The sequence below is a fragment of the Lissotriton helveticus genome, chromosome 2_1, assembly GCF_964261635.1.
Source record: "Lissotriton helveticus chromosome 2_1, aLisHel1.1, whole genome shotgun sequence".
Taxonomy (NCBI): domain Eukaryota; kingdom Metazoa; phylum Chordata; class Amphibia; order Caudata; family Salamandridae; genus Lissotriton; species Lissotriton helveticus.
The window spans coordinates 782626979-782699067 of NC_136059.1; positions in this window are offsets into that span (position 1 = coordinate 782626979).

Genomic DNA, 72089 nt, shown 5'->3' on the forward strand with positions numbered 1-72089 from the left:
CACCCCTCCTGCACAGCATGCTGGGACAGTTCAATATGGTGCTGTCCAGAAGTCACTAGTCACATCTACACTGGGAACCTCAGCTCCGCCCATAGTTCACATCACTGCCAAGGTCTTTCCCACCATAACTTCAAAGAGAAGCTCCCTCCTGTGTTTCCTCAAGAGGTCTGGGATTCCTCCTTTGTGCAGTATTCTTGTGGGTACTGTGTGGCAGCTAATTAACAAATGCAGCTTTTCTTTCCCACAATTGTTTTCTCAGGAGGTGAGGGAAGCACTGTTAATTACTTATTTTTTGTGAACGCCTTTGTTCCCTCTGTTTTGAAGCAGAGAAATTAGCTCAGCCCAGCAGGGTGCCAAAAGGTCTGGACTGTGATCCCGAGCTGAGCCATAGAAATATGAAAATTCTGGATGACCGATAAGGCCTACTTGCATGATCTTGGGACCTGTGTAGTCAAACTAGGCCCTTGTTTCACCCCAACATACCTCTTGAAACTTTGTAGGCTTAAGGGGAAGCAAAACTGCACTTTAAGGCAGATTTCTTTCAATATATATAATACAGTGTCACTGCAGACATAACAGTAAATCATACTGACGTTGCCTATGAGTACCACTAATATTATAAAGCCATTGCCAGGTCATATCTAGCACTGCAGATTCCCCCCAACTGCTACTAGGCTGCGCATGATGGTAGGTTCCCATGTGCATCATGCATAACTGTACACATGTGTTTGCACATGTGTGAAGAGCCCAGTGCCACTTACCCATGTTGCGTCACAGTGGCCTTATCTTAAAAGGCAAACACTGCTGGTAAACACTTGCAGTCCATATGCCATGTGATTACCATGGGTGAGACCCAAGTAGTGAGATTCACACATAGTAAAAAGTCCAAAACTGGGTGATCAAATATTGGACCCCATTTTGCAACACATACACAATATTTAAAACACAGAGAGCACATGTTGCACTTTGCGCAGTAACACTGGCACACCTGAAACCTATACAACTTAAAATGACAGACAGATCCACAGGAGGCATCTGCAGCACAATACACCAAACAAAGAGCATTAAGATGATCAACTCTCTCCACTGCTCAGGAGCACAATACAAAGGAAAAATATTAACGCTGCAAGCAGAGCAAAGTCACTTCAAAAATATATTTCCACCCTAACTTTCTTTTTCATGCCAGTAACTGACTACTATGAAAATATCTTACTTCTATATAAGGAACTCGAAACAGAAATGCAGCTACCATGCCAAAAATTTCAAAATAGTGTACCTGTCTTCCATCTTCATCAGTTCCCAAAACGGGCACTAGAATCATCTTTCTGTATCCCTTTGACTCACAGTTGAAGTCCTACTTTAATGTTGGCAGCTGCAGACTACAGAAACGGTACTTTGGCGAAGAATGTCAGAGTTCCACCTTAATTAAAATCACTCAAATACTCCAGAGTAGCAACACAGGAAACAGGTCAGAAAGTATGGCCACTGACTCCTGGCTGCAGGTTGGTAAAGCCATTTAATACATAGAATTTCCTGCATCAGAGTAGGGAAATACTCACGTTAGGTGCAATAACGAACCTCTCAGACTAAGCTGTGCAGAGTCAAAATTGCAGTGCCACTCAGTTTCACTTGGAGGGCACACTGACAAATCCAGGAATCGAAGAATATCACAATGTCTTGTGTGCTCTCTAAGAGCTGTTGACAGAAAGAATGCTGCCACAAGCCTTGTGACCTACGACCATGTCCGTCACCACTGACATAAGGGACTGCACTCTGGCCATGTGTTTCTTTCACCATATGAAAATATATGCAATGCCGCAACTGATGCACAGGCCCCCTTTTCCTGGGAAATAGTCGATAAACATATGCATTACTTTTCGTCACTGATCGATACACCCTTCACAACTTACTTGTACTGCATTTTTGAATAAGAGAGCAAATGCCCTCTGCTGGCCAAAATAAAAGTAGCAAAGTGCTTTTCATTCTTTTACTAGACATTTGTTTTTCATCTGAGCACTGAGTTCACAGGATCTTTCTCCCAGCCGCTTTGGAGGGCTCTTGCCTGCTTCTTGAGTATTCCTCTAGTTTCCCAGGACTCCAATAACCTCTTTAGAACAGCTACATTTCCCAACTGTAGGGGAATTATTCACAGGTTAGTTCAGGGCAAATATGCAACAGCCTCTCCATCAGCACTTCAGTTCAGAGGCAGCTCCTTCATGCTCTGGGCCCCTTTACGTCAAACACAGCGCCATCTTCTCACAGCTAGTCTCCTATCCCACTCTGTTGTAAGCTGCTTACAGGGTTGTCACTACACCAGTGCTGCCTCAATTGCTTTGTACGACTACCAAATGATATTTGGCACTGGTGGGGTTAATTTTGTTTTGTTTCTTCTTTTATGTTTTATTTTCTTAACTTGCTTTCTCTTCACTGGCTCCAATACTCAATTCCATGTAAATACTTGTCGAAGTCGATTTCCAAACCATCCTCGTCGCCAATGTTAAGATCACAGAAGTCCACATGTAATTGTAGCTTTAAATTAATGTATTAAAGTAAGTTACATGTAATAGCCCCCCACCAGGAGAATGCTGACACCAGCTCAGCCCTAGCGCTTATCAGCTCTTCCGACTGGTTGAAACCACTGCACACCAGGGTTCTACATTGCCTCATAGACACTTTAACCATAGACAACAGGCACTAGATACACAACATACAAAACAGACACAAGAGAATCGGACTCCTTTTCGCAAAGTTTCTCACATTCCAAACCAGTTCAAATCTCCCCATTCACAAAGGGGCTCATTAGGATCGCGGTTTTCCCGCATCCTCCGGGCCGGCGGAAGCCACCGCCGGCACGGAGGATGCGGGAAAACCGCTGGGGAGGCACAAAAGACCCACCGCCAAATTAGGATGGTGGTGGGTCTCAAAATCGGTCCGCAGCTTTTCCGCCGCGGTCGCCTTCCGACCGCGGCGGAAAAGCTCTAACATGGCTGGCGGTGCCTATCAGACACCGCCAGCCATATTAGGATGGCTGAAAACAGATGCCTTTCCGTGGCGGATTCTCCGCCGTGGAAAGGCATTCGGTGATTTCTTTGGGGGCCCGTTGCAGGCCCCCAGGTTGAATGGGGGGTGGGGGGGTGCACATGGGGGGTACCTATGGTACCCCCCTGCATTTGCGTGCACGAAGCGGCAGGCACCGCACGGAGCCTGCCGCTTTGTGCATGCAAATGCTAAGCATGCATATTTAACCTTGTTAAATATTGAGGATGTGACCGCCAGGCTGGCGGTCACATCCTAATTGCACTGGAGGGACCGCCGCTGCGGACGGTCCCTCCTCCTCTAGGGTGGCGGACGGACGCAGGCCATCCTAATGAGCCCCTTAAGTTCTGAGCAATTTTGTTTTCTCACTGTTCCTCTTATACGAAGAACCAAAAGTGGTGCAGGCCCTATTTTGCACATGGTCCCTTTTTATTTGATCATGTGACACTTCTGGTGCCTAATAGTTGTAGTTGAAATTGTGGCTTTTCTTCTGTTCCATTAAATATGAACTCTTCCTCTATTGAAGGTACTATATTTCTGAAAAGCTACCAGAAGGCTGTTTGGCAGCAAATACCTTTAGAGAAAATGTTGAGTCAAATTCTGTATGTGGTGTGGGTGTAACTGCATGCTTTTGTATAGTATTTATTTATTTATTTAATTTTCAGAAGTTTATCATAGTATAAATTAGACCCAGTGGGAGACAGAGAGCTCTACATAAAAGTAAATTTCAAGTTATAGGCTAAAAAAATGATTTTTACATATTACAGTATATATGCTTAAGTGGGAATGCTAGTGTAACAGACATTTTTATAACAACAAATCATCATCCACACAGGCATAGATAGCTATAAAGTACATGGATTTAGCAGAGGAAGAAGGAAAAGTGTTTTCCTAAAAAAATAGTACAAGACACAGATATGTTCCGTTGATGAGAGGAAGTGGCATTGGAACCTTTAAAATAAATAAATAAATAAATAACAGACATTCCAGTTCTTTTTTAAATGTCTCGAAGTAAGAAGTTTTCTGAAGGTTGGTGGTTCCCAGCCCTTGGTGGCAATTCAGATGAATGATTGCTTTAGTCTTTTTCTTTTCCAGAATGATGGGATTTTAAGATGGAGAGTATATGAACTCCTGATATGGTGCGTTTCTGTGCAAGGCAGTTTGGAGTGCCAGAGTAGTATGCTTTAAGGTTATACGGACTAGTTTGTAGATACTTCTTGTCTCTTGATTACTTACTTATGCTTTGAAATCTTCCTTGGGCATACGTCATCATCTTGGACTCTCCAGTCATCTCTCTGTCTTGGGCTTTTCTTTCAATCTGACTTCTGGTGTATCCCATCTCCTTGCAGTCAGCCTTGAGGCCTCAGTGCTAGGTGTTTCTTAGCCTTCCTCTGTTCTTTTTCCCTTGAGAGTTCCAAGGCAGGGCTAGCCTTGTGGTGTTGGACACAAGCGGCTTGCCTCTAGTAGGAGCAATAATGAGTGATAGTGGAATACAGTTGAATGAGGTTATTATGTAAAAATGAAGAGAAAAGAAATACAGAAACACTCCGCATTGTAAATTAGATCTCCACATTCTAAATTGAAATCCCTAAAGAATATTTTATTAACTGATGAGATTGAATTTTCAGAGAATAGTTCAATCAGATATTCCATCAAAGTTATTTTTGCTCCTGGTAGATGGTAGGTGGCAAGGAGTTTGGTGGAAGTTGGGTTTATGTTTTTTATGATGGAAACAAATTTGAGAATTGGTAATTATTTTTAGATTTAGCGGGCCCGGTTCACAAATTGTATTTTGTAATACATAAAGCAGTATTACATTAGTACTACTACTGTAAAATGCAAATCATAAATATGCAAGTGCAAATCTTCACCTTCACCTCTCCTACCTTTTCCATGAAGTGATCCTCACACAGGTAATTTTCCTTCCTAGGGATCGATTACGATGTCATTTGGAAAGGCTCCGAATCTGATTCGGAACCCATCTTTCCGATAGATTCAGAAATCTTTCCACACGACCGATTACAATGTTCGGAAAGCATTCAGACTTATCGAGTCGGTTATGGATGGCATTCGGAGGAACCAGGTCATTCGGAGATGACTCATACAGGTTTACGGACCAGGTTTCCGCCCAAGAGATTACGATATCTTACAGCCTTTTCGAATCGATTTGTCCAACACAGATCGGCTGTCGGAATCTGACTTTGGGGGCCTGAAGCAGGCCCCCTTCACCCGAAAACCTTCTGAATGGGGCCCGTGGGGATACCTGAGAGACCCTATTTCAGAGCATGCACAGTGTGGCATGCACCAAGGGGTGCCCACCACAGGGTGCACGATTTTCCCACCCACCCCTTTCTTCAATGGGAGCCTGTGCATTCGGTCGGAACACAGGTTCCCATTGAAGTCAATAAGAGTCCGACCGAATGGTATCTGGAACCATCGTAATCGGTCGGTCGGACTACCCGAATCCACTACACTACATGGCGCCCAATGTTTGGTAAGGCACTAATTTAACACTAGATGCTAGAGTAACTCAGTCGTGCTTTTCACAGAGACCACTTTTTCCCGTAACATACTCCAATGGAAGTCTGGAGTGGGCAAAAGGATAAAATATCCGCCATAACTGAATAGGACGAAAAATCCTATGTATTAGTTTTTGGTTTGTTCAACGTTGAAGGATACATTGTTCCAAAATATTGTGCACCTTATCTTTGTTTCCTTGAAACTTGCTCTGCAAACTTTCAGTCAACAAAATGAGTGACCCCGAGAAAGGTGGAGATGCAGTAAATGCAAACCAACCAGGTTTAGACATTACAGGTTTCCAAGAAACCGATGCGGATGCTATAATCATCCCGGAAAACGTACGGAAAACCATTACTATGAAGCTTATAGCAAATGGCCTATCACCAAGAGGTGGTAGGGTAATTTTTGTCATAGAGGCACATGAATATCGGCAGACAGAGATATTCTATTTATGGATTGTCTGCCCTGGAGCAAATCCAAGAACACATGTGTTTCACTTCTACAAAGCAGAGGAAACTTCAATGAAATACACTCCTTTCGAGCATATTGAAATTCCATTAACATACCAAGAGCATGCGCTCTGGTTTAAAGGTGCCCTACAACTTCAAAATCACATTACTAGGCTCGGTCCACTAGACCAGGAGCAACATGGCCGGTACTAGCCAGCTACATCCTGCCATTGAAGAAATGTCAGGTCCAGAACTATTAGTTCAACTAAACAATTAATCAAAATACATAAACAATTGGTTTTGCTGCAATCTACACAAAAACTCATGGTGTTCCATCAATGGCGGTAATACCAGACGTCCTGTAACAAATTCAAAATGAATACGGGGCAGAGCCTGCTTTAAATCTGGGTATGAAATTACTTAAAGATTTCAAACAGGTCTCAGCTATAATATTAGCTAATATTAAAGGTGAAGCAGCATCTGTGGCGATCCGCCAAAAATTAAAAGAACTTGATGTAACTGAGCAACCATATGAATTGGCCAGAATAATAAAAAAAATCCGATGAAGAACTAGGTAGCGATAGTTTGGGTGGGAAATCAGTTAAACCCCAACTAACAGAAAATCCTGAAAAGGTCTTTATTAAAAACACTCTCACTACTCCTAAAAAGAAGTGAGAAAATACTAAATAAACTTCTAATGAGAAGCGTTTCTAATCAGAGGTAGGTCTTCTCAAAAGGAGCCCTCTGAAAAGAGGTATAACCTCAGGAATAGGGATAATTTGAGAAAGCCTGATAGATATCAAGATAATGATACACGTTCCTCTCGTACCTTTCAGACTTCCTCACAGAAATCGGAAAGAGGAGGACGGTCAGAACACAAGCAAGAACGTGTGAAGTCCAAAGACGATCAACACGTTCCAAAAAATAAGAAAACCCAATTCACCAAGAAGAAGGTTGCAGGTCTAAAAATCAGACATGTTGAGGATCTTGAGGACACAACTCAAGAACGGGGAGTGGGCCCAGACAATGCTAGACAGCGCAGCAGAAGTTACCATAGCTCGCAAGATCCTGAAGGATCATCTGGAGACAGTGGACTTGAATGAGTACATTCAAGTTGAAACTGCCGATACCAGGGTTAGTGTACCTCATAAGTTATATGAAGTAACACTCCGGATTGAAGGGGACATAACTAGGAAAATAAGAGCACTCTTTTGGGGCAAGCTCTCTAAGGGTTATGACATTCTTCTAGCTGAAAAAGACTAGCCACCAACATTTGTCAGGTTGTGCCCACATGGCGAAGACATCATTATACGAACTATTACTTGGCTGCCCCTGTGTGGGGGAAGGCTCCTCTGCGCACTGCTTTAATTGACTGAACAGTCTACTTCACTGTTACTGTGTAATAAAGTTTGTTGAATACAAAAAATGTTTTGTTACTGGTGTCTTTTATTTTCAACTCATTAACTTCATGGTTGTTTTCAAAAGTTCATATCTTGTTTAACATCATCATGTGGTTATCGCCAATAAAAAAAAGTCCTCCCTGTTATTTATTCCCAATGCATTTCAGGCTCTGCGGGAGCCCTTCGTCAGGGGTTCACACTACGAGTAAAGAAACAATATATCTGTAAATAAATGTGTCCATGTGACACTAAAGGTTTTGTGTGCGTTAATCTTGCAGTGAATACATGCTGCACTGACATGCGTGGTGTGAGGCATTGTTAAAAAATAAATGCGTTGAATAGGATCAATCCGCCCGTGTTCGTGAAAAGTGAGTATGTGCATCTGAAATAAATCAACAAAATAGTGTATGTGCTCGTTGATCGGTCGGGTGAAAGTTAACGTGAGTGCATTGAAACGTTAAAGCCCCATGTGTCTCTGGGTCAGTGCTCGAATTTAACTCGACGGGTGTGCATACGTGTACGGAGTCAAATGCAGTGACTCTCTAAACTGCATTATTTAATGGAGGTTCACTCACGCAACAAGCAGTCAATTTTTTAGCTGAACCTGAAACAATACCGAAACGAAAGTAAGCCGTTGTTAATCTTAAAGTATTTAAATGACGGCTTGAAGAATTAACAGTTCTGAGTGCTGGTACTTACTGAAATGTGCGATAACATCGTGAGCTGTGAACTCCTCCGTGAGAATCGTGGTAGTTACTGGCGAGTGTTGGGCGTGTTAGTAAAAACCAGCTGGTGGAGCGTGCTAAACATAAAAGATGGTGAAGGACTTCTAAGCCATCTACAAATGGTCGCCATCTTGGAATGGTTAAGTATTGTGAAATGTCATAACGTTCAGAGTGTTATGTGAAAAAGGTTTGGATAAGAATCAGCCTCATTACATGCTCTTGGTGCCGAGTGTATCGGTGAATGAAAAAAGTAGCAAAAATACATCATGATAAATAACACATTTTGTAAGTAATAAACAGATCTAATCAAAGATAACATAGGAACTCCATCCTATCATTCAACCCGTTCGGTTGCATCGTGGACATAAGTCGGATCCAAAAGTTCTCTCTTTTCAACAGTGTGTTTTTATTGTTCCTGGCTGGTTTAACCTGGTTCCATGCTCAAAAGTGGCCAGTGTTTAGAGATGATTTTATCTGAATTTATTGCTGATGACGGTGTATTTAGACACCACCACCATGTGTATTGGCTGTTTTGGGTTTGAGTTGAAGTAGATCTTTGCGATTCATCCGTTTGCATCTGGCTGCCGCTTTGTCTAGTATCTCTTGTGGGTATCCACGATCCTTGAATCTTTCAAGCATATATTTCAGTTCTTGTTCGCTTTCTGTGTCTGTGGAAACTATACGCTTGACCCTCAATAGTTGAGAAAAGGGTAGATTTTGTTTGAGACCTGGTCGGTGAAAACTGTTATAGTGTAGAATCGAGTTACGATCTGTGGGTTTTCGAAAAATTGTAGTGAATATTTTGCCATCTTGTCTGTGAATTTCCACATCCAGGAAATGTATGCTGTGGTTATCATAGCTCCAGGTAAATTGAATTCGGTCATTAATTTGTTCCAATTGTTGAGGAATTGAAGAAGAGTCGTGCTGGTGCCTGACCATAGTATCAAGATATCGTCAATAAACCTAAGGTGTAGTTTACCATGGGTCTGCCACACTATATCATTCAAAATGTGTGTCTCCTCAAATGACTTCATGAACAAATTGGCATAGGCCGGTGCCGCATAATTTCCCATGGAGGTCCCGCATAATTGGTGAAACCAGTTGTCTTGGACGGTGAAATAGCTATGGTATAAGGTGAATATCATCAATTTCATCAATAATACCTGTAAGTCTGTATCTAGTGTGGATCTGCTAAGAACTGTTTCCACAGCTTCTATCCCCTGGTCATGGGGTATCGATGTGTACAAAGAACACACGTCTACTGTGCAGAGTAGCAAATCTTGGTCTTCTAGCTGGTCAACACATGCATTTAATTTGACCAAAAAGTCAGTGGTATCCCTGATGTATGATCCAGTAGCTGTTACAAACGGTTGCAAGTATTTATCTATGAATTTGCCAATGGTTTCGTGTATGGAGCCTTTGGTTGACACTATAGGTCGAAGGGGTGGTCTGGTCGGGTGTTTGTGCACCCTGGGCACCATGTACAGGACCGGTACTGTTGGATTATTTGGTGCTAGGTATTGTCTGGCTCTGTCGTTGATGGTGCCATTATCAAATGCTTGGTTCACTATTTTGAGTAGTATAGATGAATACTCATTGGTAGGATCCATTTGAAGCGTAGCAGACTACATTGAGACTTATCCGGCAGTACGAGTCCTATCTATCTTGTTGAAGACATCATTATGCCAGCCTTCTCTAATCATATTCCGATACATTTAAAATACACCTATGCCAGAAAATGGGCTGTGGCCCAGGCTCCAGCATTATATAAAAATCATGTAGGATGGGATGAGGATTCTCCTCGGCCGAAAATCATTCCGAGACCGATTCAGTTGGAATGCTTTCTGACCAACATTGTAATCAGCCCCTTAGTAGTGAATGCGGGAGCGACCAGGGGGAGTGATTGGAAAAAGGGAATACTTACTACTAAATGAGAGGGGTTTAGAGAGAAGTATGGATGGGTTTAGGAGGGACTAAGGGGGAGGGTTAGGAAGGTATAGACATCCACCTATAGAAGAGTAAACCCTTACCATTCATTACCTGCAATTCTAAAGTTACTACTACCAAAAAGGACTCAACACAGCAGTACATGTACTGTACTGTACTGCAGTTTGGAGCTAGATTAAGTCCAGTGCAAAACATTGCCATCCACTGGTACTGTAGCACCATCACATAGAAAATAACAGAGGCAGCAACTAAAAATAGAACCCAATAAGAAATATATATGTGATCAAGGCCGCTTGGACGACCGAAACGCACAGTAACTACAAGCTGAAAATAAAATAATGCTGGCACACTAAGAAGGTCTACGCTTGTCATTCTGCGTTAAGGGGAGGAGTATTGTTGCAAGTTTGAATAATATATATACCTTTATATATATATATATATATATGTGTGTGTAAATATAATATATATTTAACTTTATTTAAAAAAGCTCTGAATAAAATATTTTTCATAACAAAATATTTTAACTTAATTAAAAAAATATATTTTAATTTATTTAAATCAATTCTATACCTAACATTTTGTACTTTTAATACATAACAATAACATATAAATATTTGCTTTTAGATAGGATATTTTTTAGTAAATCTTAAAAAAATTATTTCAATTAAATTTAATATATTCACATTCATTAAATATTTAATTCAAAAGTAAGTTAATAGTGCTTAGCATTTTTTAGTTTGTTCGAAATTTAAGATAATGTTTTACACATATGGTCTGATTCACAAAAGTAACTTACACTTTTGAGTACATTTACATTTTTGAGTAAGTTTACTACTTTTTGGTTTTCACAAGCTCCTAATGTAATTTACTACTAAAAAACAACCAGTAGTAGGTCTGGCACTGCACACGGCCTAACAATGGTGCTGTAACACTCTCCAATAGAAAATAATGAAGGTAGGAACATAAAATACAACCACATAGGAAATAATGTAAATATAACTTAAATTATTTAAAAACATATTTATATATAATTCAGTGTTACAAATATATAAAAATAGTAAATATTTATTTTTTAATTGAAAGATGTTTTTATAACTTTATATATTTAAATAAATATAAAAAAATAATTTTCTTACAAAATGATTAAATAATTTGTACTTACTCTACCCACCCACTTTTAATAATTATTAATTCACACAACTTTTTTCTTTGGGGGGAATGTATTTAATAGTGCAGTAGACTTTTTTATTTGGTTCTACATTTAAAGTATTTATATTAAATTAACTTGAATTAATATTTAATGTAACAATATTTTTAACATTTATTTTTGAGTTAAATAATCTAGTTTCCCTATACTTTACCATAGGGAAACTCTGCAGTCAGGTCTAATCATGTTGACCTTTTTTTTCTAAATGCTTTCTAAAATTGTTATAGAAAACTAAATGAGAAATTGTGTTTCGGATCCCCCTTTTTTTCTCAGCCCCTGCTTGTCAGATCACCCTGAAACTTTGTAGAAAGGAACTGAGGTGTATGAACTGTTTTTCCGAATGTTTTGGGAAGATTCGTGAAATTGCGGCAATGTTATTAGTGAAACTAAAAATAATTTTCATATATATATATATATGTATATATATATATATATATATATATATATATATATATATATATATATATATATATATATATATATATATATATATATATATATATATTCACTGAAAAAACCATAGGTTTCACACCAGTTATAGTTAGCTGGATATTTTACTCAAAAAAAACCATTGAAATTCCCCCGTTATAGTTAGTTGTACTCACTATAACTCGCGCGCCCGCAATCCACTGCTGATGATGTCACATATTACATCATTCATGACATGGTCAGTGACATCACTGATGACATCACTGATGACATCTCAAATGACATCACTGATGACATCTCAAATGACATCACTGATGACATCATCCATGTGACAATCAAATACACCTCATCACACACTAGTATAATCTTTCATCACTCACTGTAAAATAAAAAGTGCCATATTTGAAACCATTGACACACCAATAGAAATTTCTAAACACCCACTCAGTTATTCATAGAACTATACACACATCTAATCACTTACTTATAGATTCAGTGTTATATGCAGTGAAAAATCAACAGAACACTATCAAATATACGTATACGCCTATTTCAACATTACACACCAGCACACATTGTATTCACTTATAGAGACATCCTTCTGACTTATGCAAACAATTGATTATACTTACATTTACTCACCTACACACTTATACAAACACCACTTCATCTATTTATATAGATAGTAACTCACACTTAGTGTGTTATAAAATCACTATTACAAGTATACAGTTATCCATATAGTGACTCATACAATCACTAAGTCTTAGGCACACTTAATTAGATATGTATGTATGTATGTATAAACCATTTTATAGCGCGCTCTATTACTTGGGAGTATCCTGGCGCAGTGGAGAAAGGCAGAGAAAGACAGAGAGGGGACCAGCTTATGCCGCACCGGTAAACAGATGAGTTTTCAGACTCTTCTTGAACTGGCCCACGCACTGAATGGAGCGCAGGTGAAGGGGAAGGGCATTCCATGCCCTGGCAGCCAACACGGCTATAGACTGTCCCCCTAATCTAGTCCGCTTAAAGCGAGGAAGAGTCATTTTAAACAGGGAGGACGATCTAAGGGCACGTGAAGGAGCATAAAAGATAAACCAGGGGAGTGATGTAAACATTGAACAGTAGGGGACTAAGAGTGGAGCCCTGAGGGACCCCAGTGAGAAGTGGCTTTGGCTCTGAGGCATGGGGCGGTATCCAGACCTGTTGCGTCCTATCTGATAGGAACGATGTTAACCAGGCCAAGGCACAGCCACCAATGCCAATCGCAGACAGCCAGGCGAGGAGGAGCTCATAAGGAACGGTGTCAAACGCGGCAGAGAGGTCCAGAAGAATCAGGACCGCTCTGCCGCCACCATCCAAACACTCCCGGATTGCCTCCACCATTTCAATCAGAGCTGTCTCAGTGCTGTAGGCCGCCCTGAATCCCGATTGAGCTGGATGCAGGGCTTTAGAGGTCTCAACAAAGTTCTCGAGTTGGCGAAAGGCCACTTTCTCACAGATTTTTGCCAATGCCGGCAGAAGGGATATAGGACGGTAATTCCCTGGAACAGCAGCAATAGACCAATAGAAATTTCTAAACACCCACTCAGTTATTCATAGAACTATACACACATCTAATCACTTACTTATAGATTCAGTGTTATATGCAGTGAAAAATCAACAGAACACTATCAAATATACGTATACGCCTATTTCAACATTACACACCAGCACACATTGTATTCACTTATAAAGACATCCTTCTGACTTATGCAAACAATTGATTATACTTACATTTACTCACCTACACACTTATACAAACACCACTTCATCTATTTATATAGATAGTAACTCACACTTAGTGTGTTATAAAATCACTATTACAAGTATACAGTTATCCATATAGTGACTCATACAATCACTAAGTCTTAGGCACACTTAATTAGATATGTATGTATAAACCATTTTATAGCGCGCTCTATTACTTGGGAGTATCCTGGCGCGGTGGAGAAAGGCAGAGAAAGACAGAGAGGGGACCAGCTTATGCCGCACCGGTAAACAGATGAGTTTTCAGACTCTTCTTGAACTGGCCCACGCACTGAATGGAGCGCAGGTGAAGGGGAAGGGCATTCCATGCCCTGGCAGCCAACACGGCTATAGACTGTCCCCCTAATCTAGTCCGCTTAAAGCGAGGAAGAGTCATTTTAAACAGGGAGGACGATCTAAGGGCACGTGAAGGAGCATAAAAGATAAACCGTTTCTTCAAGTAGGATGGCCCTTGATCGTGAGTTGCTCTAAAAGAGAGCACTAGGGATTTGAATAGAATGTGCTGTGCCACTGGCAGCCAATGAAGGCTGCACATGTGGGAACGAACGCTCTTCCATCTCGGAACATTAAACAAGAGGCGGACAGCGGCGTTCTGGATGACCTGTAAGCGTTTGACCAAATAAGCAGGGATACCGCTGAACAGAGCGTTCGCGTAATCCAGTCTCGACAAAATGAGAGCCCGGGCAACAGTCTCTTTTGCTTCTCTGGGGAGCAATGGGAAGAATCTTCGTAGTGCTCTCAGGGTAGCAAAGCAGGTCCCTGATAATTTCCTTATATGGTCTTCAAATCTTAGATCCTCCCCAAACCATATCCCAAGATTTTTTGCGGGGCCGCCCATCACCTTAGGGCTGGAAATGTTCGGAGGCCACAGCGAATCTTTAAAACTGGAGGGAAAAGAGCCATAGAAGAGGACCTCAGATTTGTCCTCATTGCATGTCAGCTGGGCCATAGTCAACCAGCGAAAGACTGAGGACAAACAGAGCTGGACTGCCGTGGTATCCAGATGATCGTCCGGCCAGGTAAACAGCAATTGAGTGTCATCGGCATATCCAATTATCTTAGCCCCGTACTGTTCCGCCAGGTAAACCAGGGGAGTGATGTAAACATTGAACAGTAGGGGACTAAGAGTGGAGCCCTGAGGGACCCCAGTGAGAAGTGGCTTTGGCTCTGAGGCATGGGGCGGTATCCAGACCTGTTGCGTCCTATCTGATAGGAACGATGTTAACCAGGCCAAGGCACAGCCACCAATGCCAATCGCAGACAGCCTGGCGAGGAGGAGCTCATAAGGAACGGTGTCAAACGCGGCAGAGAGGTCCAGAAGAATCAGGACCGCTGTGCCGCCACCATCCAAACACTCCCGGATTGCCTCCACCATTTCAATCAGAGCTGTCTCAGTGCTGTAGGCCGCCCTGAATCCCGATTGAGCTGGATGCAGGGCTTTAGAGGTCTCAACAAAGTTCTCGAGTTGGCGAAAGGCCACTTTCTCACAGATTTTTGCCAATGCCGGCAGAAGGGATATAGGACGGTAATTCCCTGGAACAGCAGCATCCAGCCCTGGTTTTTTTTAAAAGCGGCAGAAGCTTTGCCTGCTTCCAGCCTTTAGGAACAGTTGCTTAGGATAAAGAGAGATTCACAATCTGGGTGACCTCACTGCATACAATAATGGCTACTTCTGAAAGTACCCGAGCAGGGCAGGGTTCTGAGGGCGAGCCAGATTTTAGGGATATAACTGTCCCTTACACTGCCTTTTTTTTCAAGTTTAATGGAGATGTACCATTGAAAGAAATATTTCATCACCACCACACCCATAAACATATACACTCACTGAAACAACTGTTATAACATGTAGTCTTAACTTCATATACCTACTGAATGAACTCTTCACACATTTTTTGGCAATCACACACCCCCCACCAAACCACATAGACATTCATTTACCCATACAAATACTCAGTTAAGAAACCAATTTCAAATATAGTCTTTAACATAGCAATTAAGAGAAAGCAATAAAGACTTTCACACAGTTTAGTAACTACACATTATATATAGTGAGACTCTACAAATTAGTCAAGGAAACAATCAATGACACTGTTACTAAATCCACCATCCACACATTTATATTTATATATCCACTCATTCTTCAATGCAAAGTAGTGTATGTATAATACATATTTAAATATCAAAGCAAACCACATTCACTGGATGATGTCATCAGTGATGTCATCAGTGATGTCATTTGAGATGTCATCAGTGATGTCATCAGTGATGTCACTGACCATGTCATGAATGATGTAATATGTGACATCATCAGCAGTGGATTGCGGGCGCGCGAGTTATAGTGAGTACAACTAACTATAACGGGGGAATTTCAATAGTTTTATATGACTAAAATGTCTAGCTAACTATAACTGGTGTGAAACCTATGGTTTTTTCAGTGAATTTCAAAGGTTTTTTAAATGCTAATTCCTAACTATAATGAGTGTGAAACCTATTGGGCCTTATTTACGAGCCCCTTGCGCCTCCGGAACGTCACTTTTTGTTTCGTTCCGGTGGCGCAGAAAACTGAGTGATATTTATCAGGCAGGACTAAGCCACTTTTTGTGGCATAATCCTGCCTGATAAATATCAGTCCCTTTAACGCAGTGTCCTGCGTTAAAGGGGCGTGCAATGGGTGTTGCTGGGGGCGTTCCCAGCAGCATCCATGGACTTGAGTAATTTATAGCATTGTCAAAGTCAGTCTTTCAAAAATTCCAAAGTATAGGACATGATAATCCAAATCCAAATGTTTCTCAAGAAAAGTCATAAACCATGTCCGTGAGTCATATCTGCCCAAACGCCGATATTCCGAACAATTTAAAATGACTTTTTCTTGAGAAACATTTGGATTTGGATTATCATGTCCTATACTTTGGCATTTTTGAAAGACTGACTTTGAGGATGCTATAAATTACTCAAGTCTGCCCGAATTGTGTGGGTAAAATTGATACCTAGTCACTTTGAATAAGAATGTACTTACGACTCGTCTAACATTTGGAAGAAATATCTAGCTATATGACAACAGGATACCAACATAACTTGAAGGAAATAAGAACGCCCTGAAGAAGTTCTGTTGTACGGAACGAAACGCGTCGGCTGGCTGTGGTACATAAACTTAAGGAAAATAAAAGCATTTGAATATACAACAAGATTCAGCGCTTCAATAAGGACTCTAAGTGATATGATTTGATTGGACTTGTTGTGCAAGTGGTGCTTTGCCAAATTTTGGAATATTCTCCACTACTCTCTACTACTCACTCTCTACTACTCCACTACTTTCTAATACTCACTCTCTGCTACTCATTCTCTACTACTCTACTACTCTCTACTACTCTCTCTCTACTGCTCACTCCCTTCTACTCACTATCTACTACTCTCTACTTCTCACTTTTTTTTTTACATGAGGACACACTTTCATTTTTAGGCACGGGGAGATTAAGTGATTTGCCCAGAATCACAGGAGGTTTTGGCGTCGTTACCGAGACTCAAACCCAGATCCCCAGGTCCGAGGTCGAGCTCCTTAGCTGTTAGGCCAGCTCCTCTCCCCAAGTAGTACTCTCTACTACTCCCTCTCTACTACTCACTCTCTACTACTCACTCTCTACTACTCTCTACTACTCACTCTTTACTACTCTACTACTCACTCTCTACTGCTCTCTCTACTACTTACTCTCTACTACTCTTTACTACTCACTCTCTAGTACTCACTCTCTACTACTCACTCTCTACTTCTCACTCTCTACTACTCTCTACTACTCACTCTCTACTACTCTCTCTACTACTCTCTACTACTCACTCTCTACTACTCACTCTACTACTCACTCTACTACTCACTCTCTACTACTCACTCTCTACTACTCTCTACTACTCACTCTCTACTACTCTCTCTACTACTCTCTACTACTCACTCTACTACTCACTCTCTACTACTCTCTACTATTCTCTCTCTCTGCTACTCACTCTTTTTTTTCTCTGCTACTCTCTCTACTGCTCTCTACTACTCTCTACTACTCACTCTCTATTACTCACTCTCTACTCTCTACCTCTCTCTACTTCTCTCTACTTCTCTCTCTACTAGTCTCTACCTCTCTATCTCTACCTCTCTACCTCTACCTCTCTACCTCTACACCTCTACCGCTACAACTCTACCTCTCTACCTCTCTCTACACCCACACATATACACATATATATATATGCATAGGCATTTATATATATGTATGTGTATATATATATATATATATATATATACATACATATATAAACATATATAATCTGCATATCTATATAAATACAAATATAAATGCATGCATACATATACATATATGCATACATATGCATGTTATTTACATGAACGTTTTAAAAACACTAGTAAAAGCAAAGCTAAAAAGCCACGTCATTACAAACAGAATGGCTTTAACTTAAACGAGGGCGAGATCTATTGCATTTTCAATGCTTGTTTACTTTGGTTCCATCAAGAAGGCATTCAGATGTGTCACACATTTGCCATAAATTCTGAATGTTAGCACTCTAGTTGCTCATTAGATCACTGTAGTAAAGCTACTACTCACCAGGGAAGTCTGCTGCTGGTATTCAAAGTGCATGTTTCTGTCTGCATGTCAGAATTTTTTTAATGAAATAGAAGAGGATTTGAGAAGTCAAAATGTGCCCTAATTTTTCTTTCTGAAGCACTAATCATACTTTCTACGGCAAAATATACCCCCTCATTTTGTTCCTTTTTAAATTAAATGTTTTAAGAGTTACCACTTTATTCCAATCAAGATGGCTTCAGGTGTGCCATACCTTTGTAATAAGTAGGACTGTTAGCGCTCTAGTTGTTCTTTAGAACACTCTGGGAAGCTGCAGTAGAACACAAAGGAATCAACTGACAATCTCTGTCCTTGTTGGATGTACATGTTTTACTGGGAATGTCAGACTTCATTCTCACATGACTGCGAAAGATAATGTGAATTTACAGAACATATGCTTTCAGTTTAGCTTATAGATCCCCTTCAAACATGATTCATGATATCCCAACAGAAGGCTTTTTCACATGGTAAAAGCACCTTAGAACACACCACAATTCCTAAAATGAGTATGGTACCATCAACAAATGATTTATAATGGAACTAACGTCCTAAAACCTTCTATTAACTGCAATGCTTTTTAATGAGGTGCTATCATGTATATTGGTCCCAAGATGGCTGCCAACACTTCTTGGATGAAGTGCTGACAGCCAATCAGATCTCACGACCGCCCAGATATATATATATATTTTTTCCTTTTCATTTTCTCAGGAACTACTGGAAGGATTTACACCATTTAACCAAAAGGGTGATCTGCGTACCAGACCCTACCATTTTCCCAAATTTGGTGTAACTCCGTTCAGCGGTTCGGGCTGTAGCCGTGTCTAATCGTCCAATGGAAATTAACATGGGGAAAACACGTTTTAGGACCCCCCTTTTTTCTCGGCCCCCGCTTGACGAATCTTCCCAAGACTTTCAGGGGAGGAGCGGAGCGGAGCGGGCCATCTTCTTTGAGAAATTCTTTGAGAAATTCGCGATGATTCAACAACCGGCGCCAAAGTTATTCCCAATAGAATGTTGCGGATTTCCTGTGGAAACTAGGTCCTAACTATAACTACCGACTGGCGACCGCCAGTAGGTAATTTATATATATAAACGGACAGGGCACCAGGAGGCGCTTAAAAACCAGCGTCTCTCACCGCGACGCGGGAGCGTGCGGGCTAAGCCCGGGCTAAGGGCGGGCCCTCTGTGGCCCTCAGAGGCCTGAGGAGTCTGGACTGGGCTACGACCCCTGGAAAAATAATCAGATTGTGTGATAAGTCTGTTGTGTGTTCTGCCACTGATAAAGATCTTGTTTAGGGTACAGGCGACGCATTATCTGATACTCGTTCTGGGATAAGCATCCTTCCTCTGCATATTGTTTAGAGCATGTCCAAACTGAAGGTTGACAAAATTCCATCTGGGGGGGCCACTATGGACAATTACTTGGTAAAAATAGTCAACAAAATAAATAATGAGCGGAGAGTCTCTCTAGGAAGAGACAGTCCTGTGGTAATAGATTTTCCTATCTCCCCTTTTCTCTCTCCTCCCCCTATCGCCCCACCGCTGGTAACTTCTGTGGTGACACCATCTGCTACTTGCCACTCTATAGCTATTTTAGAGGGGGCCCAAGATGGCAGTGCACCTGTTGTGGTAGACAAGACCCCTGGCCCAGCAGCTGTATCTGCAGGGAGTTCCGCTTTTGCTGGAGCTCGTGCCCCCACTTCTTTGGTTGTAGATACAGAGAACCTACAGGTGCAACCAGCGGCAGTAGTAAAACTAAGAGTACAAGGGCTGTCCATCAAAAGGAAAAGAGCTGTTAGTGGTGTAGGGGGTGGGAGTATAAAATCCACCAAGAAGGCCAAAAAACCGAGGGAAAGGTATAGAGTAGGGGGTGGGGTAAAGGATGTGGCAGTTGGCGTAGTTAATACTCAAACACGTCATATGCCTGGAACTTTGGCTACTGTAAGTCCTAGTGATGTTACCTCCCCTGGTCCCTCTACTCTAGAGCCTAACTCGATTTATTTAGAGAAACTCATGAAATCCCTGCTACTACCCATTATTGAGAGTTTGGAATGTTTAAAGGGAAGGGTCGATAGGCTCGAACAAACCTCCCTGGACAATTTCCACTCTTTAAAAACTTTAATAAAATTCCAGGCTAAAAACAAGGAGTTGGCTAATTCATCTGACAACAACTCGAGGGGAGTACTCGAGCAAGCAACACAAAATCGGGGGAGTGCTGGCGAGGGGCCCTCGGCAGGGAAAGCCTTATTTAAGGCTTCCAATGACTTAGCCAAAAGTAGATGCCCCAAAAATGTAGCATCACACACAGGAGGGAGTAACTCTCAGGCTCGGGTACAGATATTACACCCATAACAAACTTGGGTTCCAACTCTAATGGCATCAGTAGCAGGCCCTTGGCCCCTAATTGTCCTTCATCAGTTGCCCCGGAAGATCCCATAGCTGAGGCAACCACGGGCATAGTCCATCTTAGTCTGCCCCCAGCATGCCTCCCCTATGTAGTGGTCCTAACAGGGGTCCCCAAACTTAAGGAGGGTAAATATGAATCTTACCAGGAATTGAAAAATAAAACCATGCTCTGGTTAAATACAAACAAGCCTATTCTAAAACACCATGATGGGAAAATTTTGAATGTAAGAAGAGCAAGTTGGGTGGGCGACCGTAGGAAGGACATAAGTGGCGATTGTATTTTGGTCAATTTTGGTGATCCTGGGGCAGTTAGCCACATATGTAACCAGCAACCCAAACATGGAAGCACGGGGATTGGCACTTTCGACTTAAGCTATTTTCATCCGTAAATTTTGCCCCCCTACTTTGTGGGTTATGAACTTAGGGGATCTGAGCCTGGAGGGCTTTATCGTCCACCTATTTTTCCCTACAGCCCATGCTTTCCCCCCATCTAGAGGCAGGGGTGTCCCAGGATGGCCTAGTGGCTATTGATATAATGAGGTTCTGGGGCTAGCACTGGGATTGCATGCTCCAGTAACACCAAACTGTGACAGAAGATCTTGTATCCCTGTCTTAGGAGAACTGTCCTCGCACCCACCAAGTATTGACATAGTGTATGTACCACCTGTTCTTCCTCTTTTACCCCCCAGTCCTGCTATTGGATGTGATCTCCTCGAGTTGGCTTCCCCGGTTCCTCCATCAGATCGGTCGAATCTTAAAATCATTAGCTGGAATTTGGCCGAGATTGGTAGGAAGCTCGATCTCCCAGATTGGAACTCAATTATTGGGTCATATAATATATGTATTTTCCAAGAAACATGGAGTCTTGTTCCCTGCCATAAAGTAGGTTACTCGACTCCGTGTTGTCCAAATTGAAACTAATTCCCCTGACTTACAAAAAGTGATTCTGTATGGACCAAGGAGAGGGGAATCATTAACTATTTTTAATATCTACGCCAGGGGGTCGAGGGGCAGTTTACCATCGCCCACTGTCACCAAGCTCGAGGATGAGCTTAGGAATCAGACGCAAGGCTCACTAGTCTTGGTAGCGGGCGATCTGAACTGTACCTTCGAGCCTCTTGTGTCTGAAGATTTTCTTAACATTATGAAAGAGGATGGCAGGAGGGGTATTCCGCAGCTGTCAATTCCCTCTGTCAAAAGGTGGTCTTCCAGAGTAGTCCAACTTAATGCTTGTATTGTATTGTATTGTATTGTATTGTAAGGGGTGCTTATAGAGCGCACTGACACCATGGGTTTCCTGGCGCTGGTTGAATGCAGAGGGGACAGGGGGACTTAACTAGATTGGGGGAACAGCCAGGTTTTTAGAGATTTACGAAAAAGAGTCAGAGAATTGGAGGTTTTGAGGGAGAAAGGGAGAGAGTTCCAAAGTTTGGGGGCCAAATATGCAAATCTTCGGCCTCCAGATCTGCAAAGTTTGAAAGAGGGAATGGCAAAAAAAGGTGAAGATGGGAGGATCTCAGGTTCCGGGATGGGTAATAGGGCCTGATAAGAGATTTCAGGAAGGCGGGACAAGGCCCAGCTAGCGACTTGAAAGTGAGGCAGCCGATCTTGAAGGCCGCCCTTGAAGCGACAGGGAGCCAGTGCAGTTTGGAAAGGAGGGGCCTGGCAGATTGCCACTTCGAGATCCCGAAGGCCAGTCTCGCCGCTTGATTTTGAACAGCTTGCAGTCTGGCCAAAGATGTTTTAGGCAGACCGTGATAAATCGCGTTTGAAAAATCTAAGCGGGAGAGGACGAGGGCCATGATGACTTGCAGGAGGGCATCAGGTGTAAGGAGGTAAGCCACTTTCCTGATCCTGCGCAGCTGGTAAATGCAGGAGGAGACCACCGTCCCCACCTGAGGCCCAAGGGATAGATCAGAGTCAATGGTGACCCCCAGACTCTTCACCGAGGCCACGGGGATGGGAGAGGGGCCAAGTTCCGCCGGCCAGAAGTGTGGTCCCCAGAGGGTGGCACTCCTACCGGGAAGGAGGAGCTCCGTCTTACCAGGGTTCAGTTTTAGCTGATTTTGGCCCATCCACTGGAGAATGTGGGACATGACTGCCTGGAAGTTGGGAATAGCGGAAGGGGAGTTGAGAGAAAAGATGAGTTGCAGGTCATCCGCATAGTTGAAAACGGTGACGTCCCACTGCCTCAGAGAAAAAAGAAGGGGTCGAAGATAGAGATTAAAGAGAAGAGGGGATAAAGAAGAGCCCTGGGGGACCCCGCAGAGTGAGTGCTCCCTAGGAGCCCTGAAAGTGCCCTGGCTAAGGGTCTGAGACCTCTCGGTCAGGAAGGATTTGACCCAAGCCAGCGCCAGGCCTTGGATGCCAGCCTGCTCGACACGGTGGAAAAGGATGTGCTTTGCCACTGGAATTTGATTTAAGAGCAGTGAATGGAAGGACAGTGTCGGACATGGTGGGGGCGGATACTTATAATAGAGTTGGTCATTCGTCGCGCATAGATTATATCCTCCTAGACTTCCAGTTATGGAAGTGTGTGGAGGATATGGTGGTTGTACCCACTGTCCTTAGTGACCATAACCCGCTTTCCCTGACCCTGCATCCCTTATGGATATCTCTCCTCGGCAGAGGTGTGCCCTTCAAATTGTGGCAGACGCCTTAATTGGCCCAGAGTTCTGCTTGATGAGGGGAAGATTCAGCTTATTGGCTCCATTTTGGCTTCCTACCAAAGTAAAGTAGAACCTGGTGGTTTAAATCCGGCTACTATTTCAACTACATTTTGTGGCACAATTAAAGCTTTAGGAGACTTATTTTTGACTAAAGGTAATAGTAACTCCAAGGGGAGCCAGAAACGCAGAGACCAACCAGGCTGGTACTCTAAGAACTGTAGAGTAAATAAATCATTACTCATCCAGGCAATTAAGGGCAAGCAGACGTCTCTGATTAAAGTAGCAAGACATAATTGTAATTTGGCCATCAAGAAAGCAAAGAGGGACTGGGACGATACGTTTTGGCATGACCTCAAGATGGCCAGTGCGGGGAAGAACGCACGAGGTTTCTGGGATCTAGTAAGATCAAGGAATAGACCGGATAGTTCCCTGATTACCTGTAACATCACTGGTGACAGTTGGTTTGCCCACTTTTCTTCCCTGTATACAGTTGACTTCCTCGGCGAACAAGCCCAGCCCTTGGATAGCCTTGAGCTGTCCGAAGAGGAGGCCATCGGATTTACGGCAAAAGAGGTTGAAGCGATTATTCGCTCCCTGGTTCCGCGTAAAGCAGCAGGCCCCGATGGGGTTCCAGGAGACCTGTTGCGCTTAAACTATCTAGACTGGGGGAGGATCTTGGCAGGTCTCCTTAATGCCATCATGAAGGGTGCGCCAATCCCGTCATGGAGAGGGGCGGAGGTGGTCCCTATTTTTAAGAAGGGCTCGAGGGACGACCCCGCAAACTACCGCCATATTAGCCTAATAGACTCCACGCAAAAGGTTATAGGGAAGGCAGTATTAGGCAGAATCCTTCAGTGGGTCGAAGACAACAAAATTCTGTCCGACCTACAGGCAGGCTTCCGTCCTGGAACGGGAACAATTGAGCAAGTTTTCCGACTACATCTGCTATACTGGAAGACAGTTGTTCTGGGCGGAGGCAGTCTTTATTTGGCCTTTATAGACCTGAAGACTGCCTTTGACCTAGTGCCGAGGCAGAGTCTATGGGGGGTTCTCCAGGACTTGGGTTTGCCCACATACAGTTTGAGTATCCTAATCAAGCTTCACGAGGGACACTTCACCCAGGTGAGGTGGGGTAGTCAGGGCCAAAAAACATCTAGAATAGCTGTGAGTAGGGGCGTCCGCCAGGGCTGTGTGCTAGCCCCCACTCTATTTTCACTTTATGTTAATGGAGTGGTGGAGCATCTACTAAAAACACCTGCAGATGCTCCGTCTCTGGCGGGTAAATGCATCCCGACCCTGCTATTCGCGGACGACACCCTCCTCATCTCGAAGTCCCCAGTGGGCTTGCAGAAGCTACTCGATAGCTTCTATGTGTTCTGTACAGTTAGGGGACTGGTAATTAATACCAGTAAAACCAAATACCTAGTATTAAATCCGGCAAAAAAAATGGGGATCCCGCCAAACCTGAACGGTGTGCAGCTGGATAGGGTGGCGGAATTCGATTACTTGGGCATCAGACTCTCCGATCGAATGCACTGGGTCCCTCATATTAACAAAATGATCCCCTCTCTTAAAAGGGTAACAGGCACACTTCTCAAAGAACAGCGTAGTTCTACTACAAAACCTATCTCCCCCATTGTAGAGATCTACAATGCAAGAGCAGTTAGTGGGTCCCTGTATGGGGCAGAATTATGGGGTGCCTGTAACATTGCCCAGCTTACCCAGTCAGAGAATACATTTCTTAGGTCATTGTTGTCCCTTCCCCAAAGTACACCTATGATTCCGGTACTGTATGATTTGGGGAATTGTCCAATAAAGGACAAGGCCCAGCTCCGCCCATTGTTACTCTGGTCATGTCTATGGCGAGTCCCGGTACTTGCTCATTATGCGGAAGGGCTGGCAGAAATTCTGTCTATGTCTGGCTGGACAAAAATTAGTTGGCTGCGTAATGTAAAATCCTTACTTGTTGAGCTTGGGCTGGGGGAGGCATGGACAACTCAATCTGCTGTGCCAAAATCCCAATTGAAGCAGATTTACTGGAGCTGGGTGTATAATAAAAATATTCAAACCCAAAAAATGGCAGGATTGTTTCCAACTATCTTCTTCTAAAGGATGTACCCTCGTTAGAGCCCTATTTTGATTTTAGTATCAAACCGCGGGATCGCATGTTGTATTTGAAATTTAGGATTGGCACCCTTCCTCTTGGTGAGTTTACAGCACGCAGGAGCGTGTCCCCAAGTACCCTTAGCTCATGCCCATTCTGTCCGCTGTAAAAAACAGAGGGAAAAAGGAGGTACTAAAGAGCAGGTCGTCCTCCTCGAGCAACGTATGAATAATGAGCCCAGTGTCTGGGTTCGTGGACCTGTCTTGTGTTGTGACCGGATACAAAATAATATTTGATGTGGTCAGAAAAGAAAGAAAAATGTCTTTCTTGAGTCCCCTCACTCACCGGAGTTTCCTCACGGTGACATGCTTCATCATTGGGGCCATCCCAGTTCTCTACGAAAAGACCTGGAGTTTTAATTTCCTAAGAAACTCCTTTAATTCGCAACAGAGTTTAAATTTGTCAGTTTGGGGGGTGGGGACAAAACCTAGCCCTTTGTTTAGTACCTTAACTTGGATAGCGGACAGAGTCACAGAAGACAGGTCAACCACTAGATCTGGTGGCTGCTCGTTGTCGGTTCTGGTGGGCCCTTGCTGTGTGTGTGTCGTCCCGTGGTTTCCAAAGGTTGTGCCCAATGCACTTGTTGACTTGTCTTGTTTTTTGTTCTTTGGGTTGGTTGGCCCCTTCCTAAAAAAGGACGGCTTTGATTTCCTTGATTGGGGTTCCAATTTTGGAACGGTTGTTGAGGGTACATAGGAGGAAATTGTTGGGGCCCGTAAAAAATGGTGGTGGACCAAACGGCGTATGGTAAGGGGGCCACATTGGGGGTTGGTTCCCTCGGTTTCGACCTGCATTACCTCTGCCCCTTCTCTGCCTCCTACCTGTCGGGTTGTAGTAATTCGGGGAGTTAGAACTATCGGATCCACTATCCTCTATTTAGGTTTCTAGGAGTGGAAAATACAGGGCTGGTCCCTGTATGGTCCTGAAGAAACGCTCGGGGTAGCGTGAAACATGTTGACCACATACTGAACCAACCTCCATAGTTGGTCGGTCCACAGTATCACCCCACTTTTAATATACCAGTCTAGGAGCAGAATAAAACATTGAGGCCCACTAGCACAGTATTTTTAATTCACTTACTCACCCACTCCACCCCACAACACCATTTTTTGCACCACACATAGTCCTTCACTTTATAGTGCTCCTACGTAATTCGCAAGTCGCAGCATGCCCCTTTTCGTAGAGAACTGGGATGGCCCCAATGATGAAGCATGTCACCGTGAGGAAACTTAGGTGAGTGAGGGGACTCAAGAAAGACATTTTTCTTTCTTTTCTGACCATATCAAATATTATTTTGTATCCGGTCACAACACAAGACAGGTCCACGAACCCAGACACTGGGCTCATTATTCATACATTCTGTCCGCTGATCTTGGAAACAGTGCCCCATATCTTATTTGAATGCACTGCATATAAACTTCCGAGATCTAGGTGGCTGAAACCAGTGTGCAGGAATATGGGTACCAGGTCCCACTCTATGGCCTTACGAATCCTCATGTCAGATACTCGGCTAATATACGCTTGTGCCATCTCCAAATTTCTTAGATGGGTATGGATTATTAGAGCAAGAAGGCTTAAGACAAATGATAAAAATGTTTAATCAGATCGTAATCTTAATGTGTTTTCCAAATTTTTATAACTGGATGTTATACTATGTATGACCATTCCTTATTTGTTTTATTTTATGGAATTTGTATTGTGAGATTGTTTTTATTGTGATGCTTTTAAGATAACATTTTATCGAAATAAAGCCTTCTACACACACACACACATATATATATATATATATATATATATATATATATATATATATATATATATATATATATATTCACTGAAAAAACCATAGGTATTACACACGTTATAGTTAGGAAGTAGCATTTACAAAACCTACGAAATTCACTGAAAAAACCATAGGTTTGACACCAGTTATAGTTAGCTGGAAATTTTACTGATATAAAACCAATGAAATTCCACGTTATAGTTAGTTGGACTCACTATAACTTGCGCGTGTAATGCACTGCTGATGACGTCACATATTACATCACTCATGACATCACTGATGACACCATCCAGTGAATGTGTGTCTTTCTGAAAAATAAATATGTGATATATGTATATATTATTGAATATCTTAGTGAATACATATATTACTGAGTAATGCTTAAATTTTTAAATATATGTATTAGTGTTTCACTTTGTGTATAAGTGGCTCCATGGGTTGATGAGTAGATACATGTGTATGTATATAGGTTATTAGATGTTTTTCTTAGTATCAGTATGAGTGTTTGCATGGTTTGGTGGGGGTATTACTTAGTACATAGATGCAAGAATGACTGAGTCTCTGTTTGTATGTGTTTTGAAGACAGCATATGTGCAGGACTGTATGTGTGGATGAGTGTGTATATGTCTGTGTTAGTGAGTGAATGACTCTCTTATTAGTGTCTTTATCAGTAACTACATATGTTTTAATGTAGTATATGTGAATATTGATGTATATAAGGGAGTATATGTGAGAGTGAGGTATTGTAAGAGTTCCTGTTTAAATTAGTATGTGTTTCTATAAGTGATTTTTTAAGAGAGTAAGTATGTGTAAGTTTCCTTAGAAGTAAAGTGGTAGTGTGTGTATAGCTGTTTATGCAAATAAATGGATGTTCAATAGTTTATTTGCATGTGTGAGTATGTGTGTGAATAACGTTTGGATGACTGTCGGTGTGTAACAGGATGTGTAGGTGTATCACTACATATGATTAGTGAATATATGTATGAGTGACTATATAGAACTGTTGGTGAATTAGTGCATGTGTATATAGATGGTGGAATTATTGAATTGGTTGTTGTAACTGGTACGGGTATCTCCATTTTTTTGAAAACTTTAGTTTCTATTATTGAATATGCGTTTCAAGGGTTAGATTACAGTTAAAGGAGGTCTGTCACTGTGTCACAAGGATGGTGTCATCAGTGATGTCATGAGTGATGTAATATGTGACGTCATCAGCAGTGCATTACACGCGCAAGTTATAGTGAGTCCAACTAACTATAACGTGGAATTTCATTGGTTTTATATCAGTAAAATTTCCAGCTAACTATAACTGGTGTCAAACCTATGGTTTTTTCAGTGAATTTCATAGGTTTTGTAAATGCTACTTCCTAACTATAACGTGTGTAAAACCTATGGTTTTTTTCAGTGAATTTCATTGGTTTTTAAAATGCTAATTCAGAAATATCTCTTGTATACAACCTATACTTTTGTCAATAAAGTTCTGGCAATATTTTTTTCGGAAACAAGCCGTTTTCTTCACTGTTCAAGTTGCATAGAGACTCCTTGTAAAGCGATACAGAATTAGAAAGTCTGTACCTTGCCTTTTTTTCAACGCATTAAAATTTGTCTGTAAATAAAAATAGCCTTTCTAAACTTTCGTGCACGACCCGGTGTGCGCACTCTCGGCAACAGTTCTCAATAAAATGGATAGCGCATTTCCAGGCTTTCGTGCGCGACCGTGTGCGCGCACCCACCTACATATTTCGTGAAAACTTTGCAATCTGAACTTATTGGATTTCTTCATAGACCCATCAAAGAACTTATACTACGTCAAAGACACTAAACCTAGGCTTCTTTTTTATTATTATGAAAATTTTCATTAAATGGAGCCGAATGTCTTTTTAAACTTTCGTGTGTGACCGAATGTACACACCTTGCTATTTTCAAAAAAATATATAAAAGGTTTTATACTTTAACAATTGTATGCTTGAATCGAGCTCAAAAGATAAATTAAATCCAGATATGTTTGAATTTACTCCTTTTCACGTTTTGAAACTTCGTTGAATTAGACCGCTACTTCCAAATGGCGTACGTGACTACATAGTATCACCGCGTACACGTCCTGAGACGCGCATGTGAAGTCATGTGACTTGAAAACAACACTTCCAATTGGTTCTTAGTTTCTATGCTGCGTCAATACCTACGCCTGCTTCAAGCACATGCACAGTTTTGAAACAGCATGGGCCTGAAGGGAAACGACCACTACAACGAGGCCGTTTCAACGAAAACTTTAACCACGCATGCATTACAACGCATGCGTGGTTACAACGACAGCCTTTACCACGCATACTTTTACTACGAGGTACGTAGTAAAGGCATGTATGGTAAAGGGTACATATAAAAAAGGGGGGTTGAGGGGGGCTTCCCCCCCCCAAAAAAAACACTCACCATTAGACGTGATGTGCAGGCAATCGACATCTGAGAGGAAGGAAAAGGCCGTTTTTTTTTTTACTAATGACGTCACCACACTAAAATACGTGAAAAAGATAGGCGTGTAAATAGCATTCCGTTGTAACGCATGCGTGGTAAAGGCATGCGTTACAACGGAGTTCGTTGAAAAAACATACAACCCTTACCGTTTATTAGAGGTAGATCGTCCGACTCCACCGGAGGACACCCCTAATAAAAAAGACATATATATAAAATGCAGACTAGCCGCTGTATCGTACTAGCAAACTTTAACTTAAAAATCGTTAGAGAAAACAAAAAGAATAGAGCAAAATCAGTAGGCCACTGATAGGATCTCTTTTTGACCTCGCTAAAATAGAAACATTAGGAACAACGCCTCATGAGAAATATGAAACTAGTGAGAGAAACCGAGCTCGACGCCATGATGGCTGCAACATAGCTCGGCGCCGCCGCCCACCCCGCCCAAAATAACGACAAACCCTATGCAAATATTATAAATAAATACAACACACCAGCAAAGTAACAGAGTAAAATGTTTTATTAAATAACTATTTACATGCCAGCCTGCTGCAACATGAAAACAACACTTCCAAAATGATCGACTACCTTTAAGAAGAAAAAAAGAGTCTTTCATCTGGCAATTTTTCACTTATCCTGAAGATCAAAAGAAAGTAAATGCACCAAAAGTAACCTGCACGATATGTGATTAGTTTCTCTCAAGAGGAAATCCAACAAAAAATATTCCTTTTCCATACATACCATGGTGCGGCATGTCAAACAAGTGCACCCTGTGCAATTTGCAGAGGCATCGACAAAAGCCCTGGCCACGCTATTACCATTAGAGGTGGCCAGCACATTTTCTGATCGACGACCTGTATCTCCATCGAGTGCACAGAAGGACTTGAGATATTTAACTATATATGGTCTATAACCTATGGTTTTTTCAGTGAATTTGCTCCGCCGCCCACCCCGCCCAAAATAACGAGAAACCCTATGCAAATATTATAAATATATACAACACACCAACAAAGTAACATGGTAAAACGTTTAATTAAATAACTATTTACATGGCAGCCTGCTGCAACATCTCCGCCAGGAGACGGCGTGGGGTGCACTGGAAGGGGGAGGCGGCGCGAACGAGCCTCCCCCACCTCCCCAGGTGGAGGTTTCTCAGCTACACCCCAGCGCTTCACTGATCTCCTTGTCCTCAGTCAAGCATCAATAGTAAGATTTTCATAGGTGAGTGTAGGTTCATAGTTTGCCATCCACAGACTAAAAGCCTGGAGTGGCAGTGAAAAAACCATAACTAGGTAAGAAGGAACGCAGAGGCTGTAGAAAGGACTCTGCATATGCTTGGTCCCTGAGATGCTTCGATGTCACAGCCTTCCACAAATGTCATAAGTCCTGGATGTTGGGTGCCATAGTTGAGGGTTTGACCTAAAGACACGTCCTGCGGTGCCCTGGTCCAACCATCACATATACCTGCGCCAGGAGACGGCGTGGGGTGCACTGGAAGGGAGAGGCGGCGCGAACGAGCCTCCCCCACCTCCCCAGGTGGAGGTTTCTCAGCTACACCCCTAAAGACACGTCCTGCGGTTCCCTGGTCCAACCATCACATATACCTGCGCCAGGAGACGGCGTGGGGTGCACTGGAAGGGAGAGGCGGCGCGAACGAACCTCCCCCACCTCCCCAGGTGGAGGTTTCTCAGCTGCACCCCAGCACTTCACTCGACATAGGCGGCCGGCTCCCGGGGTCCGGCGGAACTTTTAGCCTTTTGGTGACTTTTCCATTCTGGACCTTGTCCCACAATCCGTTTGACCTGAAGACACGTCCTGCGGTGCCCTGGTCCAACCATCACATATACCTGCACCAGGAGACGGCGTGGGGTGCACTGGAAGGGAGAGGCGGCGCGAACGAGCCTCCCCCACCTCCCCAGGTGGAGGTTTCTCAGCTGCACCCCAGCGCTTCACTCGACAAGCTGAGTTGCGCCCGCTCCTGCGGCACATTGCCTCGCTCGGCCAGCTCAATTATGCCTGCTCTTGCTATTACAGCGTCTCACCCGCCATCCGGCTGAATTGCACCCACTCTTGCGGTACAGCGACAGGCGGCTGCCACGGAGCTCAGGAAATGGCGGTCGGCTCCACAGACTTGGGCCTGGCCTGCAAGGATGGCTCTGGACAACCCTGGAACTCGAACGCTTCACTGCTACGGCATGGGCCCCATTCCCAAAAGCGTCCCATCAGCCTAGAAGATTCTACAAGAGTCACCGGGGCCCCCGACTCCCGCAGAGTTCCGGTGGGAAGCTTCTGCCATGATTGCTCGCAGATTGGCCACGACGTAGCCACGGGGTGCTCTCATGCTAACGCCAGCTTCAGTCTGAAACATCCAGAAACACTGTAGACTACCAATTCAATCAGTTCCGGTGGAGCCCCAATGACGTATCGCGTTGTTGCATAATGCGTCATATGACACGCCGCGTTAGCGCACCCGGAAGTCCTCCGGTGCGCGAGGCGTGAAGCGCAGCTTCCCGGAAGCATTCCGGGGCGCGGCGCGGAGTGCGTAACGTAAGCATAACAGGTCATGTGACTTGTTAATAAAGCTTTTCATTGGTTTAGAAATATTTTTATGAGCATATTTGACTATTTTATTAAAGACACTACACATAACCTGTTCTTCAAGTTATGTTTAATTTTAAATGAAACGGTTTACATTTTCACTTTTTATTTCCAATAAATTTTAAAAATAAATGTTTATAGTTCCATAGGCTGAAGCACGTCAGCTTCCCACCCTATGTCATACAATTCTGACAAATCGGCATCCTCATCATGTTCTTCATCATCCTCAGGATTTAAATCATCTAAGGGATCCACTTCCACTGACGTTTCAATGACAAGTTCAACGATAAGATCGAGATCAACGGATTGCTCATTATCACTCATGGTTAATGTTGTTGTTATCTTTAAAGAAAGAGAACAACAATGAGATGTTGCAGAGTAAGAGACAAATCTCAGAGACTATAATAGTAAACAGGACTCATCTCTTTTTAACCTTGGATAAGCCTCACCAACTCTGTGTCCCCTGCTCATACTTAAATGTAAAGGGGCAGATTTATGTTAACTGGCGCATCCCCAGAGATGCACCAGTTAATGTGCACCGCTGCTCTGCCACCCATGGTGTGCCGCATTTACAATGTGGAGCACCATTGAGCAAAAACAACACAGATGCGTCACGCATCTGTGCCGCAAAAGCAGCACATTGCAGGAATCACGTCATAAGCGCGACATGTCTACTGCAATGCACAGGGCAAGCCACACATTGCATGGTGCATCACTCCTTATGCCTGTTTCAAACAGGCGTAAGGATTTGATTCAGCAATGCCATAAAGCTGACTCAGTAAATTTCACCGTGTTAGTTTTACAGGGCTTTCATGCAAATTAATGCATACCTTGCAACAAAACACCTATATGAAAACTGACGCAGGTTTCATGTGGCACAGGACTTTACAGCATGACACATCTGCCTAGATGCATCAAGTTGTAAATATGTCGCCACATAGCAAATCTTTTGCACCGCCACTTCTGTGAATTTACAAAAAACTAAATAATTTAATGGGAAGATTGGTGCTGCATCCCAGTGACAAACCTTTACATGGCTGGTTTTATTTTGCTGTTTGAGGCTCCTGCTCCTGCAAGAGCCAGTCTGGAAACCAAAAGCAGCCCTAGAAAATGTTTTCAGACCAGTCCCCATACGGTGCATACCAAGTGCAATGAGTGAGCCTGACCACTACAGAGGGTGCTTTGGAATGCTCTCCCCCAAAGGTTTTTGGGAAACAATGGTGCAGTCTACAACACAGTTATCATTACAGATTGAATTTTATTAGCTTTCAAAGAATAGTAAATGAAGACCTTATTATGCACAAGGATACGACAATCTGGGAAGAAAAATAAGTTACTTACAAAAGCAGTAAGTAACCCACTGACCTATGCATATAACATTTTTTTAAATTAAATACATGGTACATATTCTTTGCAGTAACCCTCTGTGCTACATTAGATAAGTTGAAGTTGCCACTGGACAAAACTCTCCTCTCTCCAGCAGGTACATTAATCACTGGTGTTATCTTGACACTTTTATTGTTGCTCCAAAACTGATAATTCTGCAAGGAACTTTGAAGTGCTTTTAAAACTGCTGCCTGCGGACCCCCTGATAATGGGTCAAGGACCCCTGGGGTCCGCGGACCACAGTTTGGGAAACACTGGTCTAACCACTAGCATTTTCATGTATCGTTCCTAAACTGAAAAGCCAGAGACCTTCATCCATTTATTAACATATAATGAGCCTTATTTATGTTAAAAGTAACGCACCGGCGGCGCAAGGCCTTCATAAATCTGCCCCAATATACTTCCTCATAAGAGTGTATAATTAATTTTGCTAAACCATATTCATTTTTCATCAACTATACCGTTTGTATTTTATGTACTAGTGGCTATACCGATTACTTTGTTTTTTACAATGTCTGCACTCGTATTAGATAAGAAACTTGCCTTGAAAACAGTGCATTTCTGAATAAACATTTCAAATATACACGTTCTCTCTTTTAATCCATAATCTCAACTAAAATGATTGTGTATTGAAACAGTATTCATGAGTTCCACGTAACTTCAGCTGTACTAACTTAATATTTTCTTTTGTCGACCTGATTTACTCATACTAGAACCCACAGGCCTATAACAGCCCGTGAACCCTTTCTTTTACAGTACATGACAAAACAAACAGTTACAGACTTACCTTTACCAATGCTTTGTACGATGTACAACAGTGACAGTCACAAAATAGATATTCGTTTGACGGAAGTCTCAATTATGCTGCTATCACTGCAACCAAACTTCAATGGCACAGATATCCAGTCAATACAGACTCATATATGTCTCTTCAGCCAATCATATTTCCTCCCGCAAAATTTTGTATCCAAATTCACATTTCAGTTGGTTGTCCCTCACAATATTTTCAATGTCACATAAAAGTCACCCATCACCCACTGCCATCTCTGGCTGTTTCCATGGTAACACCTCATTCTGCACCTGGCTGAAGGCACAGGTCAAAAGTTCATATCTCAACGTTCTACAGCAAACTAACAACACTGTTTTCCCTCCAGAAACACCTGCCTATCCACAGCTCTGTTACATGTCATTTTTTTCACACCCAATACTACTTTTTCTTTTACATAACATTAACATGCAACGTAGTCTTCAATCTTCACGTATTAGAATCAACCAATCATCTTTTGTTTTTCAACCACACCAAGCCTCATCCATTTTTTTTATCCTGAATTTCAGCTTCTAACTGCCATTCCACTTCCACAACCCATCGGAGCACGACTGCATCTGCCTTGAAAATGAAGGTTTGGCTTTTAGGACACAGCTATATTCACTGGAGTGGAAAATATGCAGCAAGCAGACGAATTTCCAACCTTGATTTACCAAATGTGCAGATAACGTGGATTGGGCAAAGAGGATTAAGATGTCACCAATTAATACCATTGGTGAAAACTTTTATGCATCTCCCAGAACCAGACCTTATAATTGTGCACTGTGGTGGGAACGATCTAGGCACATTGACTGGGGTAAGTCTGGAAATGCTTCTAAAAGACACCTTTAGACAATTGATGACACTTTTTCCTCGAACTGCCTTGGTATATTCCAATATATGCCAAAGACAGAAATGGAATTGGTCCAATCAACATTGTGCACACATTGAGAAAGCAAGGAGACATGTTAATAAATCTGTTTCTGCTTTCCTCAGAGATTATAGCATGGGTTCTATTTACCACAACAACTTGCGTTACCACATGCAAGACATCTATAGGACAGATGGTGTTCATTTCACGGATGAGGGAAACAAAATCTTCCTCTGCAACATCAGACTCTGCATCGGTACTTACTTATAAATGCAGAAACAAGTCAATAAACACAAGGGCTCTTTTCAGAGCCACCTTATATCAAAGCACTCAAACTTCTGATTTATCTCCATTTTCACACTCTTGTAAATAGGTGTGCGCGCACCCCGCAATTTTTTTTATTTTTTTTTATATATTTTCGCCTTTAAGGACCTTACTGCACACCCTGAGAAAACCTACGCAGCAAAACAACCTCTACCTTCTCCCCTTTCCATGTTCCAACGCTTTGAAATGACAATATATTTACTTGCAGTGACAAAATGGCGGTCAACACTTCCTGATTTCCTTCGAATCGAACGTTAGCAGACGTCACGCAGCAAAAAAAAATTCCGCTCGCGCGCAGCCGCTTGAGTGCGCGCACCCGTCCGCGCTTATAGATATATAATTGACTTTAACTTTAATTTTCTCAGCAACTACTGAACGGATTTACACCATTCCACAAAAAGCGTAATCTGCGAGCCGGACTCTACAGTTTTGCCAAATTTCTTATAAATCCATTCAGCCGTTCGACCTGTAGCCGTGTCTAAACGTCCTATGGAAAATAACATGGAGAAAACACGTTTTGGGACCCCCCTTTTATCTCAGCCCCCACTTCACCAATCCCCCCCAAATTTTCAGGGAAGGAGCGCAGTGGACCGAGCCATCTTCTTTGAGAAATTCGCAAAGATTCATCCACCAGGGCCAAAGTTAATCCAAATAGAATGTTGACGATTTCCTATGGAAACTAGGTCCTAACTATAACTACCTACTGGCGACCGCCAGTAGGTAATATATATATATATATATATATTACCTACTGGCGGTCGCCAGTAGGTATATATAGTTAGGATTTTTTCTCTATGGGATTTTTGAAAATTCTATGTCTAATAACTTTGGCGTTTGTGGACGGAATTGGCTGAAATTTTCAGGAAAATGGAACATTTTGTTTCTGAGCAGCCCCTGGAAATTTGGGGGGGGGTTCGTCCAGGGGGGGTCGAGAAAAAAGGGGTGTCCCAAAACGTGTTTTTAACATTGAGTTTTCCATAGGGCGGTTGGCCTCACTTTTAGCCCGAACGGCTGAATGGATTTGCACGAAACTTGGCAAAATTGTAGGGACTGGTAGCCCGATGTGCCTTTTGTAGGTCTCAATATATGTGCTCCAGTGGATTTTGAGAAATTAACGTTTAAAAAAAGATATATATCTGTAAGCGCGGACCAGGCAGCGCCCCGGTTCGCGGACCTTACGCGTATCGGAACTTTGCGTAGCGAAGCTGATTGGTTCTCCGGTGTCTGTCAACATTCTAAACAGTCCGGAGCGGCCGCCATCTTGTCTCTCGGTAGGATTGAGAGACAAGAGGAGGCCAAAACAAAGGGGGAAATAACCATAAGGGGGCATACTAGCTCCTCCCTGACCCCCTAGGTTTAATGTGGAGGTTTTAAAAGGGCCCCGCGGGGAGAAAAAAACAAAATTTTTTTTTGTTTTTTTTGCGTGGGTAGCGCCCGGTCCGCGAACCGGGAAGCGTTCTGGGCAGCGTAACGTAGCACGTCATATGACATATCACGCGACAACGCGAAACGTCATGCTGACGCGACGCGTCACGATGTTGTTTTCTAACGCGACAGTTGCGCAAACGGAACGTTTACTGGTTCGCGGACCGGGTCGCGGCTCCGAATTGAGCTAACGGGAAGCTAACCGGTTCGCGTACCGGGAGCGAAACAATAAAAATAATTTTAAAAAAATTGTATTAAAAACATGTAAAAAATATTTTTCGATTTCAAGAAGAATACATTGTAAAGGTTTTGATATTTGCTATTAAAAAACCATTGAAATTCACTGAAAAAACCATAGGTTATAGACCATATATAGTTAGGAATTAGCATTTACAAAACCTTGAAAATTCACTGAAAAAACCATAGGTTATAGACCATATATAGTTAGAAATTAGCATTTAAAAAACCTTATTTTACTCACACAAAACCATTGAAATTCCATATATAGTTAGTTGCACTAACTATATATCGCGCACCCGCAATCCACTGCTGATCATGTCACATATTACATCATTCATGACATGGTCAGTGACATCACTGATGACATCACTGATGACATCTCAAATGACATCACTGATGAGATCACTGATGACATCTCATTTGACATCAATGACCACATCACTGATGATATCATTCATGTGACAATACAATGCATCTCCTCACATTTTAATATAACCTCTGTTTCACCCAGTGTTAAATACAGAGTATAATTTTTGAAACCATTGACACACCAATACTAGTTACTACATACGTACTCACTGATTCCTACGTCTACACACACACTCACTCATTCACCCATACAATCATTCATACATACAATCACTCATCTTTACAACACTATCATATGCACTCATACACCTATACAGACACTCACACTCTGCCACTCATCCATGGAGTTACTCACACACCTAGTCAGTCCTGTAAAGAATCAATCACACTTCCATTTTCTTGTCTATACAGTTAAACATAGAGCACCTTACATTTTCAAACATATACTAACACATACTTACTTTCTTATACAATCATTGATACAAGTACACATTGATCTGCACAGAGTCACACACCTCCCAGCCAGCCACACACACACTCAGTCTCCCATACAAATACTTAGACAATCAATCAATAACCCATATAGTTAATCATATAGCTACTGATCAACACATGCAGCAGTTTACAGAACAACAGACATAATGATGCACAAATTAAGACAGTTTAGTCACTAACCCATGCACTCAGTGAGACACATTTAATCACTCACTCATACATTCAGTCATGCACCTACTAAATCCTTCGTCCAGACACTTATACATCTACTCATTCTTCAATATGTAAAACATATTTAAACTTTACAGAAACACACAGTCACTGGATGATGTCATCAGTGATCTCATCAGTGATGTCATTTGAGATGTCATCAGTGATGTCATCAGTGATGTCACTGACCATGTCATGAATGATGTAATATGTGACATGATCAGCAGTGGATTGCGGGTGCGCGATATATAGTTAGTGCAACTAACTATATATGGAATTTCAATGGTTTTGTGTGAGTAAAATAAGGTTTTTTAAATGCTAATTTCTAACTATATATGGTCTATAACCTATGGTTTTTTCAGTGAATATATATATATATATATACATATATATATATATATATACACATATGTATATATATATATATATATATATATATATATATATATATATATATATATATATATATATATATATATATATATAAAAACAACTGTCCTGTCCCACCTTCTGCACTGAGCGGGGATTTGAAGCAGGTACGGACCTCAAAGATGCCTCCACACAATCCAAAGTATTTTTCTTGAACTCCACAAAGTGAAACAGACAAGTGTCCGCCCTGACGCGTTTCGATCGCTCCACTGCGATCTTGTTCACATGACGCGTCGCTGACAAATCACTACTCAAATACTAAGAATAGGCAATCATTACAGAGGACAGGTCGAAGTTAGTGCAAAGATATAAACAACAGACTATTCCATGTGACTGTTTGAAAAAACAGACTCAATATCATGATAAAATATTTTATAAAACAACAGTCAGAGCCCATAAACAGAGTAAGATAGTGGTCAGTGCCGCTTATTAATAAAGTGCAAGTGCTGCTGATGAAAACTGACATAGGTTTATCTAAAAAAAAACCTTACCTGTCCTAAACTTAGCAAGTTATGAAACAAACCAAATGGCCATCGTGTAACAAAAATTATTGTTTGTGCAAACAAGTGTAAATGTCCTCAATTAATAGTCCATTAACAATTTAACAACATCAAAGCGTATGTGCAAATATGTGCAAAAAAAACATATATACAAACATATATAAAAAGTAGTGGTGGCTGTGCAAAGGCGCAAAATTACTCATGAAAAACAACCAACAGGTTGTAGCCAAGGTCCTAGTGCTGAATTTATAAAGTGCCTGTGCCAGAATCTACAGTACATATAAATTCAGTCATGGAAGTAGAAATACAGAAAAAATGTCTTTCATATATTTACTACAAACAGTGAGGCCTTGGAAATTGAGACAGCACAATATAGAACAGAGGAAGAGAAACTGAGTCAGTAAAACACAAGCAGGACACAGTAGCAATAAAGAAAAAAGGAACTATAAATCCAACATTGCTATAAAAAATTATGCTAGTCCTCGCTCGTGTTAAGCCCATTGGGCATCTTAGTATCGAGGGTCATAATAAAAAATGACTCTTATTATCGCAGCTTCCTCTCTCTCCCCCTCCCCCCCCCCCGAATAGAAATAGGGACCGCCCCGATCATAGAGTATTTTAATTCACTGACTCTGTTCTGGTGTACTGCTTTAAAGTGCCGGGATACCGGGTAATTGGGGTCAGAATTGATGATTGCTCGCAAGTGCTGTAAAATCCTTTGAAGCACTGGGAGTTTCGTACTACCAATATATTTAAGATGGCAAGTGCATTCCAACAAATAAACCACGTATACAGTACAGCAGGTATAATGTTCTTTTAAAGGCACCGAATAGCACTGAAGGCATTCAAGTACTCATGTACATTGACCCCAAATTTACAGGCCCAGCAAAATAAACATTTTCAAAAAACAGTTTTAGAAAGCCAGGGTGTTTTTGATGTCAATTCGGGGCTGGATTTGACTAGAGCATCCCTCATAGAGGGTGCTCTTCTAAACGTAATAGCAGGAAGTGGCGGCAAGAGTGTTTTAAGAGTTAAATCTGTGAGCACATTGGGCCATTGAGCATATATAATCTTGCAAATTTGTTTTTCCTGCATGCTGTAAGTTGTTATTATTCTAATAGGTTGAATTTCAATATTGTTATCATCAGTAGTTGGCTGTGCTACAGAGTCAAGATTATGTTCACTCTTCGGTATTAAATAAAACTCACCTGGTTGAGAATTAGCTTTGTCCGAAGCCATCTGTAAGTTATGTTACCTGTACCCACGCGCCAGGAAGCTATCAAAGGCCTCTTGCTGGCAACATTTTAAATCAGAATAAAGACTGCTGATACAATGTATGCGAAGAAATTCGCCATATGGTATACTGGGGATTAAGTGCTGGGGATGTGAGGTGGCAGCATGAAGTGTAGAATTCCCGGCAGTATTCTTTCTGTGAAATTTAGTTTGCATTTAATTCTCATGAATATACACTTCTACATTGAGAGATTCTACCCTCTGTTCACTGATGGGGCAGTGAAACTAAGATTAAGCTCATTGTCATTAATTGACATCACAAACTGAGATGCTTCCTCTTTTGTACCATCCCATAAAATGAATACATCATCAATGTACCTACACTAATATTTAATATGGGTGTCCCAGATGTCCTTGTGATGCGCCCTGAGAGCATGCTCCTCCCACCAGCCCACCAGTAAATAGGCGTAGCTGGGAGAGAAGAACTCCCCCATCGCCACCCCTCTCAGTTGTTGATACAAGATTTTGCTAAAAAGGAACAAGTTATTATTAAGGCACAAGTCAATTATAGTAATTAGCATACTGTTGTGATCATGCAAAAAAAGAGCTCTATCGTTTAGAAAATATTTAGCTGCCTCAAGTCCATCAGTGTGTTGAATGCTTGAATATAAAGAAGCTGTGTCCATTGCAATCAACAAGCAGTTTGGATGTCACTCTACTTCAATAATCTTCCTCAAGAAATCTCCTGTGTCCTTGATGAAGGAGGGCAATCTGGTCATGTGATCCTGAAGAGAAGAATCTACATATATTGGTCTGCCTTGCACCGGAGAAGTGCCCTTATGCACTTTGGGTATAAAGTACAAAATTGGAACAGTGGGGTGGTCATTCTTCAATAAATGGTACTCATTCTTGGACAAAAGGCTTTGCCTTTACCATTGCTGGAGATGTTTGAAGACTTTGGGGCCCATTAGGATCTTGGGCGGATCGCCACCGCCCGCATGGCGGTGGTGACCCGCCCAAGATCCGACCCCGCCCGCCACCCATTTCCCCCCGCCATATTACTATGGCGGGGGGGCCACGGCGGACGGAAAGACCGTCCGCCGCTTTTCCACAACCGGGCGGAAAAGAGTTTAATATGGTGGCGGTGCCTGTTAGAAACTGCCAGCCATTTTACTATGGGGGCGGAAACATGCCTTTCCGTGGCGGCAGAAGGGCATGCAGGAATTGCTTGCGGGGGCCCGTTGCGGACCCCCAGGGACTCTGGGGAGTGAACATGGGTACCCCCCTACAGTTCCATGCACAACATGGCAGGCACCGCGCTGTGTCTGCCATGTTGTGCATTCCTGGCATTGTGGCGGGCGGTGCTGAGTGCACTGCGTGCCACAATGTCAGGAATGCAGGATGCGCCCACCACTGTGGCAGGTGCATCCTAATGGCCCTCACGGGACCCCCGCCCTTATGGTGGGCGGTCCCATTTCCTGATAGGATGGCGGGCGGACATCCTAAAGACCACCTTTGTCTTTTACTGCACTCAGGTATTGGCGGGAGACTATGTGATAGCAACTGGTATCAGAAAGGTGGCGTTGTGCTTCAATTAGATGGACAGACTTAGGCCGTAAAACAGCATTGCCTCGTTTATCGGCACTGATCACGATAACCTCATGATTATTGCGTAGTTTCTTCATGAGGGCCCAGTAAAAAAATTGTTTTATTATTGCCATTTGTAAAATACAGAGTACAATAAGAAAACAAACACCAATACATTACTCAGCATTCACAGGGACGGTAATATAACAGTATCGGCATTTTGATTGCATCACAAATTACTTTCCATTCTACATCAATGCGCTGTGTTATTTCAACAGTGTCCTTCCTGTGTCAACTAGTACGCGGTCTGTTTGGTAACTAAAAAAACAGATAGGCCCTGTTCTGTACAGCAGAACTACCTTCATTACCCAGAGTTCTCTTTAGAGTTCTTCTGTGTTCACTGTGTTTAACCTTTTAACGAACGGGCCCCAGTTATCACGGGGGTAGTATCTTGCTGGCATCAGCTCCCAGTAATTCTCCAGTTGAGTCTTGTATTGAGTGATACTGATGATCCATCCCTTTACTATCGGCGGGGGGGACTGCCCTCCATAGGAGGGCCACCTGGCGCTTAGCTATGAGTAACAGCATGGCAGTTAGTTTCCTCTTTTTGGGTGGGACAACCGTGATATCGCCAGTGGCGTGTAGGGCAGCTCCTGGACAATTATGTTGTGTATAAGTTGTAGTGTGTGCATCCAGAAGGTGGCCACTGGTAGACACTTGAAGTAGAGGTTACGCACTCCGCAGTTGTAGATGTGGTTAGGTTGTGGTGTGCACCAGAGATATCACTCCCCGACAAGGTGTGGTAATCAAATAACAGGTTGCGACACTAGAGGTGAGTGTCGTCTCTCCGAGCACAACCAAATAGACGTGGCACGTCTTGAGAAATACAATCAAACTTCAAAGGATCATGATTTCCATCATATTTTATTCCATGTTTCTTCACAGGAAATGATAAATACCATATAGCTGATTGTTGGTTAAACATCTTTAAACTTCCCAGAATTTTCAGAAGACCATTGAGAAATCACCCAATGCATTTCGGACTATTTCAGTCCTTCTTCAGGGTAGTCTGAAAATAATATAGAGAAAATATATGTAGGATCTCTTCAAGTGTCATATTCCACTGACATACTACACAAATTGAATCACTACAGTAAATTAATCACATGCTGTGCTGACTCATTGTTGTAAAATCATTACTACCTCAACAAAGATTGTGTTTAAAAGTAAAATTATACAACACCAAGATATGAAACCCCATGAAAGAGAATAAGTTGATATTCCCTAGAAATCCTGAACAAGAGTAAACCATGAATGTGTCACGTTAACCAAAATTTTGGAAAGTGAATGTCAGAAAATACATGTGACTCAAGATTAAAACGTGAATTGAGAACAAAAGAAACTGTGTGCCGTAATCATACTAGCCAGGTGGAATACTGTGTCAAGAAAAGATATACCAAAAATAATGCCAAGTGAATTCAGACGGATATGGCGTGTGAAGCAGTGCAGTCGGTTAGATGGACGCGCAAGCGGCGAGTACATCAAACTTACTTGAATACTCAGAGACGAACAGCGTGTAGGCGCGGTTCGGCTATCTTTGCACCATGTCGTGTATTCGTGTGAAAGAAATAGAGAACGGTGAAAAATATTAGAAGAGTGAATATAGAAAGAGGACACATATAATGGCGGCCATCTTGTGACGGTGTATCCGAGAAAGTGAATGACAAGTGGCGAAAATTGATTAATAACATGCAGTAATGTGAAATGTATATGAAAAATAGAGAAGCGTATGAATCCTATCATTCAAACCCAAAGGTTTAGACGATTGCAATAATTTTATCCAGTAGTATTCCCTTTGCAAAAGAAAGTTGTTATTGTCTCTATCATCGCGCTTAGGCACCACTTCAACAGCAGCAAATCTTAATTGACTGATGTTGTGTCTGAGTTCTTTAAAATGAGCTGTTACAGAAGATCTAAGATTTTGAGTCCTGATGTTGCTTTTGTGTTCATTGATGCGTATCTTTAGTTTGCGAGAAGTTTTGCCTGTGTAAATTAATCCACAAGGACATTTTATAATGTACACCAGGTTTTCTGTGTCACAAGTGGCATTGAGTTTCAATTTGATGTCTGTGCCTTTCATGGAATGTTTCAAGAATGGCCCTCTGATAATGTTGTTACAATTTTGACAATTAAAGCAAGGTTGATTGCCTTTGTAAGTAGATGCAGTTTCTTGTTTCGGTTTGGTGATGATTTCTTTGAGATTATGACCTCTTGTGTAGGCAAATAGCGGTGGACCTTGGAAGATCTGTTTAAAATCAGGTTCAGTGCCTATGATTGACCAATGTTTGAGTATAGATGTTTTGTATGATCTCGAGTTAACTGAATATTTCGATACGACCACAGGTCTCTTGCTGGTGTCTTTGTTTTTGAAGGTCAATGTCTCCTGGCGACTCAATTTATCGCAACGGTCTTTGGCATTTTGAAGAATGGTTTGTGGATAGCCTCTTTGCTCAAACCATCTGATCATGGTGGTTGCCTGTTCTTCAAACTTGGTAGTCTCAGAGACTATTCGTTTAACCCGAAGCAATTGGGAAAACGGTAGGTGGTTTTTCAAAGCCGTCTGGTGAAAAGATTTGTAATGTAACGTGTTATTTTTATCAGTGGCTTTTCGGTATAAGTCAGTTTCTAGATGATCTTTGACACGAGTGATTTTGACATCAAGGAAGGTGATGGTTTCCTGGTTAACTTCATGGGTGAATTGAATGCGATCATTGATATGATTCAGTTGCGACAATGCATTGTTAAAGATTCATGGTCTACTTGCCACAAGACAAAGATATCATCAATGTACCTTAGGAAAATCCTGGCATGTGTCTTCCAAGGATTGAGGTTCAGTATGTGGTTTTCTTCAAAATACTTCATGAAGGCATTAGCGTAGACCGGCGCAGCACAGTTGCCCATACAGGTACCGGACAACTGTACAAAATGCTGGCCCTCCCATTGGAAATAACTTTGATACAACGTAAAATGCATGATTTGCATTACAAAAATTTGGAAATCAGTGTTCAAATCAGAATGCAATAACATGTTCTCAATGGCTTCCATGCCCAAATCATGCGGTATACTCGTATAAAGTGACTTTACATCAATAGAACAGAGCCAAATGAGGTCCTCTTCTTTAAACGATGTTGTCAATGTGATGTAAAAAGTCTGTAGTGTCTTTAACGTACGTTCGTGACTGTTGTACGAAAGGTTGTAGATACTTGTCTATGAGTTTGCCAGTAGATTCATGAATGCTTCCACGAGTGGAAACAATTGGTCTGAATGGAGGGTGTGTCAAGCTCTTGTGAATTTTTGGCAGCATGTACATGCTGGGAGTTCTAGGGTTCTTGGGAGTCAAGAATTTTACAGTCTTTTGATTCAAAATCCCATTCTCATATGCTGTAGACAAAATGTTAACCAACACTTCAGTAAATTGTTTGGTAGGGTTGTATTGAATAGCCTGATAAGTGTTGTCATCAGAGAGATGTTCTTTCACTTGATTGTGATAAAAGTCAGTATCCATAAGGACCAAAGCCCCTCCCTTGTCTGCAGATTGGTAAGTAATCCCAGCATTTCTCGCCAGGTTGTTCAAAATGGCAAACTCTTTATTCGTCATATTGTTGTGTCTTGAGTTGCGTCGATAATTGAAGCCACTTATGTCATTCCTCACAAGATTTTCAAAGATGTCAAATGATTTGTGACTGGTAGAGGCAATAAAGGTGCTCTTATTGCGTAAGCCTTTGAGTTGATCAACTTGATCACTGGTTGTCACTGGAAGAATATTTTCAAAATAATGTCTGAGTCGTACGTTTCGCATTAATTTAAAAAGACTTATCTCCAACTCAAGCTCATTGGTATGGCTGGTGGGAACGAATGAGGTGCCTTTTTGTAAAACAGATTTTTCAAGTTCGGTAAGTCTATGTGATGAGATGTTAACAACTAGGTTCATTTCTTCTTCAACTCTTTCTGTTTCTTGGCAATTGTAGTGCTCCTGGTGTCTCGTTCTGTTTCTTTGTCTTTTCCTTTGGCTCCTCCGGGGTCGTCTCTTTCTCCTAAACCTTCTTCTAAAAAAGGAACCGCAGTAGAGGTGGATGTGCTGAGTGTTGATTCCCTGCTCGTGGAGGGTTGTTGAGAACCAGATCCGTTTGTGGTGGTGCGTGCATCATCCTCAGAAGAAGATGTCTCTGTTTCTGTGTTTGTTTTGTACGGTTTGTTTTGACGACGTTTGGCGTAGACTTCAGCCCAGGAGTAGACCTCCCCTAACTTATAGTCGATGGTATCTCTTCTATATTTGCGTATCTTCCGCTCATTAATTTCTCGTGCGTGCTTATCTAATTGTACAGCTGTATCCTCTAGCATCTTAGTCAGTTCATCGTTAGCATGTCGGATAAATCTTTTTTACATTGTTCAATGTCTCTGTTTAAATCTTCTAGAGCTCTTGAAAGTTCATCCACGATTAAAAGAATAAGTTCTAATGAACACTTGTTTAAGATGGCGTACCATCTATCCACAAATTTGGAGCTGTTCTTGCATAGTAGTGGTTTCAGCGGGATTCGGAGACCCCTAGGGATTCGTTGCGCTCGATGGTAGCGTATCAAAGTACTGGCATGGAGCCTTTGGCTAATTTCTTTCTTTGTCAGATACAAAAGTTGTTTAATGCAACTCTCTTTGCTTCTTGTTAGAGTGGGATGTGTAGACACTTCCGGATTCAAAGCATATATTTAATCAATGTCATCAGTGGTAAAGGCAAAGGTATCAGCTTTTAAATCAGTTAATGCTGTGATGTCATCGTAAGCCATGTTGAAAAAAAGGAAGGGGTGCAGTAACCCAGTCAGGGTAGGTAAACGCAATTGAAGTAGAGGTTACGCACTCCGCAGTTGTAGATGTGGTTAGGTTGTGGTGTGCACCAGAGATATCACTCCCCGACAAGGTGTGGTAATCAAATAACAGGTTATTATTTTCAGACTACCCCTGAAGAAGGACTGAAATAGTCCGAAATGCATTGGGTGATTTCTCAATGGTCTTCTGAAAATTCTGGGAAGTTTAAAGCTGTTTAACCAACAATCAGCTATATGATATTTATCATTTCCTGTGAAGAAACATGGAATAAAATATGATGGAAATCATGATCCTTTGAAGTTTGATTGTATTTCTCAAGACGTGCCACGTCTATTTGGTTGTGCTCGGAGTGTCGCAACCTGTTATTCACTGGTAGACACTGCCATGCTATGTGCAAGAATGTTGCTTGTGTAGTGAATTAATCTAAGACGGTAATTAGAGGACAGCATTTGCAACTGGCCACATATGAGCTTCCACTGATCGTCCGGGATGTCCGCCCCCATATCTTTCGCCCATGCCGCCCTGGCCCCCAGTGTGGTGATTGGGGATTCTCGCTGTGTTATATTGTATATATGGGTAATTAGCTTACGGCTGTGATCAATCGCTAGAACATTTTCAAGTGCTGGTAATGTAGGGGGGGTTTGGGAACGTGTCAAATTTGCTTCTACAAGAGGCTCGCAGTTGATAGCATGTCCGCAGTGGAAGAGGCTGCTGAACCGCACATCTGCTGTAGTATGAGGAAGGTGTCTGCTGGGAAGAGATCCTTGCGTGCCCATAGCTGGAGTGTCGCCGCTCGCTCCCATGCCCTGCGATCCCCTAAGGGGGGTATTTGTGGGTTACTAGCCAATTGCATAGAGGGAGCATATAGCACCTCTAATTTCGCTCGCTTGCACAGTCCCGTCCAAGCCCATCGCAGCACCTCAATCGTGTCTATCTCATTGCGTAGTCTCTTGTATGTCTGATATATGGTGGTGCCAAGCGTTATCGGTGCCACTCTGTCTAATTTAATCGCCACATGCGGCTGGAAGGGTGTAGGGCGTACCCAGTATTGTAGGAACTGCGCCTGTGCACTGTAGGCGTAAATGGGAAAGTCAGGAGCAAGGGTCCCCTGGGACTGGGGTAGGGTGATATTCTGGATTGTCGCCCCACCCATACCAGTTCAATCATAAGGGAGCGCAGTGTTTTGAAGAAGTGTGAGGTGTGGGGGAGGTGGACATTCACGAAAAGGTATAACAACTTGGGCAGTATGATAATTTTTGCCACTGCAATATGCCCAATCAGGGATAGTGGGAGCGTCTTCCAGCAGTGTACCCTCTCTGTAATCCAGTCCACCACTCTACCGTAATTCTCCGCCCAAAGTTCATTTAAATCAGTGCTTATCCATATCCCCAGATAGCATGTTGGCCCTGACGCCCATACAATTGGGTACTACGTTTCGAAGGGCTGCGAGCCCGGTGTCAGGGGGACAATGACAGATTTGCCCCAGTTTATCCGCACTCCAGAGAGTTCCCCATATCGTATCAGTTCTCTCGTCATGGGTGCCAAATTTTCTTTAGGGTTTATCATGTATAGCGTGATGTCATCCACATAGAGTGATACGGTCAGTCCTCTAGTGGTAAACCCAATGCTGCGGTGCATGTGGTATTGCCTGATTCAGGCTGCAAGTAGTTCTGTCGCTATAGCAAAAAGTAATGGCAACAAGGGGCAGCCCTGTCTTGTTCCCCTCGTAATAGCAATGGTCTCAGAGATCAAGCCATTCACCCTCAGGTGCGCCGTGGGGGCATGGTGTAGAGCAATTTCATCTGCTGAATGAATATCGAGCTGATGCCGATGCCGATGCGCTTGGCAGCGGGAAAAGGAACCCTCTCTCCAAGGAATCGAACGCCTTGGAGGCGTCAAGGAGCGCAGTGATCGCCGGGGCATGCGGCGCAAGATAGTGCATTAGGGTAAACAGTGTCCCGAGATTGTGGAACGTGGATTTACCCGGTATAAAACAAAACTGGTCTGAACGTATGATCAGGGGAAGAAGTGTTCTTTATAGAATTTGGGTGTCGGGTCATCTGTACCAGGGGCCTTGTCCGCAGGGAGACAGCCTATGATTTGTTTGATATCCTCCACCGTGAAGGGAGTCTCCATATATTCACGGTGGGCTCTGTTGAACTATATGAGCTCGATGGAGTCAAAGTAATCGCACAGGATGTCGTCAGCAGGTTTGAGGTAGAAGTGTACAGTTCTGCATAAAAACTCATCATCGTGGACAGAATATCTGGTGGGGAGCTCACTATTTCACCATCTTCAGTTACTAGCTGTGTGATAAAAGGAGATCCCCTAGGCTTTCGCAGGATGTTGGTGAGCGTTTTACCGGGTCTGTCACCCTCCCCATACCTGTGCGCTGTTGCATGTTTGTGTAGGAATTTAGTTTGGCCCTCAGTTTCCACTTGAAATGCCATGAGCATTGTGCGTATGTTCGCCAGAATTGGGGGGATGGTGTCTCGCAGTATTTTGTTTCTAACTCGTGCAATTCCCGTGCTAATCTGCTCAGGCTGCTCCGTATATATCACGAAGTACCCCGGACTGCCCAGTTGTGCAATGCCCACGCACCACCACCTTGAATGTGCTCGCTGTTGACACCGATCCTTATGGCGGGCAGTCCCTTTCACCGGTAGGATGATGGGCGGACAAAGTCAGCCCATCATCCTAATGGGCCCCTTAGTGTTTTTGTTTGTCTAAATAGTGCATATGTTGTTTGCCCTTCCTCTCATCTCCCCTGTTCAATCACAGGATCTCGTCTTATCAGCTGCCTTGTCTTGTGTTTGTGCAGAATTCGAGTGCTTTCTGAGCGTGAATACCTATGATAGGAAAGTTAAGACTGGTACCGTGACCGGCAACAATAAACAGCAACATTTCCCTCCCTCCCCCCTCCCACACTAACCCCCTATCAGGTTGTGTATCCCTTGTGTAGGACCCTTCTGAACAGGGAATCATACCAAAGGTGCTTGGGCTCGCCTGCATATTCCCCTATCACACTGTACAGGGTGGCAGAGCATGTTTGGGTGGCGCTGGCTCAAGGGTACATCAAAAGATATCACCAATTTGGTACATTGAGCCACTCAGTAGAGTGGGACCAAAAGCAACGTAAGACTCTGAGTGCCTTTGCCCATAAGTGCTAGTGTGGGACCCCCTACCCCGAGTCTCAATCATTGTCACACATCTGGTTGCTTGAGCAGGGCGGTGTCCCATCGTCCCTGTTGCGTTGTTTCCTTGCATTCTGCTTTGCGTACTTCAGTGCTGCAATGGCTTCTGTGAAGAGCAGGGGTTTCCCCCCTGTATGTACCCGCAGCTTCACCGGGTACAGCATTGCGTACTTCGTGCCTGCCTGTTGTAACAGTTTTTTGGCGGGAATGCATTCTCTTTTGTGCAGATTGTACGGCTTGAGTGAAGTCCGGATATATCGCAATCTTGGTCACTTGGTATTGAGCGTCTCCTTTCTCTCTGGCCACTCTAAATATAGTGTCTCTGTCCCTGTCGTTAAGCTGGCTCACTAAGATTGGCCGCGGCGAGGCCCCCGGAGATGATGATGGGGAACATCTTCCTCAGCCGAGGCAGATTTGGACTCATACAGCGTATGTGTCATTAGGAAATCAGTTGAGCCTCAGACAAAGCCTAAGAAAAGCTCAGTAAGTTCCAAGTGACCAGTTCCAGTTCGTTAAAGATAGCAATCTGTCTCAGCCTGTCGCTACATCATCACACCGATCAGTGGCAAGTTGCAGCATCACGTCAGAAATAGTCAAAATACTCAAATGTCCAAAATCAAGCCGTCTCCAATCTAAGAGTGGGTGCCACTGCATCAGTCCCAAAATCTGAGTAATTATACTCCATAAATTTCCTGGGTGACACCCCTTGGCATCACTAGAAATGTCAGACCACTCTGTCCTATTCATCATTCTCGATGGAATGAGGGTGATGTAGTAGGTAAAATAATACAATCCGTAAGAATTAAGTAATTCAATTTACGTAGTTTCCTTAAATCATGTGAGCTTAGCCATATGAACAATGAGATATTTCAGAGAGAAAGAGAAAAAAATGCTATGACTTGTCACTTCTCATTTCCCAAGCATCTGTTCTAGTATGTAACAGAAAATGTTGCAACTGTAGTTGAGCTGTACTGAGGATATGAAAAGAAAAATGTAAGGGTTGAAATACAAATGCTAACTTTGCTGAATATTCCCACGAGTTTGAGGCTATTTAATTCACAAGTTCACGTTGGAAAAGAGAGCAAGATATGATTTCTATGTAGTGTTGCCGGCAGTGGGGTGTACCACTGCAGCACACGCCCCCTCCCACTCCTGTAAGCATGTTGTCCCCTCCGGCGTGGAGGGGCTTTGGTTCAGCCCGGCGTGAGCGCTGGGAACGTGTGTGCGCCAATAAAAGGCCCAGGTCACTGGGCGTGGTTCAGTTACGTGCTAGCCACTACCAGCACATGTGTGTCGTCTAGCCTGATCAGTTGTAGGCCCAATCAGGACATTACACTGGCGACGACGGTGGTCTAGTTTGCCACCCTACCGCGTGCCCTGCCGCACCATCATGGCCCGTGTGCCTCCCTGCTGCCCGGTGCCCGGCGCTGTGCAAGACTGCACGTGGCACGCTACTCTGCCCCTGAGCCGCCGGCTGCCCGCTGGTGGCCCACCCCAGAGGACCCGGAGGCCCGCCGGCCCGCCTGCAGCTGCTCGTGCCACTTACCAGTGCTCTACCGCGACTCCCGGTTGTCTCCTTGGTCGTCCTACGACCCCATCTGCAGCGTGGACTGAAGTGCTGCCTTCAGGTACCCCGGAGTGTCTTTTCGCCTTCCCCTGCTGCCTCCGGCCCACAGGCTGCGCGTCTCTCCGACCCCGATCCCGTGTGGCCCGACGGCTGTCCCGCGCATGCGCTGTGAGCGCCCGACACCACGCTTCAGGCGTGCAACGCGACTACCTGGCCATACCTCACGCATCTCGCGGAGCAACGGACCCTGCCAAACCTCACGCTTCTCGCGGAGTTCGTGCCTAACTCCTTACACAGTACCCAGACTGTTTCTGGTGCCTGCAGGAGCCTGCGCTGCCTTCTAGAGCCCCGCCTGTCATCCCCACTATCTTGCTTCGGCCATCATGGCCAACGTGCCGCCGCTGGAACCTTTCTCTGTCACAGTGACACCTCCCTCACAGGCTGCCCGGTGTAGGAAGTGGGTGGAACGCCTTGAGAACTACTTCATAGCGGCGGACATTGCGGTGGCGCGACGGCGCGCAATGCTTTTGCACCTGGGAGGGGAAGCCATCCACGACATCTCCAAGGACATCACAGAGGGGGACCCGCCCCACACATACAACACTCTACGCGACGCCATCACGAGGTATTTTGAACCATTCACCAGCGCGGACTATGAACGCTTTTTGCTCCGCCAGGCCCGCCAACTCCCAGAGGAGTCCGTAGATGTATTCTACGCCCGACTCAAGAAGTTAGCCAGCACGTGCTCCCTCCCGGATGCGGAAGACGAAATCCGCGCCCAGTTCATACAAGGGTGCGCCTCCCTGAAGTTGCGGGAGAGGGTGCTAGAGACGGACGCTATGTCTATGCGCGACATCCTAGCCCTGGGGCGGTCCAAGGAACTTTCTAAAGCCCGCGCTGCTCACATGGAGCCGAAACCAGCCGTTACGGTCAAAGCAGAACCCGTGTGCGCCATCAAGTCAAACGCTCCAGATAACCGGACGAAGCCACCCCGCAGAGGACGACCGAAACCGTCCCAAACCGTCCACGACCAAGCATGTATGTGGTGTGGAGGCGCTACTCCCCACAAAGGAGCGTGATCTGCAGTGCTTGCGGCAAAGCCAATCATTTCGCGAGCGTTTGCCTGTCGTCGCAGAGACAGAAGCAGGGTGGCCCACCCAGGAGAGTGCGACAGATGGCACCGCGGCCGAACACACCCACCAGCAGCGACATGGATGACGATGAGGAGGACGTCGCATCCGTCCACGTGGTGCGCATGCTCAACTCTCTGGCAGCCACGTCATCCACCGAACCAATGTGCACCGTCCTAGTGCACGGCCAAACGGTCACAGCCCTCATTGACACGGGCGCAACTATCAACCTCATGGCCGCTAGCGCCTATCGGAATCTAGAGAACGCTCCTACACTTCACCCCACCAGAGTGCAAGTTTTCGCTTATGGGACGCGTCGCCCGCTGCGCCTGTGCGGTGTATTCCGAGCTACTGTGTCCCACGACTCGACGCATCTACACACGAAAGTTTACGTATCCCAAGAGGGGTCAGGATTCCTTCTTGGCTGCAAAACAGCGCGAGAGCTCGGGCTGATACATTTTGCCCTAACAGTACAAGCCCACGGCTTGGATCACTTGGTGTCGAACCACCCCTCGCTGTTCGAGGGCATCGGATGTCTAAGAGGCCCCCCCGTCTGGCTCCACATCGACCGGTCAGTGGCCCCGGTAGCCCTCTGGCACAGACGAATTGCCTTCCACCTCCGGCCGAAGGTTGAAGCCGAGCTACGAATGCTCGAGCAGGCCGGCATCATTGAACGAGTCAACGGGCCCACACCATGGGTATCCCCCATTGTGGTCGCCAAGAAGCCAAAACAACCTGAGGCGGTAAGGATCTGTGTAGACATGCGTATCCCCAACCTAGCGATCAAAAGAGAACGTCACCTGACGCCGACCATCGACGACATCATCGGAGAACTCTCAGGATCCAAGTGGTTCTCCAAGATGGCTTAAGGTCAGGATACCACCAGATTCCTCTTCACCCAGACTCACGCCCAATCACGACCTTCTCCACCCACGTTGGCCTCTGGAGGTACACCAGACTCAATTTTGGCATATCAAGTGCAGCTGAAGTATTTCAGAACATTATCCACAATGTCCTGCAAGGCCTCGATGGTGTGCTCAACGTGAGCGATGATATTTTGGTCCACGCCCCGACCTTAGATGAACACATCCGACGCCTCCAAGCGGTGTTCACTTGGCTGCAAGAGAGAGGTCTGACCCTCCACAAGGACAAATGTGAATTCCTACGCAAAGACATCAGTTTTTTTGGGTACAAATTCCCCGATTAAGGAGTTGGGCCTGACCCAGAGAAGGTCAAAGACATCCACAACGCCCCAGCCCCCACGTCGGTGACAGCCGTCCGCAGCTTCCTGGGCATGGTGACATATTGCGGGCGTTTCATCAAGGATCTGTCGGAGTTGACAGGGCCCTTTCGTGACCTCACCAAATCAACAACTGCATGGACATGGGGCCCGGAACAGCAGGAGTCGTTTGCAAAGACCAAGGCAGCTCTGTCAGCCGACACAACCCTGGCCTACTTCGACCCGCAACACGAATCTCAACTAGTGGTCGATGCCAGCCCGACAGGCCTCGGGGCTGTCCTGTCCCAACAGCAAGCGTGTGGAGAGTGGGCCCCAGTTGCATACGCCAGCCGCACCCTGACACCTACCGAACAACGGTATTCGCAGATTGAGAGAGAAGCCATCGCCATTTTGTGGGGATGCCGCCATTTCCATATCTACCTCTATGGACATCCTTTCTCAGTGATCACCGACCACAAACCCCTCATCCCACTCTTCCAAGGCTCATCTTCTCGCCCACCCCCGAGAATCGAAAAGTGGGTGCTGCAGCTGCAAGAGTTCCAATTTACGGTGGAATATCGACCTGGCACTCGGAACCCTGCTGATTACTTGTCGAGGCACGCCCGCCCAGTCACCGATGCAGAAGCAGCCGAGGCAGCAGCCACGGAAGAGTACGTCCGGCTGATCGTTGAACGGTCAAGGCCACGGCCGATGTCCCTGGAGGCAGTGGCGAGAGCCACCAAGGATGACGACTGCCTCCAGATTGCGATCCGGGCCGTAGAATCCGGTGACTGGAAGGCGCTCCAAAACCCAGCGTCATTTCGCACCCCGGAGGCCCAGGCCATCCTGAGAGCCCTACACCAAGTCAGACACGAGCTATCCATTTCGGCCGAAGGGTGTCTCCTGAGGGGCCCTCGCCTCGTGTTGCCCAATAGCCTCGCCCAGCAAGCCGCTTTGTTGGCACACGGATCACACCAAGGGATCGTGAAATCCAAGAACAGGCTCCGAAGCAAATTGTGGTTCCCGGGACTCGACAAGGCAGTTGAAGAGGTGGTCCAGAGATGCCCGGTGTGCCTAGCGACAAGCCTGCCCAACCCCCCAGCACCAATACTCACCGAAGAAGGGCCAACCTCCCCGTGGGTGCGGGCCAGCGCAGATTTTGGCAGCCTCCCCGGCGGCAAATACATGCTCGTCGTGGTTGATGATTTCTCTCGGTATCCTGAGGTGGAGATAGTGGCGTCTACGGCGGCGTCGGAAGTGATCCCAAAGTTCGAGAAAATCATTGCCACCCATGGGCTCATGGAAGAAGTCCGCACGGACAATGGTCCACCGTTCAACGGCAGTGAGTTCACCGAATACCTGCAGACCCATGGCATTAAACACAAGCGAGTAACACCGAGGTGGCCCCAAGCCAACGGGGAGGTCGAGAGACTGATGAGAACCCTAAACAAAACAATCCAAATCGCCATGGCCGAGGGTCACAATCTAGAACTGGCCCTGTACCAATTTCTTCGAGAATACCGCCTGACCCCACATTGCACCACCGGAGTCTCTCCAAGCCGACTCTCTTTCAACCGAGCAATCACAGATATCATCCCGCACCATCCCATGTGGGGGCTATCCACAGCTCCCAGGAACCGGTCCATGGAACAGCGCGCCAAGAACAATCGAGAGGCGTCCCAGAGACGGAGGGCGGTGGACAGCCCCATCCAAGTCGGAGACAGAGTCCTGGTCAAAGACCGCCGTCCTGGAGGAAAATTCCGTCTACCGTTTGAACTTGACCCCTGGAGAGTGACCGAGGTGAAAGGGACAATGGTCACTGCGATCAGGAATGGAGAAGCAGTGACAAGAAATGTGTCTTTCTTTAAAAAAGTACCCGAGGGTAGTGATGATCCTGAACTGGACGACTGGTGACCGACCCCTCTGTGCAGACCGCCAAGACCTACTGGAACAGAGACCCTGACAAGCCAGTCCGACAACGACCAAAGAGCGGTCGCCTCGAGCGATCATGAGCCCGAGGGACCAGCGGAGAGCCCCAGCATCAGCGAAACCAGAGACTCTGGAGAGCCATCCCAGGCCACAATGGAAGGGCGGAGCCAAGGAAGGTACAGTCTACGTCCGTGCCCTAGACCATCCCACAGGTACCGAGACTTTGTGGCACAATGCTGGCGCTGAGCGGAACTGGACGGTGACCCCGCCGAGAAGAAAGTAAGACTGTTCTGTGTTTGTTTCTGTATGTTTTCAGGTACACTGTGGTTCCAGAGACTCTACCAGCGAAATGTTTAACAGAGACTGTCAGAGAAATGTTTTAAGTTTATCAGCAGCGAAACCAGAGACTATGCAAGCGAAGTGTGTGCTAGTTTGTTCCAGTTTTGTTTTATTCCCAGGTAAAGGAGGAATGTAGTGTTGCCGGCAGTGGGGTGTACCACTGCAGCACATGCCCCCTCCCACTCCTGTAAGCATGTTGTCCCCTCCGGCGTGGAGGGGCTTTGGTTCAGCCCAGCGTGAGCGCTGGGAACGTGTGTGCGCCAATAAAAGGCCCAGGTCACTGTGCGTGGTTCAGTTACGTGCTAGCCACTACCAGCACATGTGTGTCGTCTAGCCTGATCAGTTGTAGGCCCAATCAGGACATTACAGCCTACATGAAATACAGCTAATACACAATGAGCTATGGCGAATTATAAATCTCACATTAAAAACAACTGACAATATTAATTTCATAAGTGAATGCATTAATAACCAATACAATCCTAATTCATTTGTGTACGTGTAAGGTACTCATAACATTTTTTGTAAGTGTCGATGTTGCATATATAGGAAAATACACGTAAATCTCTTTATGTAAATACTATTCAAGGCAGACATACATAAAATGTACGTTAGAGAAAAGTTTCTCGAAAACAACTTAAACAAATTTAAACTAAACCCTTGTAACACCTACTTTTCTTTTGACATTTTCGGTGCACACGTTACAACATGAAACAATAAAGTCATATTTTTTACATGTAAATTGATCTATTTCACATAGAATTACTTTGTTTTCATTAATACCACATTATCAAATCATAAAATCATGATCATTAATAATTGTTAATAATCACATCTATTGAAATTGAATATAAAATATCATATTTACTATTCTACCATCTGCATGTTTTTACGATGCAGTATATGAATCAAACTTTCATATCAGTTTAGAAGAAACATAGAATAATCTGAGTACATATTAGTCATCATTTGTGTAAATGTTGTAATAATCACTTTTTTGTCATACATTTTGGCAAGTGTAATATCTGCTCTATCAGGAGATGCAGACATCACCCTGAGACAGTGATTGACTGGGGAGTGTTTGGGAATTAATTATAATTCACAATTTTGCTTGTGTTTATAGCGGCAGAAGTTCAAAAGATATATCACCATAGCTTGAGTAGTATAGTCATAAATCAGATGACATCTATCTAAAATATGGCAGTTTAATGAGAGTGCATGTACATGAGAATGCAACTCTTTGCATATCTGTGGAGTACAAATGCACTGTTGGGTCCATAAGCAAATGATGGGAGGTCTAAGCATATGAAACTATCACAGCTGTGCCTTGCATTTGGTTGTATATTGGCATATGATGGCAAGCATGTGGTGAGAGTACATGCCTATGTTATAGTAATGCTTGGAATATGGTGTGAGTATCTGGAGTATATTAGCACACCATGCCAATACCTTGGAGTACATATGGTGTGTTACTCCGAAGCAGCACTGACACACCTGTTTACAAAATGAACTCACTAATGCAATCAGAATCCAAGCACATAGTGACCTAGGAAACCACTTCATAGATTACACAACCATCCACTCTCCACAAAATCATACACTACACAGGACTTGACATTCCAAAATCCATACCTTTTACTTGCCTGTTCTTCTTGATATAAACGTTCTCGTTAAATAATAGTTAAGATCTGAAAACACTTTTGAAGAGTCAGGTATGTGTCAAGGTTAAATGTAAGGCTTTGAAAAGGGAGTGCTGGTTTTGTTTCTTCATCAATAAAAGTGATTCGTATCATCAACGACTATAATTTTCACTGGCTCCTAAAAAGTCACATAGGCATATTTACAAGAAGATAACGCCATCAGAGCTTCACTTTTTCCATAGTTCTGGTGGCGTTAACTCCTTCGCCTTATTTACAAGGCAGGGTTCAGCCACTTTTTAAAAATAAAATGTACCACTTTATTTTTCAGATAAAGAATAAGAGTCACATTGCATTGCAAATAATCACTTAACAATCAGAACAAATCGTACCTGACAGTTTCTTCACAACAGTGGTTACAATAGTATTTCGTACTGTGGTCTAGTATAGTACTTTGGCCTTCCCCCAGCATGACCCCCACACCCTCTCCCACAAACCCACTCCCAGTTAGTAGACATCATGGCCAGCAGTGCCTCCCAAGTAAAGCTAATTGACTGCGTCTCACCCGGGTCATGATGCGCAGAAAAGAATCTCCGGGGCTCAGGAATTACCCCCTCAGCCCACTCTCTCTGGTAATATTCCGTTGCCTGCCTGTGTGTTGGAGGCATGCTTGGTGGCCTCAAAATGGGCCCTCAGTGGTCCCATATATCTTTGGGTCGTGATGTCAGTGGCATAAGACTGGCATATATCTCAGCATGGGTGTTGCAGTACACCAAGCTCCTCAGCCAGTCTTGTAGCTTAGGAGCGTATTTCCTGCCCCAGTGCATGGCAACCTCCCTTTTACCTACCAGCTAAAATGCTAATTTCCTAACTTTCTTGGGGATCTGAACTGTGTACCCCAAAAGAGCTATTTCAGGGAGGGGAACCAGTGGAAGACTGATTATCTTTCCTAGTGTCCGTGTACCGCTGACCAGTAGGTGTACAAGTGGGGACAAGACCATGCCAAATGCAGAAAATCAGAGTGCAGGGCAGTGCATTTCAAACAGGTGTGAGGCCTGTCAGTGTCTATCCTATGTGCTAAGGCTGGTGTGAAGTAAGCGCGGTGGAGAAATTTAAAGTGCAGCAACTTATGGCCGCTGTTGAGTGAAATGTCCTTGGTGGCCTCGCAACAATGTATCCATTGCACCTCCATTATAGCGCAACCCCTGTCCACCTCCCAGGCCTGTCTAAGTTTGGAATCGTCCGCAGGTAGCATCCTAGTGCAGGCTTTGTACATTTTAGAAATGAGCCGCTTGGGGTTTCTAACACCAGAGTGAGTGGGGGAAAAGAGTCAGGCTTAACAGGGTATGTGGGGAGAGCAGCACGCAGTGCGAATTACGTGCAGCACATGAGGAGGCGTGTCATGAAATTGCAATCAGTGAACCTGGCGTCTTCATCTATTAAGAAAATATCGCCTATTTTTACAATATCTAGTGCAGACAGTGTACTCTGTATTAGCTTTTCCCCAGGAATTGGGAACCACCTGGCATTGGGTAATGGCAGGGCGGAGGAATATAGGAGCGCAGTGCCTGTGCGCTTTTTCAATTTACCCCACGCCCAGGCAGTTGTGGACACTGTATGTCGCATCTGTCTCGCGGAAAACCCCCTGGTAGCACCTCGCACAATTTAACAGGGAGAACCAGGTCCGCCTTTGGCCATAGAAATGGAATGCGTGCATCCGGGTGAAACCAAGCAAACGCGTATCAGCATTGCACTACCAAATAATAGAGTTGGAAGTCTGGGACATTGAACCCGCCTCTGTTATACGGTAGGGTCATTGTAGACCAGCGGACACATGGTCTTTTTCAGCCCCAAACCAGTCGAGTCATGAGTGTTTGCAAAGTGCCAAAGAAGCCATCTGAGAGGGGTATTGGGATATTATTCAAGAGATATAAAGATTTAGGAAGGACCACCATTTTCAGTATAGCCACCTGGGTAACCTCAGCCATCTGTCGACCTGTTCCTCTACTTTTGGAAAGTCTGTCCGTAATTCAAGCGAATGATTTGAGTGGTGTCCAGATGGATATGTATACAAAGATACTTCACAGAGTCTTGGCACCATTAAAGAGGGAATTCGCAGTCCCATTGGACTGTGCACGCCGTTAGCAGGAATATGATCGATTTGTGACAGTTTATATCCAGCCCCGAGAATCACCAAAACGGATGATTTCACGGATAAGAGGCAACAGGTTGAGGTGTGGTTCCCGGACATAAAGGATGGTATCGTCGGCGTATAGAGAAGCTAGGAGAGGGCCCGTGTTGAACTGCAGTCCTCCATGCAGGTAGCGTTCCTGGAAATGCCTGACCAACAGGTCCATGGCTAGGATGAAATGGCCTGGACAGGGTACCATTCAGACGGAGTTGTGCCGATGGTTTACTATAAAGCAGGGAGACTGTGGCAATGAAGCCATAAGGCAGCCCCATGAGTTGCATCACCTACACGAGGAAGGGCCACGCCAAAGAATCGAACGCTTTCTCCGTGTCTAGTAATACTGCTGGGACGTCGGACTGTATTCTGTGTAACACAGCAAACAGCCTACGCATATTTAGGGATGTTGAGTGTTGGGGGACGAAGCCAGATTGTACTGGGGAAATGATGTACTCCATCAGCTGTGATGGCTTATTTGCGAGCACTTTTGCCAAGATTTTATAGTCTAGATTTAATAAGGACAGCGGTCGATATGAGGCGCATTGCTTGTGTTCTTTCCCAGGTTTCGGAAGAAGTATAATAACGGCTTCACTCAATGTAGGGGGAAGAATTTGTTTTTCTAATGCTTCTGCATAAACCTCAATCAGTGAGGGGTCAGAATGTCCTTGAATTCTTTATAAAAATTCCCTGTGAAGCCATCAAGGCCCGGGGCGGAGGAACCTCGCAGGGTGTCTATGGCTAGCATGACCTCGGTAACAGATATGGGTTCCTCCATAAAGTCTAGCATGTATTTTTCCAAATACACCAGTGCAACTTCGTCTAGATATGCAGTCTGGGCCGTGCTGTTGGGTTGTGCCCTGGAAGAGTACAGTGCGGTGTAATAGTTCAGAAACTCGTCTCGAATGGCCGATGTGGAGGTGAGAGTGGCACCAGAAGCTGAGTGTAATTCAGTAATATAAGCTTTACTGTATGGTGGTCTCAGCATTTGCACCAGTACCCTGCCAGGCCGCTCACCCTCACTGTATTGTCGTGCCGCCTGATATTTACCCAGGTAAAGTATCTCCCTGTCGGCCGTGTCCCTGTATTCTGACAAAAGGTCGAGTCATTCCGCCTGAGCCCCTGGGTCAGGGAGGGACGCGAGTTGGGAGTCTAGCTTAGTTATATCTTGTTCGATACGGGACATCGTTTGACGGAGATCCCTGAGTACTCCAGCCTGTTTAGAGATGCATACCCCTCGTATCATAGCCTTGAAACCCTCACATAGAACCGCCACTGTGTCTACCAAGCCTGTATGTAGTTTGAAATAGTCCTCTATTGCCTCGTGCACTTCTGCCTTGAACACGTCATCTTGGAGGGCTTTACTTGGAAAACGCCATTGTCTCGCATACCCTTCCGGAAGTGGAAGCATCAAATGTAAAGCTATTGGGGAGTGGTCAGAATATGTGCTGGGGAGTGTAGTGTGGGAGCCAAACCAATCCACAACTATGGGTGAAATCAGCCAAATGTCTATCCTGGACCAGGTGCCGTGTGGGCCAGAATAATGAGTGTACTTGGTGAGGGTGGGATTATTCTGTCGCCAGATGTCTATCAGTGTATATTGAGTACAAAGTTCCCTCAGGGCCCGCCTCGCCCGTGGTTTAGCATATGGTGCGTTAGACGTGCTGTCCAATGTGATGTTTATCAGTAGATTGAGGTCCCCCCTAGAAGCAGCGCATGAGGATCATGTTTTGCAACCCAGGCATTCAAGTCGTGTAAAAACTCAGGGGCGTCCACATTGGGAGTATACACATTAATCAAAGTGACTTTGTGGCCATATAGAGTGCCCTTGACTATCACTTACCTGCCCACTGGAACTCGGGTCACATCTATGAGGGTAATGGGGACTCTCCTATGTATCAACATTGCTGTGCCTCTGGCATAGTTGCTATAATTAGCATAGTATCTATGCGTCCTCCAGCTAGCGCCAAAAGGAGCCGAATCTGTGGGAGGGGAGGTATGTCTCTTGTGAATAAGCTATGTCAACTTTGTGTCTGAGAAGATAATGAATCACTTGCCTCCTCTTATGGGTGTTATTGAGGCCTCTAACATTCCAGGACAGTAGGGTGATGGCCGAAGATCCCTGTATGTTACCTAACCTTGACATCTAAACATTGTATATGAATTCTCCTGTCAGGACTGTAATGCGATGGAAACTTGGCAAGCAATGCTGAACTAGAGTGTGAACAACAACAAGCGCAATATGTGGACATTCCCCCATCCCTCCTCCACCACCCAGCCGCCTTCTAACCCATAGGTGGCTAACCCCCAGTAAGTTAACCCGCCCGGGAGTCATAGAGATCACCGGGCTAGCTGTTGAGGTCCAATAGATGGGCCTGAAGATGAAAATTAACCAACTTAGTGGATACACCAGGGCAGCCACAAATCTAGCCGGCCAAGTGCCGTATCTGTAGAAAAAAATCAAAACAAACAATATATATGTAAACCGTTGATAACATGAGATCACTCAAGAAACATCATCCAGTACCAGTGTTCGAAAACAGTTCCGCACTTGCGTCAGAGCCGCTGTGAGGCGGGGAAGCGAGTGCACCCTCCGTCGAGTTTTGTGAGTTCCTGGGCCTCTGCTGGGGTGTCAAATATTTGAGATCTGACGCCCACATCCACCTTGAGTCTCGCAGGGTATAGCATGCCATATTTGAGCCCAAGATTGCGTAACGTAGCCTTAACACCCTGGAATTTGTGGCGTGCCTCCTGCACCATCGGTGTAAAGTCCGGATAGAATGACAGTCTTGATCCCTGCCAATCAACTGTGTCGCAATTTTGTGCCAGACGCAGCGTGGTGTCTCGGTTCCTAAAATTCAGGAGTCCCGCTATGATGGGACGAGGGGGGAGGCCTGGGTTTGGTCTGGGATCAAGTGATCTGTGGTCTCTCTCCACAACACAGCCAGGTGTAAAAGTCTTGCTGCCGTACAGATCCGTGAGTAACTTCTCCATGAAAAGGTCCATTCGCCCGGTAGATGTAATCTCCTGAACTCCCATAAGGCGGACGTTGTTGCGGCGTCCCCGTGCTTCCAAGTCCTCATTCTTGATGGCTACTTCCTTGAGCAGGCGTTCTGCCCATTCCAGCCTCGTCAGAGACTGAGGTGTCCCGCCCTCCAAGTCCGAGACACGAGCTTCCGCCACGTCCAGGCGCCTGCCGTGGACCTCTACTTTGGTGCATAAAGACGCAATAGTCTGGTCAAGAGAGTCGAAGCGGGAGTCCAGCGCTTTAAATCCAGCCTTCATTTCAAGCAACAGGGAGGCAGCAGAGGCACCCAAGGGTTCAGGTGATTCGGTAGCAGGAGCCTTGGCAGCCATGTCTGTGTTGTGTGATGTTGCTCCCTCAGCCACCTTTTCAAAAGGTAAGGTTCTTTGCCTGGGATCCTTACGTCCCATTCTGCAGAGCTAGCACAACTGGTAAGTGGGGGTCTGGCGTAGAACTGTATTATGAACTTTCCATGGATCAGATAATAGCTCTTTCAGGCCCCGGACACTTAAGGCGCTCGGGACAGCAACCAAAATGGTGGCTTCCCCACAAGATGAGGTGCGTATTATTATAGCAAACTTGTGGGCATCTACGCAGGTGGGTTGTGCATGTCCTATTCACTGGCACTGAATAACCAAGCGGTGCTGTGCTGCAGCAGCTGACTGTGCAGTACAATCAATGACGAGGCGTCATGGCATCACAGACAGAATGGCTCAGATCGAGTGTGCAACGTCAAGGAAAAGTTCTTCATATTCCGGGGCAGCCCTGCGGGTGATCCGCACCGCTCATGGTGTCGAGTGCCAGGCCTGCGCCCAACCTCCGAAGGCAATACAAGTGGGCCCTGTCCCCAAGTAAGCCCAACTAAGCGAATTAGGGTAGCGGGGCAGAGCAGCCGGCCTGACAGCCGACAGCAGGACCAGGTGGCAAGGGAGGGGGGGCACCACCTGCACGGGCCCGACTCACCCGGTCTCCCGCCGAGGCTCACTGGCGGCGCCGCCGTCTGTCCGATAGGCACGTGTTTGTGCTTTGTCGCCGGGACGCCAGGTGTGGTTACACGGCCTAACCCCCCCGTCTCCTTCGGCATGACGAGTCTTCGATATAGAGGGGAGCTGGCACCCAGCGATTAAATCGTCGTATGCATTTTTCAGGGGAAATCGCCGATGGGACCGGCCGATTTCAGGGGCTTCTCTAGCAGGCGGGCATCTTTGCCGCCAGCTTGGCCATGCCCCCTGGAGTTAAGCCACTTCATGTGGCTTAACCTCGTTTTGTAAATAATGTCCCCATTCATGCAGCACTTATGGTGAAAGGGGCGTGTACTGGGTGTTACAGTGGGTGTTGCTTTTTTACGCTGCCCCATATTTACAAGGTATGGGGCAGCGCCAAAAATACCTCTAAGGAATACCTGGTCTTGAGCAGGCGATACGAGGAGAAATGTTTTGAAGACAATTATTGTCCTTCCGAGTCGGAAGCAATGCTGGAGATTCTCACTTCACAGCGGGGTTCAAACGGTGTTTGTATGTCCCTGTCTTGGAAAACTCCTACAGATAGTTACACATACATGTAACTGGAGACATACAAGCAATCAAGAGCTATCACAAGAACATACCATGCAATAATGGCAGCACGTTACCATGCTAGTACTATATTCCTTCATTTCCAACGGTAGCTGCAAGACTCAAACATCTACAGCCGTTTAAAGGCAGGATTGATAAGCTACATAAGGGAAATGCCGCATTCAACTGCAAGTGCATTGGTTTGCACAAGGACTCTTAAGGTCAAACCACAAGTGTACGTCCTACGACACAACACAGTGAGATGCATCACTGCCCTGTGTACTGGCACACATATGCCACAGTGAAATGGTTTGTACCACGCCTGGCATCTGATGAGATGCAGGGCATGCAATTTAAGGAGACAAACATTAAAAATGCAATTCAAGATGACATGCTTCATAATATGTTCATTATGTTCTTTATTAAGAAAGATGAAACAACAAAATCAGCCATGACCAGCACATTAGGCAAACCAGTCTGCTCCTGTGTAAAATGCTAACGCTCTGATTTGATCTGCAGCGGTGAATACGTGTTGGCCCGTTCAAATCCCCTCGAGCCCACAGGGGGCCGTGCAAGTAATTCTCAGTTTAGGTCTCTTTGCTTATTTTTTATGATTGATTTTCAGTACAGCCGAGTATACAACTGCACACAGCAAATTTTTTTTTAATAAACTTATGCATTAGTGACATCAATATTCTTATCCAAAATAAACATTTAACCAATTTTAATCAACCCAACTGAATCATCAATTTAATAAAACAAAAAATAATGAGGACTATGATAGCGACTATAATAACAGTTTAATATGTATATTATTGTCAATATTTTCCAAGTTTCAACAGTAGCCTTTGCTCTTTCATTGTTTCCTAATGGTTCAGATTTTTAATATCTTAGTATGTACGTATGTTTTGGGGCGCTCTAATGGGGCACGCCACAGTGAGGATACATTGCAGGTGGAGACGGAGGGAAGAGGTTGTGCTAGTCAAAGAGTAGCTGATTCAGTCTGTCTGAGGGATTCTTCCTTGAACAGGTAAGTTTTCGGTTTCTTCCAGCATTGTAGGACGGTTGATGGTGTCCTGATGCCATAGCAGATGTAGTTCCAGATCCAGGGGGCATAGACTTGTGTTCTTGTTTTCTCCTTCCTGCAGTGTTTAGTCTCTAACCTGGTTATGTCAGAGTTCATTGTCTTGTGTGGACCTCCAGATGCGGTCAGTTTGTTAATTAGGTAAACTTGAGACAAATGGGGTTGTTGGTTGAGGGGTATTGAACCCTAAGCAAGCAACAGCCACAGCCCTTGGCATATGAACCACAAACATGTCACTGCATACTGTTAACTTTTTGGTACTGCACAAACACAAACACAAATACTGGATCCCACCATTGAGCACCAATGTGATAAATTGGGTTGTTTATTGATGGGGTGAAACCCTACTCACACAACAGCCAGATCAATTGTCAGGGTGAACCACAAAAAGTCACTAAGTTAACATGTGTTTAAACCTCTAGTAGCTTGGCATAAAAGCAGTCAGTCTTAACTCAGAGGCAATGTGTAAAATATTTATGCAGCACACAAACAGCAATAAAGTGAAAACACAACATCGAAGAAAATCTCGTACTAATTTACAAAAATAGAGTAAAATGTAATAAATCATTTGGTACCAAAATGACATAAATCCAATAAGTAGAACCGGAGCTATGCAGTTTTAAGGAAAGCATATCGCTCCAAAGCACTCTCGTATATATGGTTGTGTGAGACTGGGTGAAAGTCATAAGTTCAGGCCAACTGCAATGAAGCACGAGCCGGATACATGGACCAGGTTAGCCAGCTAATAAAGTCAAGCGCTAAGAGTTCAATTCACAGAAGAGGAGGCCTTGAGGAGCTTGGCTAGGCATCACAGAAGCTTGCCACTTCTCTGTGAAGATCCTGTCGGGCATACTGGACGGTTGTTGCTGGAGCTTCACATTGGCAGTCACCACGGGCTGTCGATGCTGTAGCGTGAAGTGCAAATCTTGCTTGCCGGTTATTGCTGGCAGACGTAGTAGCATGAAGAGTCTGATTCACCTGAGCTTTGCATTGGCGGATGGTGCTTGCAGCAAGATCTTGGTGTGAATGGGTCTGTTTGCAGTCACAAAGAGCCCAAAATATCAGGATTTCTTCTTATTCTTCTAGGAGGAGCTCGACTCATGCCACACCAAGGGTCCATGACCTGGGAGGCACCGGTTGGGGTTGAGCAACACCTTCCATTAAAGGCCGGCAGTTGCAGGTGCAGGCAGATCCAGTGAAGCAGGTCAGCTGAGTAGCTGCAGGAAGACTTCTGGAGTTTGTTGTCTCCCTAAAACTCAAAATACGAGACCAGCTAACTGGCCCTTTTTTAGTCAAGCAGGAAGCCTGAGATGAAGGTTGCAGATCCAGTCTTCGTGCTCAGGTAGCAGGGCTGGCCTTAGGCTGCAGATCTGTACTTCTTCTGTAGTACCCACAGGTCCAGGAGTTTACTGAAGAGTGGGCCTGAGGTCTGAGGATCCTATTTTTATACCTGGTGCTATCATTGATATGGGAGAAGCTTCTGGAGTTTTCTTCCCACAGACATGTTTGGAAAGTCCTGCCTCCCTGTCCTGGTCCGAGTCTGTAGTCACAATAGGCTCGTGTGAAGTTCTTTGTGTGGGACCTGAGGCAGCGTCTTTAAAGTGCAATTAGGGCTGTGCCCTGCTCCACCCCTATCCTGCCTTGGATGGCCTATCCTGCCAACACCTCTGTCCTCTATTTTGTGACTGTTTAGGAAGAATATACAAAGGCTCCCTGCCAACTACACCTAGACGTGTGATGCAGGAAACAGGCTACAGGCATCAAATGGTTAGGACAAGAAAATAGCAACTAAAAGTACACCAACAAGATCGGTAACCAAATAACCCCTTGTAATCTTGGGTATACACATAGGTAATAGTTTGAAATTAATTTGATTGATGCAGACATAAATTCCTATCAGCCAAGGATTCAGCCGAGATAACATTACTAACATGCTTAGAATTAACAATCTTAATCCAGTGCATATATTATACAAGAGTTATGTGCCTGTGTGGCAACAATATCCAAAATATATACAGAATGATCTTAATTATGCCAGTAAATGCTTTACACAGCAGTGGGCACAATTGTTTTATGGGTGTCAACAGTATTTCAAGAATGTTTGCTATACTGCTGTGGGAGGCACCTTATTACCAGTTGAGCAACTTACCTTTGACAACCACTATGGAGATAGCTCCATCAAACAGCGAAACGTTCTTGAAATGGCAGAAGGTAGTCCTGCACGACACAAAGATAGCTGGTATTAAACATGGCCTAATTGCAGGAACACTCGAGCTCCAGGTTGCTGTCCATAGCACAACCAGACTGGCGGAAGTTCCTAGGGTTCATACGCACACTGTCACCCAAATTAGTGCTTACTTTCCAGTTCCCAATTCGGGCAAAAAACCTAGCAACAATGCCAAGGAGCCATATTCATGGCATACCATAAATTGCAGGCAAAAAAGATCGATCCTGGATGCAGCTATTAAAGAGAAGAACCAGCTGCTCATAAAAACCGCCAGAAAATCCTACAGAGCAGCCCAGCGGGAGGCAAAGATAGATTGGGATGAATCCCACTGGCAGCAACTTAAAGAAGTATGGTCATCCAAAGACACTAACCTGTTTTGGAAATTGGTTACCTGGCGGAGCAAATCAGGTGCATGTTCACCTGCAAACCACATCACAGGCCAGAAATGGTATGGCCACTTTAGAAAACTTTACTCAATGCCAGAGGCCACGGAATCTGAGGAACCAATTGACCTAAATGGGCCCCTTGCAGAAATTGAGTGTTTTAACTTATGCGAGATAGAAGTTGCAAAAAGTAAAATCGTTTCTTTCAAAGTAGCGGGACCAGATGGCTTGCCAGGCGATCGCTTTTTGGCCGATCCTTCCTGCTGGGCATGTTACATCCTACTATTAGTAAATGCAATAGCTAGCGGAGTCCTGGTCTCAGAGTCATTGAGGGCCGCTAAAGTGGTCCCCATTCATAAAAAGTGTGCTAGGGACGACCCTTCCAATTATAGACCAATCAACCTGATTGATGCTATGCTGAAAGTCTTCGGTTGAGTCCTCCTGCAGAGGATACAGCTATGGACTGAGGATGAAGCCACCTCTCACAGTACCAGGCTGGATTTAGACCAATGACTGGGACAATGGACCAGGTTTTTAGACTCCTCCTTATCTACTAGAAGGTAGTGTTGCTAGGCAAGGGCAGTCTTTATCTCTCATTTATGGACGACGCTTGGAGAGATGGGCATTGCCCCCTTTGCCCTTAAACTACTGATCCAGCTCCACGAGGGCAATTTCGCCCAGGTCAGATGGGGGACGCAGGGGGAGTTAACAGAGCGCATCCCTGTCAACAGAGGAGTCCGACAGGGCTGTGTTCTGGTCCCAACCTTGTCCTCCCTATAAGTGAATGGGGTGGTTGGTTTTCTTCAGGAGGACCCTTCAGGCTCCCCTACTCTGGTGGGCAACAAGGTACCAACCTTGTTGTTTGCAATGACACCCTGCTGATATCTAATATCCCAGCCGGGTTGCAAAGCCTTCTTGATAGATTCCAACTTTTTTGTGACAATCGGGACTGATCATGAATAGCTCAAAAACTAAATTTATGGCTTTAACTGTCACAAGTCATATAGGAATAGCCCTCTGCTGGGTGGGGTACCCCTGGAAAGGGTAGATACCTTTGACTACTTAGGTGTAAGACTCTCCGACAAAATGTCTTGGAGGCCCCATTTAGCAAAGATGCTGCTGGGACACGAGCGAGTGACTGGAGCAATAGGGAAAGAACACCATCTCTCACACACTAGACCAGTAGCCCCCCGCCCTCCAAGTTTATGACACCAAAGCAGTCAGATCTGCTCTTTATGGAGCAGAGGTTTGGGGATTCAAAAAGCTCAACGAGCTCTGCCGATCCGAGCACACGTTTTTTAGAGATCTGGTAATGTTACCTAAATATGTCCCCCTTACCCCTCTATTGCTGGACATGGTCAGGCGGTCGATTGGCGACATAGCTAGTTTATGCCCACTACTCTTTTGGGCCCATATTAGGCAGGCCCCTCAACTTCTCCCCCACACCGAAGCTCTCATCAAGATCATCTGCCTAGATACTGGCTGCAAAATATGCTGGATTTCCAATGTAAAAGAAACACTCACAGACATTGGACTCCTAGCCTGTTGGGATAGCCAGGAATCCCCAAGGAGAGAGAAGCTCAAACGAGTGTATTGGGAATGGGTGGATCAACTGGAGAACTGCAAACCTAATGTGGGCAAATTAACAACAGAATTTTATTCTGATAAACAAACTAGATATTTTTAACCCTTCCTTGACATAATCCAGGTCCCCAGGCACAGCATGTTGTATATACATTTTAGGTTTGGAACTCTCCCTGTTTGCGAGACGACCGCGAAATGGCACTCAAGCAATGAAAAAGACTGCTCATGCTGCAGACCCCTGACAGAAAGCATCGCCAATGTAATGTATTCCTGCCCAGCACACAACATCTCGCGGGCCAAATGGCTAAAACTGATTTGCTAGCAACTGGGCACACGGGATCATCATACAGCACTGCGCATTCTTAGGTCCGATTCTAGACCTCTTTTTGCATGTTGTTTAGCAAAGTTTGTAGGCCAGGCATGGCTTATTAGGTGGAAAGCTCTTTCAAGAATGGCATAGTCTTAATTTTAACAAGGATGGGACACATTTTTGTCACAATTCTAAATCCGATTGGCCATATATATGACCAACCCCTACGCACTAGCACTTAACCTGTTACTCTTTGCTGCTATGTTAGGAAAAATCCAAAATTCTTCAGTATAGTAATGATTGACTATAGGATAGTGAAGATTTGTTATTAAGATGAAACGCTTACTGTTTTTATCTTGTTCTTATCACAGATCCGCATTTGATACATTAATCACGTATTTGTCTCTGTTGTATTGATTTTTAACTATTTGAATATGTGCCATCAGAAGTTGGTTGCATTATTTCATGGGTGTAAAAAGAACTACTACTATTAGGCCAGGGCTTGTGTTAGAAAGGTGGGTCTCTAGTTGGCAATGGTTGGCATCCTTTGTCCAAATAGGGGCCCTTCCTTCTAGTCAGGATAAGGGGGACACACTACTGAAATAACCCTTGCTCATCTCCTTGGTAGCTTGACACAAGCAGTTAGGCTTGTCTCAGAAGCAGTGTGTAAAGCATTTGCACATATCCAACAGTGAAAACAATAAAAAAGGACACCACACCAGTTTTAGAAAAATAGCAAATATTTATCTGTGCAAACAAGACCAAAAAGATAAAAGACCAACATACAGTCATCAAAAATATGCACTTTGTAACAATAACTTTAAAATACAGTTCCTTGAAGCCAGTAGCTCCGTCCGGGGCTACTGCGGCGCTGAAAACAACAGAATCCAACAGTTCTAACCAACCGCAATGGTGCAGAATATGACAAATGTAGAAGCCCAATATGGCATAGGAGCCCAATTGGCTTCTATGCCGTATTGTTTGTTCATACAAGCTCAAGATGTAGCACATTTGTATTTTACTTTTAAAAAACTTTATTTTATTTATAGCTTTTATGACATTTTCTGTCGAATAAAGCTTATACAACAACAGCTATACTGCTGTGCCATCATTGTCCTGGGCATGAACATGCAACTGATGGGCACATTCTGTTAAGAATCAACAAAATCATGGCTAGAATTTCCATTAAAATGCTAGAGCCAGCATCATGCCAGAAGTTGGTTGCATTATTTCATGGGTGTACAAAGAACTACTACTATTAGGCCAGGGCTTGTGTTAGAAAGGTGGGTCTCTAGTTGGCAATGGTTGGCATCCTTTGTCCAAATAGGGGCCCTTCCTTCTAGTCAAGATAAGGGGGACACACTACTGAAATAACCCTTTCTCATCTCCTTGGTAGCTTGACACGAGCAGTTAGGCTTGTCTCAGAACCAGTGTGTAAAGCATTTGCACATATCCAACAGTGAAAACACTACAAAAGGACACCACACCAGTTTTAGAAAAATAGCAAATATTTATCTGTGCAAACAAGACCAAAAAGATAAAAGACCAACATACAGTCATCAAAAATATGCACTTTGTAACAATAACTTTAAAATACAGTTCCTTGAAGCCAGTAGCTCCGTCCGGGGCTACTGCGGCACTGAAAACAACAGAATCCAACAGTTCTAACCAACCGCAATGGTGCAGATCGGCGTTAGTGTCAGCAGACTCGTAAACAGTACCTTTGGTTCCGGCC